Consider the following 72089-nt stretch of genomic DNA (forward strand, 5'->3'; position numbering starts at 1 on the left):
TGCTTCCAGCTAAATATGAGTCCATAATCCATAATAATGCTTCCTCCAGTGAAAAAAATACAACCATCCCCTATGTCCGCTCACATCAAAAATGATCGGCATATTGGTATTTGCCTGTTAACAGTGCTTGATCTGTGCAGATTTCTCTCCTGATTCAGACAATATGGCTTTCACTGTAGAAAGTAATATTAAGGATAGAGGACTTTAAAATTATTAAAAAAAAAAAAAAACGTCTTGATGGATTTATTACAAACATGTTAATTGCTAGACTGGCGATGAGTGGATTTCTTGTGGATTATTGTGATCAGTTGTTTGAACTCTCATTCTGACAGCAAATGATGTGCTAGCCTTGCTCAGCAAACGATGAAGTAGTAATTCAAGATATTTTAGTTTTCTGAATATCTTAGGAGTCTTTGAAACATTCAAGTGACTTAATGCTATCAAACATTTTTTTGTCACCACTACAGAGAAGATGAAAAAAGACACCTGCTTGCATCATGAATTTTATTCATTGTGTTTTCACGACAGCAGTAAAATCTTGGGGGCCAGCCCCTCACAATAGCATCTGCGCAAGTGAATTGCAGTCAACGGGTCTGACCAATGTCAAGAGAGTTCATGAAAATCCCCAAAAAATTGTTTTGAGCTCATTATGCGTCTTGTTCCTTTGCCCAAGGACGGCAGGAAAAGAACCTATTTGCTGCTGTTGACAGTTCAGCAAACGTAATTCATGAATGAATCTGATTTTTTTGTCCATGGATTCGGAATGAGGCATCAGAACATGAACACGACTGTGCGTGCAAACACACACACACACACACAAGATATTGGCACCTGCACACTACTTTACACATGTGTGCAATGTATACTGCAGCGATCTAGATATGCACGGAAATAAAATTCTGCTTCATTTAGACATTAATCTGTCACAGTTCTCCAGGCAAGACACAACGACCTCAGCACCAAGCCTGCAGGAAATCACAGTGGGGGCGCGAAGGATTTCATTTATAATTCATACGGGGTGCACAGCATTTTATTCTCCAAAGCAGAGGCTTATATAACCAACCTAAAGCGAAATCTGATATATTTCATTAAACCTTATATGGTTCATTATTTATACCCCTGTTAAGTGCTCTGATGTATATCTCTTTTCAGGAATCCTTAGGACCAAATGTCATGGGTGCCAAAGAAATGTAACAATTTATAGTTAATTAAGGCTTAAAGGGATAGTTCACCTAGAAATGAAAATTCAAGTAAAATCATTTACCTACCCTCATGTCATTGTATAACCTTTTTTAGTTTATCGAACACACACACACATACACACACTTTTTTTTTTAAAGATGGTATTTTAAAGAACTGTGTGTGTATGTGTGTGTGTGCATGTGTGTGTATAATGAAAACCAATCAGGTCCAGTGTTATTTTTGGACCCCACTGGCTGTTAACCTAAACTAAATCTAGTAAAAATATTTTTGCTAATTTAGGCTAATTAAAGCTGAAATAAAATATAAATATTAGATGAAAAATATTTAACCAAAAATTATACATATTTTGTGAAATAAGTACTAAAACTAGAAGAGAGGAAAAAATAAAGCTATACTGTGTGTATATATATATATATATATATATATAATAAATACTAATAAAAGCATATACCAATATTACTTCAACTAAAATGAATTCTGAAAAATGTTGGGGGGAGAAATCGCAAATTCTAAATATTAAATTAGCATATAAATTATACTAAAATAACACTGGATAGAACAGCATGAGGTTAAGCAAATGATGACAGATGTTTCAATCTCTGGTGAATTTTTTTTTTTTCCTGTGTTAAAAACACATCCCAGCTCGGCTGATTCATCCAAAAAGTGTAAACAGTATTAAACATTATCCTTTGTCTTTGAACAATCAGTCCAGCATAGCAACACTGACTCAACCAATGATGAAATTTTGGGTGTGTTATTATCATTTTTTTCAAACCACTTTCTGATGTGGGGTGCATTTGTTTATAGTCACACACTTCGGCTTTTGCGTCAACCTACTCACTAAATTATGGACCAAACTCAAACAGTGCAATTTTTTTATTGAGTCCGAATAATGCTATTCCTTGAATGATAGATTTTCCGCGTCTCGTTGAATGACTCTGCAGAAACAGCCGCCCGTAGGGATTCCTGCCACTAGCACTACAGTGACATTGTCTGAATCTGAAGCTGATCCCAGTTTGGCAATGTGCAAAAGAGTATTACACCAGCGCTTATCCAGACATATCTGGAGCATGTTGGCGGCGTGCTAATCAGCTCTGGGAGGATTAGCATCATGCTAGCGTCATTCTGCAAGGCAAGTCTTGTCTAGTCTAGTTGAAAGCTTTGGTTCTGTTCTGAGAGAATCTAGCGGGATGGGGACAGTCACCTTTTGTTTGACTGATATATTCTACGTCTGTTTGCCATATCATTTTTCTTGATCTTGAAGGTTTGGAAGGGAAGCGTGTTTGTTATTCTGTTTTCCAACAATATAATATTACACTTCATATTCAGTTTTGTGGTCAATGAGACTTTTTCAATACTTGATAATATTGTCCTCAACCTTGTCCTCAACACACTACAAAAATTATTTTCTTGTTCAGTATTTTTGGACTTGTTTTACAGTAAAAATATGTAAATATTCTTAAAATCACTATACATTTATCTGAGAAGCAAAATTCTTGTTTTTGTATTGTCTTATTTTCTAGAGAAAAAGTTGATGCTTAAAACAAGAAAAAATATCTGCCAATTGGGTAAGAAAAATTAACTTAATTAGAAGGTTTTATTTTTCTTCCCCATGTGTTCTTGATTTAATTTTAAACTTTCATAAAACTTTTTTTTTTTCAGATAACAAAACGTAATTTTGCTTCTCAAAGTATCTTGTTTTAAGAATGTTGACATATTTTACTGGAAAAAAGACAAAAATACTTTCTATAATACTTTCAAAAATCTTTGTAAACAGTCCAAATTTTTCTCTAAGAAGTAAAAAAAAACAAAAATGTCACAATACAGTAATAAAATGATGTTGTTTTTGTGGTCATGTGGACATTTCATTATCATCTACAGTACATGTCAGATTAGTTCATAAGCAGTTACATCTGTTGCTTATTTAGGCTTTTTGTGACTTGTAGTTGACTAATGTTATTAAGCACTCAGGTTTCTTCCCAAAAGAGCAAGGAGAACTTATTAGCCTCTGACTAGAGCCTCAAGTTCAAGTCTGCAGTCATCAAACCTAATCTTTATAATTATCCACCATGGTATGGCAACAAAGTTGAACTTTGTTTCCTTTCGCAGACTGGTCCACGGACCGCCGTTAAAACATGACGATCTCAAAGCACAACAGCATCATAATGGCACTATTTTCTGCCTCAAAATGTGAGGAAATAACATATCAAAATAGCTCCAAGACATCATAGTTTGTAGCACTGGAGTTTGAGCGAGACAACCAGCCGTGTACTCTAGTTCTGGACTTATCATCTAGGGAGATACTCCTTTGGCAAGCTAGAATGGTTGCTGGCTCTGAGGGCCTGGTCCACAGTGCTGATGTAGCCATCAATCAGCCGTTTCATATCTAGGGTGAAGGGGTCAAAGCTGGGCCGTCGTGCACCTGAGCGCTTGAAGTGGCCATCCTTGTTGCACTCAGCACAGAGGAGCCGATCTTCGCTGACACTGGTATTGAGGAAGGAAGTGATGGATCGTAACGTGGGCACCAGTGACTCCTGCAGCTCCTCATAATGCACCACCAGAAGGTTCTTTCCATAACGCAGCCAGTCCAATACGTGCGAAGCCCACCACGAGGCATAACTACCCACAAATTCTGGCCACTCTAGAGGGAGGAGAAAGTAGGACGGTAAGAAACATTACGTAAAGGATTTGCACTATATGTTACGTAAATAATCCCATTACCATAGATAAACAGATTGATAGACAGACTAACTGAAAAGAAATGAAAACTAAATATGAGCTAAAACTACAACTGAAACAAAAATATAAGCTAAATAGTTTTAAAAAAACACTTAAATAACATAGAATAAATTATTAAATTAAAATGTATAATTTTAATAAAAATGATCAGTGTATGAATAATAAAAAAGACACTGACACATGCATAGTATGTGTCTCTTGGACTAAACGAAATAGAGCTAAACTTATACTGTACTCGTAATACCTTTGCTCTTCCAGTGTTGATCAGAAGCGTAACCAAGATGCCCGGCGCACTTGCGGTTGAACTCAGCCATGAGCGAGCGGTAGGGGTTTCTTATCAACAGTATTGCTGAGTCATACACCTCGATATCCCGCTGGCCGCTCTCATGGGTCTTCACACAGATGGTTCTTCCACTCTTCCAATAATCTTTCTCACCCTTGAAGCCTGCACAGTTGGGAGGAGAAAAGGATTTGATTATACAGACAACTGCATGTGGCGACCGCTCAGTACCGCCTCTCAATCCAAACACATATGTTCCAAAAACTGCATCAAAAACGGTGTTAGTCCAGGCATGGGCTCCACGGCCCCCCTCAGGCAAATGTGTCAGGTTCTGTGATGGATTTGAAAAGGCACAGTGACTTTCAAGGCAGGTCAAGTTCTTTAATGATAGAAAAAAATATATCCTCAATAAAGTTTGGCATTTGAAAGAAAAGAGAAGGTCAGCTGTGCCCAATGCATTTTATTAAGCGGTCTCAAATAGCTGCATGGAAGGAGCTGAAGAAAAATATGAAAAATGTTGAGAAATCATTCCAAAAACTCACTAAACTTAGTTACTGTTTAGATCAGTCCAAACTTCTTAAAAAAAAAAAAAAAAGGTAGTCCTAAGCCAGTCCTAATGATAATGACACTGTTTTATGCAGTTTGTGCTTAGTAAAGCAAATAATCCCATGAAATTGTGGTAGCAGATTAAATTTTGGTTAAATGCCCACTTTCCATTAAAGACATCAACCTGTTTATGTGCAAAAAGATAGAAATTATGATGAATTCATCCCATCCAATGTCAGTGCAATAACATTTTTCAGAGGCTTGATTTGTGACGATGCTTGCAAGCTTTAAAAACGTTAAGATTTATGATCACTGGTAGAGTACTGATACTGTTACCTCTATTGTAGAGCGTGCCGTCAAAGTAGTAACTGCCTGTGTAGAAGCCTGTGGCAAGCTCGATCAGATGCCTGACCCAGGTGTTTCCTGCACCAGGAAAACTGGACAAAGCCACAAGTGAGCTTGACTTCTCAGGTAGGAACTTCTTCTCTGTGCATCTGGAATCTGGCCAGAAATAAATGTATAATATTTATTTTCACTTAAAAAGGTAAGTTGCCATGTAACAACCTGCTATTTTGAGCCAGGCAGTATTTTATGGCACATTATAAAACTAGAGTCCAATCTTTAGAAATACAATTCTTTTAAGGACTACTTTAACATTGTATTTTTTATTATGCTGTGCTTTTCAAGCTGTGTGTAGCACCTACAGCTCTGCATAGGCTTCTTGAAGGATCCTGATGTTAGGTAAGAATGGGTAAAGTTTATTTTAAAGCAGCACAACTGTTTCCAATATTTATAATAGTATGAAATGCTTCTTGAGCAGCAATCTAAAATGCTGATTCATCCATTAATTCCCCTCACAAATTATGTGACAAAAGCACTCAGTAGAAACACTCTTCAGTTAGCTACCAGATCCACCCACAAGGACAACAAGCTGTTAAAGATATATACTTTCAGTCTTGCTTATTATTTTTCAAGCAGTCTCCGTCTCAGATATATGAGTACTTTACATATGTGGGTGCCCTTGGGCTATTATGTGTTGATAGAAAATTTAGCATTGCCAGGTACACCAAGAAAGTTCACTTTTATATTCTTTCATGACTTCCAAAAGAAAAAATCTTGGAATTGAAGGAGCAGGCGCCCTGTTTAATTCAAGCATGCATCTCGGGTGCTGAGCTCTGTGTGAGAAGAATAAACTGCCCGTGTGGGGAAATGTGAGCACAGAAGTAATTATTAAGACCAGTGAGGTTTCCACAGCCTTACCTTGAACAGGTGTCTGATAAACCTGGAGAAAGTGCTGATGGGAACTCTGGATAGGCAGACTGCTGTTTTCCACAGCACAGAGCTCCTCTTTCACCGGCTCATGAAGAGTGAAGCGAGCAGTGGCATAGCCGCAGAAACAGTCAGGAGTCCTGACCAGAGCCAGAGGAAACTCCTGATAAAGAGAGTAAATATGTGTATGAATGATGCCAATGTCTCTCCAAATCCATACTCCAAATTACAACTTTTCTGAGTAATTATTATCTGAAAATGTTCTCAAGCAGTGCTATTAACTTCTCAGCTAAAGACGGGGATGAATCAATTGACCAAGAGTGCAACAAAGCATGACCGTCTGATAGAATGGGCTCAAATTATCAAGGCAATCAAGGCAATAAAGCTGCACAGAAGATTGATTACAGAGTGAATTTGTGCTCTCTGGGGACACATCAATATTTAAACAAGCAGATTGTGTTCAGAAGAGTGGGAAAAATCAAATATCAGGTTTGCACCCAGCAGAGCAAGAATTACAGCAGACCATATCCAATCCATATGCATCTAGTATTGATAAAGTCAAGACAGTCAGACCTGATCCGTGCAGGTCTCGATGCACCACTGGGAGGTGAGGTTGGGCTGGATGGCATGTGCCAGGGAAGCTGCTGTTGTGTTGTCAGGTTTTCTGAAGCAGCCCCGGTAACGCACGTTCCTGTCTGAAGGCAGAGGAGAACGGGCAGAACACTGCTGATTAACAGGAGAAAAATAGTGTAGGAATAAGATTTTGTGCCGACACTTAACTCATTGCTCGAAGGTTTGCAATGCTGCAGTGAATGTGAAATTAAGAAATATCAAACAGTTCAAGGAATCAGGTGGTATGGGTAATGAGTGAACTGCAAAGAAGCCACATTTCACAGAAATAGGAAACTACACTATCTAATATTAATAATTGTATCTTTTTTTTTTTTTTTTCGGGTTGCTTCAGCTTTTTCCAAACCCTTTTCAGACACAGCTGCATGTTTCTTTCAGCAGGTGCATCTGATTCCAAGGAAATGAAATAATTTGATGAGACTCACTTTACTTTAAATTGACATTTTAAATTTGAGTTTCTCTTGATAACAGATACAACATAAATAATAAAATGTTTAGTTGATATACAAAACCATTCAAAAGATTTTTGGAAGTAAAAAAAAAAAATATTGATTACTGAATATATTTTCCTGTGAAAACAGTATTCAGGGTCACATGATCCTTAAAAACTCATTCTAATATGCTGATTTTCTGCTTAGGAAACATTATTATCAATGTTATAAAAAGTTGTGCAGCTTAATATTTTTTGTTGAAACGGTGATAATTTTTTTCAGGATTCTCTGATGAATAAATAGAAAGTTTAAAAGGAAAGCATTTATTTGAAATAAAACTATTTTGTAACAATGTCTTTTAATGCATAATAATATTTGTATAATTTTTATAGCACTTTCCAAAGCGCACTGTAAGTTAAAACATTTTAGGAAATTAAAATGTCTTAAAACCATTTGATATTTTGTCTCACTGAGATACTGTTATAGTTTTAATTTACATTTTAAATCAGCACTTTTTTATTTTTATATTTTTGTATTTTCATTCCTGTTAAAGTGTTAGGTTTACATATAATTTTTTCATTCGTTTCAGTTTTCATTTGAGTTGTTTTAGCATCATTATTCTGTATATAAATGTTTCCACAGCTTATAACAGATTCACCTCAGTGACAAACACCAGACATGAGTGGATACTGTGCTTTAAGGCATTTGTATCTGCATTAGCAAGTGTGCTCAGGGCTTTCATGACACTTTGTCACCTCTGCAGGGTAAACAAGCCCTATGTTACCGAACCCCCAGGGCTTTTGTTTGCCTCTCCAAATAAATGAAGAGGCCCTGCACATCGCCATTTGCTTTTGAAGTGATCAAATGATTCTTTGTGAGGGTCATAAATGAGACACAGCTGCACGAAAACATCAAACAAAACACTATTAAAACATAGTGCAGAGGAGCACTGCGAGCCTCGGGTGAGTCTCTGAACTTCTTTCTAAGACAGGTGACAGACTGTACAACTATAACAAAACAAGTCAGCCCACGGTCACTGACACAGTGATTCTTGCAGAATATTGTGCAGAGAATATTTTCACACAAAAACAGGCTATGTACAGTATAGGCTTACCTAACTTTTGCCATCACAGGAATAAATTACATTTTAAAATGTATTCAAATACAAATACAAATACAAATTGTAGTAATATTGTACAGTACTACTGTAGATACTGGATACTTTAATGAAATAATGCTCATTATGCATTTTAAAGATTCAGCCATACCATTTTAATTTCAGACAGCAGCAGGGAAAAAAGGATAAGACTCTTTTTTTTCTCAGGCTGGGAGGGAACTTTACTGTGTCTAACTCATTAAAGAGTGTCACTGAGCAATTTTAAAGAATTACAATTGCCCCAGGTGTCCCCTTTACATTTACAATTTTTTGTAAAGTTAGAATAACCATTAAAATAGTCATTTGGAGACCTCTTTATGGCTTTTCTGTTGCATTTCAAAAACATCTTAAAAGCAACAGCTTTAACAATGCATAAATCCCTCTTAACAAGACATTATTATCTGGTACAATGGATTGCATTTTCAATTTAGGGTATAAAACATATGGTCAGTGCTTAATAGCTGTGTCCGTGAGTGTTGTGCTGGGCCAAATCCAGTTGGCCTGGAACTGCAGAGGCACAGTGGGTCAGAACACAGAGGTCCAACAGCCGGTTGATGAACAGTGGACAGACTGATGAAGGAACCCATCTCAATCAAATGGCCACATCACATCTCCACTGCAGAAGCAGCGCTGCTTTTATCCAAAGCATTACAAACAAAAGTAATTTGGTTTTTATTTATTTATTACAAAATAACAGAGCTGCAAAAAGTGCAAATAATAAATATCTATTTACATTTATTCATCTGGTAGACACTTATCAAAAACATGAAGAATAGTTTTAACTAGGGATGTCAACGATTAATCGATGATCGATTAATTGTCGATAAGAGATGCAATCGATTAAGGCTATCGTTGGTCGGTTAACCGATTCAATGTTGGGCTGCGTGCGGCTCATGCGCACTCAACACGTGCGAGCGGCTGTGAGTGACGGTGACGATATATAAAAGCATCATCATTCATTCACAATGTACAAATTAAGCTTTTAATGTGATTTAAACTTTAAAGTACATTAAAATAGAAACAACATAAAAGTTCTTCAACATTAAATGCAATAGAAATGTAGTTACTAATAATTTCATCAGATAACTGTTTTATATCGTGCGCTTTGCAGGGCTGCGGGACACAGTGACAGGACAGATAGTCTATTCATTCCTACAACTTGTTAATGCATTCCTACGAATTATTAATGTGGCAATTGTCCATGTTTCATTAATTTTGTTCCCTAAATAACCCATGATTTAAGTGAAATAAGGGAACAAATTAATAAATCGAACGATTTCATAATTCATGAAATCTTTAATTTCCCTTCCCATGTTTACCACAGTAAGAGATGCGAAAACAGTTATTAAAAGCGAAAGATAATAAAATAAACCTGGGAAATTAGAGGGTTAGACTATGAAGATTTAGGAAAAGAAACGATGCCTAAATATACTGAATTTGTGGAAATTCGTGACCAACCGGCATACCAGCACAAAGCCGCGTAAATGAAGACTATGGGGTCCAAAAGCATGGTCGCGAGCTAACATTTTCCAGTTAACCTATCATTCCTCTAATAAACAAAGCTTTTATACCACACTTGTCATAATCAGATCTTATCATTTCTAAATAAATAATTGCTGGATTCAAAACAGCGATTAATAGGCGCTGTGACCGACACATTCCTGGAGTATTCAGTTTAAATAGACCGTAGTATACCGGTCCACTCTGCTGTTATGCCAAGGACGTTTTTGCTCATATGAAGAGGATCATCTTTTCCGTCTATATGCGAATGCGTGTTAAGTACAAGCCTAGTTTACATTATAAATAATAGTTTAACATTCAAATACATTGCGAATATGGAAACATTTCGATTTGTGCCGAATGAGACATGAGCAATAACCTCCAAATAAATCTAGCCAAAGCCGCGCTCGCTCATCCTCGTCTGCACGCATGCACTGTCACGATCTAATGCGCTGTATGCCGGATTTTTAAAAATCTGACATTTTCTAGGACAGAATCCAGCAGGATCAAATTAATGTGAGCAACTGTGTTTTGGTGCAGCATCGCCGATGTAGTTCACTTAATGTGCAGCGCAGTCACACGCGCTCCACATTTCGGATAATTTTATACAATAATGTCAGTTGAAAACATTGCAATTGTGCTTTAAAATACAACAACGAGCACCACAAAACCATTTAAAGATGCGCGTTCAGCGTTCTCTGTGCGGGATTGGAAACTGTCAACAAAGTAAAATGACCTCAAAAGTATGGCGCGCTCTCTTCATTTTATCAAATGATCATAATCGCATCTATTCATTTTATAATCCTGCTACTAGCATTTTATTCAGACTAAAACCTCTTTAATTCAAGTGAGAAAGCGTTTTGTGTGTGTGTGTGGCTTTTGCACATCCTGTCATACCGCTGACTGCGTGCCTGCAATAGACGCATTTTGCAGTATTATGGTTAACGATTAATCGATTAATTGATCGTTAATTTAAACGACGATCGATCATGGAAATAATCGAAATTTGACATCCCTAGTTTTAACATTTTATTATTTTATTTTATGGCTAGAAAATGACAGAAACCAGTATTTTAAGCAGCATTTAGATATATAGATACATATCCCAAATAATTTGCCTTATTAAGAGGCAAAACATTTCCTGATGTGTATGTTCATATCTACGTTTATTCATATGTCACTGATGCTTTCATCCAAGCAATTAGGTTGTACAATTTTTTAAATCATTTCTTTTTTTTCAGGAATTGAACCCATAACCTTTATTGTCAGCACTGTGCTTTACCAGTTAAGCTGCATTTTTGTGCATACTAACTACAGTGATTTACTACTTATCTGTGCCAGAGGGCAGTATATTGGTTTTTAAAACTTACATACAGTATGCATTTTTGCATGTTTGTCTGATTAATATTTGTTCTCTTTCAGAAGGCTGATGTGTACTTCCCAATGCACTGCTATAACACGAATTAAGTTCTGCCCTGTAAAAAGGTAAACTCACTCACATCTCCGTTGGCCAGGAAGAACCTCCTCCACCTTGTAAATGGACAGTCGGGACACACCTCCACAGATGGCGCCCTTCTCGCCTTTGCAGTCCAAGTTACACTCCTCCTCTTTCATCCGAGTGCTTGTGATGCGGTTGCCACAGTAACACTCGGACCCATATTCAAGGCCAGCGAACTGGTACCCGCTGTGTAAAACAAAACATTCAAAATCGAATTATACACAGAAAATACTGTCCAGCATGGAAGAATAACATGAATATTTATAGCCCAAATCTCTAATTTATTAATACAAAACAATATTAAATTAGACATAACAGAAGTGAGGTTTATTTTTTACTTATGGACTGTATTTAAAGGAGTGTTATTTTTCCTGAAAAGAGACACAGTTTTCCTTGTTTCAGCATCCTAACCACCTTGGCACAGCAACACTGACTTGACCAATAGCATCAGCTGGGGGCGAGGCAATCTGTTTGGGTAGCCAATAGTAGGTGTTTAGGAGACCTTTTAGAAATCAACCAATGTTTTAGCAACATTAAAGCTCCACTGCCAGACTGTAAAAACCTTTGTTTAGAACTGTTGGACTGTTTTTGCTTGTAATCTGTGCTGGATCTGTGTATATTTTTTTCCTTATTCAGACAAGATGACTTTTTTTCTGTTAAAACCAATATTATGTATAGAGGACTTTTATTTTTGCTACAAGTTACAATTGTTTTGATGAATTTATTATAAACATGCAGCTTTTTATTTTATGAAATGTAAATTGATGGACTGGAGTCGTGTGGATTATTGTGATGTTTTTATCAGCTGTTTGGACTCTCGTTCAGACGGCACCCATTCACTGCAGAGGATCCATCAGTAAACAAGTCATGTACTGTTAAATTTTTCCAAATATGTTCCAATAAAAAATAAGCTCATTTATATCTTGGATGGCCTTAGGATGAGCACATTCTCTTTCTTGGAAATCAGTGCATACTTTGATTTTCCCAGGAAATGTCTTACACTTTGTAACTCACAGTAAAACCCTTTAAAAAAAGATCAGACCCAGCAGGGATTCTACTGAAGTCCACCAGCATCTCTCCATCCACCCCTGGGTGTGGGCTCAAGGGGTTAACGGCTGGTAATTGGTTTAGCTTGCTGAGTCAAACATCTTGTCTCACTTTTTCCATAACCTGCTGTGCTAACCCAGTCCACTTTGTAGTGGCAGCCCTTCTCAGGGTGCCATTGCAGACCACCTGGCCAGCTATCTCAAGGAAACAAGCCTGTCCAGGAAGCTCCTGCATACATCTCCATCTCATCTTTATCAATATATGGAGATCTGAATAAATGGAGTCTATTACACTGACAGCAAGTTGGCTAACAGTTAACCTTGACGATCTTTGTCCATCTCAAACTTTTGTCCTCTGGCCTTCTTGACTTTTTTGGGGGGAGATTTCAAAAAGGCGCAGCACGATTCCATTCAAGCATGTTGGTGTAGGGCTCAGTAGGCATTAGCTTGAGCCCCTCTGCAAATTGTTTCCCTGATCCTCTGCTTGAAACGTGGCATTGGCACTGCCATGGCAACCAAGCCAGGGACATTCTCACTGTTAATCTGTGCTCTGAATTAATCGCTCAGTCCGAGCAGACATGTACCTGCAGACATAGAACAGGAGAAGGTTTCCTTCTGTCATCTCTCTGTAGATTATAATAAAAGGAGCGGGGATGTCAGATCCTTTTAAGTCTGAGCAAAAAAAATTAAAAAAAAAATTAAAAAATTAATATTAATATTAAAAAAATGTATTCTTATATATAAATATGTTCATGTTACTTATTTTTAAAGCATTAGGGACTGATCCCATGTTTTTGATGTGATAACTTTAAGATATTTAAACTTGTTTATAATACGTATGTTTTTATATATATATATATATATATATATATATATATATATATATATATATATATATATATATATATATATATATATATATATATATATATTAAGTAGCATAACAATTTCAACAATGATAAATGTTTCTAGAGCAAATCAGCATATTATAATGATTTCTAAAGGATCATGTGAAACTGAAGAATGGAGTAATGATGCTGAAAAATCTGCTTTGCCATCACAGGAATAAATTACATTATAAAATATATTCTACGGTGGCCGAGAGAGCTCAGTGACATGCAAATAGAAAAAGCACCAGCAAATCAAGAAAACATCTTCATCAGTTCGACAGCAGGTGCTGCAAATGCTCACAACTCAAACAAATAAAGAATTTTATTTGCAGAGCATTTCTTTGTTTGGTTGTGTTGTGAGTATTTGCAGTGCATGTGTTGTCAAATTGATGAAGTTGTTTTCTTAATTTGCAGGTGTCTTTTTTCTATTTGCAGCGCGTTGAGCTCTCTCGGCAACAACAGAAAACAAATGTTTAAAATTGTAATACAATTTCACAATATTACTGGTTTTATTGTATTTTTAATCAAATAATTGCAGCCGTGGTAATCATAAGAGATTTCATTAAAAATAATTTAAAAAACATCACTGAACCCAAAGTTTTAAACAGTAGTGTACTGTACTGTAAATTAGTCTAGCATAAAAAGTAGCTTGTTAAATGCCTATATGCAAAAAAAAAAAAAATGCAACTTTGCAACTCTGTTGTTCATTCTGAATTATTTTCATTTTCCTTTCCTTGAAAATTATTTTCAATGTTTACTAAATTATAAAATCACATCTAGTTTTAATAAGTATGTAATTTATTGAATGGTAACAGAATTGCAAAAGCCTCACAGAAAATTAATATAAAATAAAAACAAAATATTAAATAATACTAATTCTGAGGCAGATTGTTAACATAAAGGTGTGTTTGTTTGATCATTGTACAATTTTTACAGACCATCTATCTAGCTGTAATGCAAGAACATAATATTGCCTTAAAGTTGTCAACAATGTTTATTATAGGACTTTCTTTATCATAGGAAGTGACTATGTCATCTCTAGTGCATGTTAGGTTTCGTGTTTTCTAATGGACTATTTAGATTCCCTCTGAACATTGGAAATGGCACCCAAGTAATTAAATAAACTCTTAAACATTGGGGGTAATTAAAGGAGGTCAGTCTGCCTCACACTTGTTCTCTGGTGGTCAATTATCTGTCAGCCTAAGAACTTGAGAAAGTGCATCACAGCAGATAGATGTTCCTCCTCCAGCATTAGTGGAGTCCAGGTCCAGAGCTGCGCTTCATTAACTGAGCCTGATCCAATTCCCAGCATGAGCTCCGCCAGCTGGAACAGGGATGCACACTGCATGTTCTTTACCCTAAACACTGTTTCATTATTTCTTGATTTAAGATTAGCACAGAGGAGCCTCCAGGCAACAGATGTCCATCTGCTTTTCAGTGGATCCACAATTAAAACAAAATCTGTGTGTATTTGAGTATACTGTGTATTGACCACATACCTTTCCGTGCAGGTGTCCTGACACAAGGTGCTGGTCATTTTCCGGAAGTCATAAAACACCATCCCTTTGAGCGTCCGGTCTTTGGCGTCATCCAGAAAGCAGCCGATGTATGTGCCTGAGCGGAGAATAACAATCGCATGAGAAATTCAGAACGTGACCTTTTTCTGCGCAAACAGATGGGTGGATTCTGCAGCACAGCTTGGAATCGAGATAATTTAGAGGAGAAACCAATTATCATAAACCACCAGTTTGCCATTCTGAAAAGCACACAGTTCATTTAGCACCGAGTTTCACCTTTGTGTCGGACTTTTCTTTTTGGAAGAACTTTCTCCACTCTGGATGCTTCCTGTTCGGACATGAGGCTGTGGAACCAGCGACGTCTCAGATATCGGATCTCTTGGTTTCGTGAGATCAGCCACTGTGGTCCAGCGTTGTCTTCGGATAAAACGCTTTGGTATCCCATCCCGTTTCTGGTGACCCGAGCGCCCATTATTCCATAACTTGTCCGAAGGGCAGGTGCCTCCAGGGCCCTGGGAGGAGATGGCAAAGACGGCAATGGAAAGTAACTGCTCGTCCCACGCTGTGACGCCACAAATCCATGTCTCTGCAGAAGAAGGACACTTCCAGCCATAATATATGCGACACCAAGGAACAAAAACAGCAGCTGAGTCCGTCGCAAGAAGCGCTGAAGCCTGTAGAAGGGCTTTGCCATGTCGCCCTCCTTCCAGATTAGTGGAAAAAAACCTTGAGTCTACGATTTAATGCTGCCATTGTTCCAACAAATAAGGCAGAGACCAATTCCAGGTGCTTCATTCTCTAGCACATTCGACCAGTGATACCCAATTCACATTCTGTTTAAAACTCTTTTACATCCCCTTGATTACAGAAGTACTTGTAGCTCTTACGGCTCAAAGACTTCGGGGGAACCTGGTGGGAAAATAAAAAGCAGTTAGATTCAAGTCAAAGCACATCTTTCACTTTTTTATTCTCAGGGATAGACCGAAGTGCTAGAGACAAGAGAGAAAGAAAGAGAGAGTGTGTGGCAGTTATTCCGGTAGTATGTCTCCATTAAGAGGAGAGAGCTGGAGAAGCATTACCTGTTTGTGCTCCTGTCTGTCTTTATGAGTACACAGCAGTTGTGAAAAGTCTAAGGGGGTACACTACAGTCTGCTAATCGAGGTGCAAGCTATGGGTGGGCTTGGGGTAGGGGTCTGACGGCCCCAAAGGAAACTAAACCCAAAGAGAAGTCTCTCTGTGTGTGTGTGTGCGTGTGTGTGTGTGTGTGCGTGTGTGTGTGTGTGTGTGTGTGTGTAAATAACAAAGTGAAGTCTGTTGTTTCAGAGAAGCAGCATTTTGGCTACAAAAGCAATTTTCTTTTTTTTTTTCTTTTTTATTGGAATACAATATTGTGCACCACTGTTCAAAAGTTTGGGGTCAGTATATATTTTTAATTGATCAAAAGTGATATGATTCTTATAATGCATATATTATAATGTCACAAAAAGTATATTACAAATAAATGCTGTTACTTTTTTATTTTCTTCCCTTTCATTCTTTCTTTATTAAATCATGTAACATGCTCATTAGCTGGCTGACTGACTGACTAACTGAAATCTGGTTTAGTACTTCTAATCTGAGCCAAGTTGTTTCTAGAATTAGCAGTACTTTTTCCTTAAATTCATTTTAGTCATTCTTGAAACTTTCAGCCCATTATATCAGCTCCACGGAGAATCCTTTTGTGTGGTAAAAACTTGAAAAACAAACCCTGTAATAAGCCTAACTGAACTACATGGTGAGCTGCCCCTCGCTTCCATTCATTCTTGCCAATCGAACAAGTCTAGCTCTACAGAACTCACTGTATGCCCCACATATTCACCCACCCATTCTATTTCATCTAGAATATGTCTGGGTCCACAGTCCACATTAAATGCATAATCACCACAGCACACCTGAATATGAATGTGTATTTGTTTTAAAGGGGTCATGAACTGAGAAATCAACTTTTAAGGGATGCGCGATAAATATGTTTGTTAAATATGCGCATGTTTTGGAAAGTTTTTCAGTTAACAACGGCTCTGTGTAGTAAATGGTGCTTCACGTGAAATCATGCACGTGTAGAGATTTACTGCTGGTTACAGAACCCGCATTACTGACAAGATGCACATATAAGAGATCATCTTCCTAAAAGAAAATCCTGTAAGTTTCAGAACTGAAAACATCCTTGTTACTGAAATAAATACTGAATGTGCTTACCTATGACGTAATGGATAGGTTAAACACCTAATTCTGTAGTCCCGCCCACAGATTTGAGCATGACGGGAAATAACATAAGTATGGTGCTAAACCACATCGAGCAACCAAGCAATAAGCATGCCGTTAAAAATCCCCAAAAGATCGCAGCACACTTATGTGAGCAAAAAATATTTGTACTATGTGTCACTATTGCTTTGTTTGAGATCGCTTGATATGACTGATTATGTGTACGTGTCTAACCTAAAAAGTTAATTCGTTTACTAAAGTTAGTTTTTAGATTACAATGCAAAACTGTTATCCAATCATGGCAGTGGGCGTTTACTTCCAGGTCTTCAATGCCCATAAAAATGCCGGCCTTAAAACAGGGTAGAAAACAGCCTATTACTTACATTTACATTTAATAATTTAGCAGACACTTTTATCCAAAGTGACTCACAAATGAGAACAATAGAAGCAGTCAGGTCAACAAGAGAACAACAACAACATACAAGTGCCATGAAAAGTCTCAGTTAGTCTAGTACAGAATGCATAGCCAGGTATTTTTTTTTATTTATTTTTTTATTTTTTTATGAAACTTATTATTCTCTTTTCTACTTATTGATTTTTATGTTTTTGAATGTAAAAACCATACAAACGTCATAAGTGGACCTCAAACAACAGTATTAAAAAGTCAGTTCATGACCTAACCAGTCATTGACCCCATTTAATTTCTTAATGCAAGTTTTTGTTCTAAAATGATAATGATAATTTTTTTTATTTTTTTTATTTTTATAAAATGCATTTCGTTTATCCTCTGAAATGGATTTCCTTTTCCACTGGCCCCTTAGGCCACACAGGTCATTAGATGTGACCCAACAGCCAAATAGCTATAGCATTGTTCGATCAAACTCATATTACAGAATGCCCAGTTTATGATATAAGTGATTCCTGATGGATAACAGTCCCACTATACTTTTTTTTCTCTTTAACCCTCTGGAGTCTAAGGGTATTTTTGGGGCCTGGAGAAGTTTTGTCATGCCCTGACATTTGTGCTTTTTTCAGTTTCTTATAAATATCTAAATGGGTAAAGTAAATATACCTTTTCTCTCAAAAAAGTCACACTGAAGTAAAATGGGTTGTGATTCACGAAGAAACATTCTTATTTCATTTATTCTCATTTTACACCTATAGACTCTGGGGTAAAAATGTCATTATTCTCATTCTGAGTCTTGGATTTTTTTTTTTTTTAGATAACTGGGCCAGTTGCAGCTCTCCATACAAGCACAGCTTTGCTCACTGAACCCCCTTTGAGCCCCCCAACCCCTTCTTTTTAATCCTAGTGCTGGCAAAAGGCCCAGATTAGCATAAACGTTTGAGACGCAGGGGTGTCCTCGCCAGCACCAGAGGAAACCATAACCACGAGGCGGCTGAGGATGTCAATCAGCCTGAGGGCTCATTATTCTTCTAGCTATGAACAGTGAGTGACTGGCGTCTGGTAGTTTTCCCCCACTCTGCCAGTACATGGAGCAGCTTCTAACAAATCTATCCCTTACAAGACCGAAGGTGCTCGCATAGTTGACAGAAATCAAAATAACACCCACTGCATCTGCCTTTCTTCACCTTTATTTATCTTATTTTCAAAATCAGTTTTAGAAAGTTCTAGTACTACAAGGTCTAAAAAGATTTTAACATGTCATACTGTATTTAGGGATGCACTGAATTTTGGGCCGATAGTTTTCAGAAGCCAAAATTCAGATGGTTCCCTTGTCATATTCATCTATACTGTATGAATCTATGTTTATCATTTGAATCATTTGCTAAATTATGTTCTCATAAACCATTTTTACCCATGAATACATAACTCTAATCTTTTGAATAATATACAATTATGAAGGGCTGCTTACATGTATATAAACCAGCTTTAAACAGAGCTGTGAGCATACAGTAGATTAAAGAACCATTCACACAATACCATTTCTTGTGTTCAAAATCAAGATAAAATTGAGCTAAATAAAGACATTTTGGAATATGATCTGTTTTTGCCTAGACACGCCATCCTAGAAATGTGACGCACATGGTGTGAGATGCTAATAAACATCTTGGTAATTATATACAACCTAGATGAGTTATTGAATATATAAATACATATTGAAAGAGATAAAGCAACATGTATGCAGGGATTTGTGTTTGGCCTTGGGGCAGATTTTCTATATTTATATTATATGGGCTCTTAGTGGGCACTTTATGTCAAATCCTACTGACGTGAATGATTAACTCTGTATCAAGCAATCAAATCCATATATTTCATTTCGTAACATACATTAAATCAAGGTACTACAACTAACTAGCTATTTTTCCTGACAGAGCAGAGTATTTTTATTCATTTATTTATTTTTTAGTTTTGAGTTTATGTTAGGGTTAATTCATTATATTATATGGTAAATTACTGATACCTGATTTTTATTCATTCATTCATTCATTCATTCATTCATTCATTCTAAAATTAAAAAACCTGTTCAATAAAATTCAGTATAGGTGCTATGCCTTCACTACTTTGAATACTCATTAAGAATTTTCCACTATTAAAACTTTTCAAAATCAGTTTAGGAAAATGAACCAGAAATGAGGCAAGGTGTGTTTATGAGATTACTTTCTAGTCACACTGGTAAACCGGAGGACTTTGGCAGTGGTCCCAAGCATTACTTATTTATTTATTTTATAATATTCACTTTAAATAACTGAAATTAATGGAGACAAAGGGAGGCGGCTCGATTAATTATAAGGATGGTCCTTTAATGAATGTTATAGCAGAGAGATGCATGGGACACATAATTCATATTCTTTCTTATTTTATCTTTCCTTTTGCTCTGTTATGTGCTTGCCGGTAAATGCTATTGCATTTCACACAGAAACAAATGCATTTATGAATAATAATGCAGAGCCAAGGTCATTTCCATTTTCCATTCAGGGAAGTCTGACGACTCCATGGTGCATTTCAAAGGGCATTAAGTTCAAAAGCAAATGTTATTCGGCTTTATTTGATGTATAATTTATTAGTCTATTTTGTTGTTGCTCTTGTGGCATATGCCACAAAACTCTTGAGTTGTAATAGCATGGGGCTGAGTCTTCATGGCTGTCTGTGGACAGCAGCGCGTGGGTGCTGTAGGTCCAGACTGGTGCACTCATTTGTCTTCATCTGCTTTCCCAGTGTGTTATCATCTCACTTACAGCAGGGCAGCCACACTTCCATCTCAGAGGCTGATGGGACTGACCCTGGAGCTCAGATGCTGCCTGATAAGCTCTCTTTTCTCTCATCCAAGCATCTTGCCACCATCTCTGGCCATCTGGCTGTTTTGTGCTCCTCTTTAGTATCTCTGAATGAAGCATTTCAGTAAGAAATGTTCAAGCGAAGAAGGTTTCCACAGTCATAATCTTGCTTCTAAAGAGTGTCACAGTGGGGCGGCAGACACATGACAGGTGGCCTGCTGTTCTATTGGCTTGCAGTGACCCCAATCTGTCCTCCTTTAATATATATTTTCAAGGCCAAATCAAAGAAATGAGGGAGGGAAAATATTTTATATTAAGCTCATTTCTTCTCATTCCTAATGCACTGTAAAAAGGGGTCACATGCAATTGTTACCGTAAGGGGCTGTTTCTAACAATTACACTTCGTTTTGCTAGTGTAACCTAAAGTATTTAGGTTGACTAAATGATTCATTTAATTTAGATGCTACCACATGATTTTTAGATTCATTAATTCCACTATGCACTGCAGTGCAAATGAAATCTACAAATTATTTTGTAGCAGTATGCGTTTTATATATTCTGTCATATGTTCTTGGTAATAATCCTGCACAGCATCACACAGGGTTGAAGAATCTAATCAAAGATTTAAAGAGACATTCCCTGCAGTTCACTGATTGGCAGACTGTCACCGAATTCAAAATAGTGTATGCAATGATTCCGAGAGCAGTCAGACAACTAATTAAGAGTTCACTTATCAAAACTGCATCTTATTTTGCATAATATTAGTTTCAAGGAAAGGAAAATAAACCAAAAATATGCAACATGTTATTTAGTAGAGTAGATTTCAAATCAAATTAATAATTCTGCCTACGTTTTGGAGAAGATGAGTCCATCTGATTTGAAACGCTCAGCTTAAATTATTGAAAAATCATGCATAATGCTTAATCCAAATCCTCTGAAAAAAAAATAGAAATCTCCAGCTTTGAGCTGAACTGCAGGTGCCTGTCAATCACTTTATTCACAGCTTACTACTATTGATCATCCACCGCAGGGATTGATCTCACTGCAGCGTCCAAAAGCTCCACATAAACTGAACTGTTTATTTGTTCTTAATTTGGCCTAATTTTGCATTTGAGCCAACATAGCTTTTGGTTAAAACACATAAAGCTTTTTGCAAATACACACAGGCGTAAGTATACTGCTGAGTCCTTATTCTAGTTATTTCTGCGGATACATTTCAGACATATTCCATTTTGCTGGTTCATGTCCAGTATTTACTAGATACTTACATCGGCAAGAGAGGAAAGGAGATCAATTCTACGATGCATTAAAATTTTGTTAGGAATAGTCAGTCTTTGATTATTTATGCTTTGTGTTGCTTGAGGCACATTTACATTTGGAGATTTACAGCCAGGCCATAAACAAGGCACTATAACTAAAATTCGCTCAATAAATGCTGGTTGAAAAGATGGCGACTGCTGGCCCCTGGACACCAGTTTATTGACCACTAAACTACAACGGATGCATGCACGAAGAAGTGTTGCCGAAGTACTGACACCAGAGCACTTTAACACACACAGACAAGTAAGTGTGATCATTCTGTGGCCTCTTCTTGGAGATTCAAGCAAGTCCTGGCAAACTGCAACACACATGCAGTTCCATATACAATATTCCTCGCTGAGACAAACTGACAAGGCTGCAGCGTTATTTCCACTTATTTTGCCGGAACTCATCACCATCAGCTGCAGAGGATGACACTGCATTCCTAGGGGTCTAGCCCTTTCTTTCTCCAGTGTAATTAATGTCTTCATTTTTTTTCTGCTGCTGCAGTAAGTAAATGTAGTGGTTTCTCATCACGAATCGACTGTGAAGTCTTCCATCTGTGCAGACTCAGCTGTCTGGTTCACTACAATGAAATTTAACAAGCTGCATTATTACTATGCTTTTCCCCACTTTCCTTAGTTCCTAAACCAACAGTATAGGTATAAGCCCTAAAAGGGAGAGCAGGAACACAGAATAAGATATTTTGAGGAAATGTCAGTGTATTTTTGTCCACTCTTTTTTTTTTTTTTTATTACTGTCAATCTCTTCTGTGTAAATTAGGCTTATTATCAATGGTTTATTATTTACAAATATCAGCGTTTTAAATCAAGTTCAATTATTGTTTACATACATTTTAACTGATCATTGCAATCATATTAAATTTAGTAATTTATCAAATCAGACGATGAAGAAGAGCCTTATAATATCAGCCTATAACCATATTATAGGCTAGTCATCTGGAAGGTTACATTTGCCAGGAAATGTCCCAGCATTGCAAAGAACCATCAGGAAAAGAAATGTGTGCCTGTAGCAGCATACTTGTAGTACATTAATACAGACTACAGCATGTTCTGAATCACTAACAAAAAATAATAGACACAATTTGCATATAGTGTGGTGAGTGTGCAGGTCTTTTTCTCTTCAACTTCATAGAAGAATGCAGACTTGACAACCCTGCATTCAACAAAACTGCAGGAGGCAGATTTCATTGATCGCGGGTCGAAAGGAGACATAACTGACGAGATCATGCTGGAGGATTTGCTGCTCAACATATCCTGAGTTCATTGACGAATATCAGATCTTGTAAGATCATGTGCTGCCTTTACAGAGTGTGCGTGTGATTAGCAAGGTCATAGTGAACGGCAAGCGAGCATTCACAAGCAATTTCAGCGGCTCCCTCCACAAAAATTATATACAATATCAGAATTTTTGCGAGAGTGGGAGCTAAAATTGTGGGAGCTATGCCATACGCTAGCTTTTGATGCAGAGGGTGCCTGATTTCTCATGTGCACGCCACAGACTGTCCAGACTTCCACGCTTTAGGGTTCTGCCTTTTGCATTCCGTCAATATTACGTAATCAATTAACATTTATAAAAATGATTTTTGACAGTTGTGAGTCGATTCAGAATCATCCACATCTGCATCATGATGCATCCAGGAATCAATTATTTCCCCAACTTCTTGCTTTTTTGTGATAGGAAAACAGCTTATTGGACAGCCCGAAATCAAAATTACAACAAGGCTCTTTCAAAAATATGCAAATCAAAATGAATAAGGCTTGTGGGACCACAGGAGATGGAAGAGAAATAAGACTCTCCCAAGAAGACTGTGTTAAGGCCAGAAAAAAGAAAAAAGAAATCCAGAAGCACAATCAACCACCCTCCATGCATTCATTATTTAGAATAGGTTTTAGCGAGGCTGAAGAAACACTGCAGTCACCAGTGGTCGTTCAAACCATGGGAAATCTGAAAGGAAAAGGGCAGCCTGTGCCAATCAAAAATAATATTACATTGAAGATATTTACATAAATTGAGGCTTGGTTCTAGGCTGAATAATCAACTGCTTCAGTTCGCTGAAACTAAGTAGCCCAGTAATTATTATTCAGAGACTTGACCTTGTATAGGCAGAAATGTAATCACATGGTGAAAAGAATCTTTGAGTGCTTTTTTTTTGGTCAGACATTTAAAGGTGTCCCTTTACTTTGATAGCATAATCTTTTCAAGCACAAGTTGCCATATTTTTTTGCAGTAGGGATAAACACTAATAGAGGGGATACTATGACATACAGAACATCCAAGTACAAACTGGTGTAATGCAATCATGAAAGGTTATGCATGCATACACAACTCTATGGCACAGATACCTCTCTGGAAATAAGAGAGTTGGCCCCATAGGCTGTAAATGTATGCTGCTGAAAGGTCAACCATGACAAAATGATCCTGATTAACCCTGTGAGACATGAAGGCTTAAGACTGACTCATTTACAGTCAGTCTGGATACATTCCATTTTCATATAGAGAACCCATATAATGAAGCATGAGGGAGGAAAACCTTAATGAAATCTAAGGCATCTTCTGGGCGCACTCAAAAGACACATTAGTGCAGTTCATCAGATAACCCCAGCTCTTATGGAAAAATCCTATCACTTGGAGCATCATATTTATATACACAACTTCAAAAAAAGACAAGGTATATAACAGTTATGTTTTGTCATAACACAAAGACAAACACAAGGTAATCAATGTTGTATAATAAATTGATTGTGTATTGTTTAAAAAAAGAAGAAAAAAAGGGTTTATTCCTTTATCTACAGACCCAAGGATCTCCCATTTAGATTCTCAAATAAACTATATATATATATATATATATAAAGCCAGATTTTCCAACAAGAATTTTTTTTATTAATAACTGTAACAAAAATTATTACTTTCATTAATGCATATTTGATATAAAAATTATAATGAATATATTATTAATATATTATTATTATAAATATACAGTATTAATCCATGGAACCGCTTAGAAGACCTTCTGTGGCTGTATAATTGTGTGTAATTATATATGATCACTTCTGAGGGCTTGGTTTTAATCAATTAGGCCTACACTTACTATACAGCCATTTATTTGATTCTAAAACATTACTTGTACTTTTTAGACTATAATGGAGTACAGACTAGCCTACATTTACTTTGACATTTGAAAATACAGCAGGTTCAGTCACTTGGACATCAGTCATCAACACTTGTTTCCATTCATTCTGACAAAACTCCCCATGACTTGAAGATATATTGATGTATAAAAGTGACGTATCGCATAATTCACGTAAACTTTCCTATGTATTTAGACTGACGCTATAAAAAATACTAATAAAAACATTAAACCGATACTTTTGTTACGGAAAATAAAAGCTTTTTATGCATTTATAATTTGTTGAATTATAAGAAATTATCTTACCTTTAGCAACTACCCCTCGTCAGTGAAGAATAACAATCTTGCAGCATAATAAATGTGTTTCAGAGCTTGAGATTTCCTTGGGTTGAACGTCTCTTCGTCAACATGATCATCTCTTTCATCTCTGAGGCAAGCCGTATATCGCTTTCTCACTGTTTTGCTATTTTGCTCCACTTGATGTGTGTCACTAATCCTCTTGCGTTTTTGTTATTTTGCATAACTGTGAAACCACTATAACCGCGACAATCCTTATCTAAACCCGTTGCCGTGTCCCCTTTGCTTTGCAGTCCCACGTTTCTCTGTGTGGCCACGTAAGAGCCCAGCTGTTTTTTTAAGTCGGACAACTCTACCCGTGTGCGCATGTGCCGAGAGAGAGAAAGAGAGAGAGAGAGAGAGAGAGAGAGAGAGAGAACGGAGCATCAGCACGTTCAATGAATCCTTCACAAGAAACGAACATGGTTTCTTTTTTAGATTCAGTCAGATAAAGATGAATTTATTTTAGATTCAGTCAGATAAAGATGAATTTATCTAATTCTCTGTCTCTAAAACTAGCGATCTATAACATATGTTGCCTTTTTGTGTCTTGTTTGAGAGATTCAAGTCCCTGGGTAGCATTTTGTTATAGTGTTATTGTTTTACGTTTACATTTACATTTAGTCATTTTGCAGACACTTTTTTCCAAAACTTACAACGGGGGAACACATGGCAAACAGACACAGGAAGTTCTTTAGGCATTATTCGCGTGAGTAAGCTAAATAGGCAAGGAATAAATAAAGAGAAAGATCATTTATTTATTTTTTATTTTTTAATTTTTAGGATGAAGTCAAGTTGGGTCGAAAGAGATTATTTGCAGCTGTCGCTTGAAAATTGTCAGGGATTCAGCATTCCGGATAGGTGTGGGAAGATCAATCTACCAGCCAGGAATGGTAAATGGAAATGTTCTGGAAAGTGATTTTGAGCCTCTCTGTGATGGTACCATGAGGCGTCGCTCACTAGCAGATGTCAGACTTCTGGAGGGGATGTAGATTTGTAAGAGTGAATGGAAGTAGGCAGGTGCTGAGACTGAGGCTGTTCAATCTGTAAGCATCAATGTCTTGAACATGATGCGAGCCGCAATCGGTAGCCAGTGCAAGGAAATAAAGAAAGGTGCATTCTGAACATAAACTTATATCTAAATATCAGACATCAGTCTGAAATAACAAAAAAGGGCCATTACCACCATAGACATTAAAAAGGAAAGTTTGTCCTCGGTCTGGAACATTTCATTATACCCATGTCTAAAAGAGTACTTTTTTTCCTTCACAGTTAATAAGGCTTGAAATGTGATGCACTGATATAGATATAGCATATAATGAGAAGAAATCACTCTTTCAGATTCCATTATTTCCATTTCAAGTTGATTATCATATCATATCACTTCATATCAGATGAAGTTTAGGCTGAGTGCTCAATTCATAATCGTTAACATAAGTGTTGATAGCGCAATAAGCCCTCTCATCAGATTTATGGTGTGTTGTTCGGGAGTGTAAGTCACTGCATGCTTCTGAAGAAAGTACCAACATATTTATCAGCTCTAAAAAACACTGCCGCCTGTGTAGTGCCTCTGTAATTCGCACAAGTTTACACAAATCCCCCACACACACATAAACCCACACAGACGCAATATAAATAAATAATGAATGAATAAATAAACAGTGGCTGAGAGAGGCGAGAAAAGAAATAAATCTAATGGTATAAATTAATGATTATGGAAATCATAGATGTGTCTGTGCAACTCACACAAATGCAAATACAGGCATTGAGCAGCAGTACATACATTGACAATTTTATATTTAAATAATATGAACTAATTATATAAATGGTGGCCAGAAAAAGCAGAAAGAAGAAAAGGAAAACAACTGTTGGTCTAACTTAATGACTGTATTTTAATTCATAACACAAAATAGACAAGGGCCTGTTTAATCCAGATTTAAAGACAGCAGCATTTAAGGAATAGTTCACCCAAAATAATAAAAAAAATTGCTGAAAATGCACTCATGTTGAACTTATGTAGAGTTTGTTTTTCATTGGAACATGTTTGGAGAAAGCATTACATCACTTGCTCACCAGTGGATCCTCTGCAGTGAAAGGGTGCCATCAGAATGCATCCAAACAGCTGATAAAAACATCACAATAGTCCACAGTAAATGTAACCCACAAGCTGTGTAATAAACAAATCCATCAAGATGTTTTTAACCTCAAACCATTGCTTCAGGGCTAAAATATGATTCCCCTATCCATAATACTGCTTTCTTCAGTGAAAAAATAATCGCGTCTGAATAAGGAGAGAAATATGCACAGATCAAGCAATGTGTCCAATTGATTACAAGAAGATTTGGTAACACTTTATATCTATAGTCCACTTTTGACATTCTACTAACAGTAGGTCACTTTACAACTACATGTCAACTAGCAGTTAGAGTATCAGTAGACTGACTGCTTAATATTTTCTAACACTTTCTAACATTGTCAACTTATACTAACCTTAAACCTAACACTAACCCTAAACCTACCATAACAGTCTACTCTGAGAGTTAGTAGACATGTAGTTGCAGATTAATGAGAATAAGTTGACATGTAGTTACATAGTTAGTAGAATGTCTGAAGTGGACTATCGAAATAAAGTGTAACCGATTTTTAATGTGAGAGGACAACAAAGGATAGACTTTTTCACTAGAGGAAACATTTTAATGGTTGGATGGATTTGTTTCTAACAAACAATTAGATTTTCACAAGACATTAATTGATGGACTGGACTCGTCTGGATTGCTTGTGGATTACTGTTGTTGTTTTTATCATTCTGATGACACGTTTACTGCAGAAGATCCATTAGTGAGCAAGAGATGTAATGATCTAATGAAGAAACAAACTCATTTACATATTGGATGGCCTGAGGGTGAGTACATAGAAAACCATATCCGATGACTTTCCAGATGACTATATGTACATATACATTGGCAGCCTCTTTTGTCCACCATCACACATGCAAAGCAATTTAGTGGTCTTGAATTAAAGCCCCCTGAAATGAGAATGAAAGCATGTATTGGTTTAGGTTTAAGTATAGGTCTGGGCATCCTTTGTGTTGCGACAGTGCTTGACTGGGTGTTGGAAGATAAATTGTATGCAAATTGATTGCGATGCTGATGAATGCGGTCTAATGCATGGAAGGTGGAATAGGTTGCCAAACGAGTTTGATTAGACTTTTTCTAGCACCAGATATGCAAAGTGCATTGTGGCCACTTGATTGCTAAATAGGTTTGTAAAGCTAGCATTATGGCTTAACAAGGTCTCTGAAGTCATTACCGCCTCCATTTGCATACATTCATTTAATGAAAAAATTGCACATGTACAGATATATGACAGATAACAAGACTTACAATTATCTTATTATGTTTGCAAGGAAAATTGGAAAGAGCCTAGATAAACTTATTCTCCTAAAGTTAGAGCACCTCTACATTCATTGGTGATAATTTAATTTTTCGTAATAATTTTTAAGACAAATGGTCCCTGCTTCAAATATAAAAGTCAGTTTCACACCAAACAATAAGCGTATTAGCATATTAGACCTGTTTGTGCTATGATTTACATTTTTATTAAGTTAAGATAAGCATTGCCATAAATCTCTTTATACCCACGATGCCTCTCTCAGCCCTTTTGTTTAGCACATCGTTGCAGTTTCACTGTGTGAGGAAATAATTGTTCATCGTTATTGTATGGTATACAATACTCGAGTGATAGGCTTTTGTGTTTTGTATGTTCCCCATGAAATAGAGCATGAGATTAAACTTGTGATGGAATAATATTAAGTAGAATGCTAACCCCCACTGAAAGAAAATATGATTTTTGATATTTAATCAGGCAATTTAGATAACAGCAATTGACAGAGGAGACTAAGATACTGATAACTGAACTTAATGGACTTTATAACCCTTATTGTTAATCACTTTTGTAATAAAGTTTCTGCCTTGATGTAGTTTATAAAGGGAGTTTTAGGTATTTAATCATCAAATGCATGTTTCTGTGACAGCCAAACGTCACATGTATTGTGCTTTTTTCAGCCTCTTCTATTGGTTCACATCTGAAGAAAAGGGATGTGCAAATCCAAACCAAACATTAACATGGCCTTCAGATTATCAAGGTCTTTGCAAATCCATTTAGTTCTGCCTTTTCTCTCAGTTCCAGTGCTGAACTGAACGGAGAGTGAAACATGATTATTGGCAGTGCCACAGTCTCCCTAGTACAGCTTCATTTTCATAACACTCTCATCAAACTACAACTCGATCCAACAAGGTTTTGGAAATACATTTTCTGATGGCCTGTGCACATTCCATATCAGTCTGGGTCAGACACAATCATAGCCAATATAGATTTTCTTCTCTTCTCTCAGTGCTGTTTTTTGCTAGTTGGTGCCTTAATTTCCCCGTATTTCCACATTCAACATGAAATTACCAATGTTTTTAAGTCTAGATGGCTAGTATACATATCTGTAATTTCCATTTGTTTTACTTGATTGGATGCTACACAAGGATGCAGCATAATCTACATGTTTTATATTTATTTATTTATTCTCTTTGGTTTACCAATTTACCAAAACTTACCAATACCAAATACCAAAACTTAGACCACAAAGAGTTGTTTTTCGATGAATTAATGTTTCTGAGAAGAAGAAAAAAATAATAATGGGTCTGTGAATAATTCAACGATTAGTTCATAAATCATTATCGGAAGAATTGGTTGACTTCATGATTCACTAATAAAAACAGTCTTCTGGTGTATCAATGTACTGTAATTTGCCGAAATAATGAGTAAATCCCCAATAAATTATAGGCAATTGCGCACTAGACAGTTTAATTTTTGTCCAGTGTCTGCACTATTTCTCTACATAATTTCACAAAAATCTCTTTGTCCTCTTTTCAAATAGACTAGCAAGTACAGTATCTACCCCCTATCATTTTAATGTTGTTATTGTTCTTTCTCTTCTTTCCCTTTATGCCTGGACCAGTGTTGGCACCAACTTATGGATAAACAAATTATTGCAAAAACAAGCAAGGCGCATTTTGTGAGCTGACTGTACAGGGATCAGCAAAAACCCATTCAAGGAGAGTGATGCAAACAGTGAAAGGTCCCATCCTGTTTTATCATTCGTCACTCTAAAATGACATTCAGCTAATCCACTCTGAGGATCCAAACTAGGGATTTGAGTGAAATGAGGGAGGGAAATTGTGAGAATTTTCAACAGCAAACGGTAGAAAACAGCAATCTGTGTTTGAATGCAATTTGAATATACAAAACAAGAATGACTTTAGTTCACTTGACGTTTCTTCAAACTGTAAAAAATAATATATATTATTTTCAAAAACTGTAAATAAAATGTAAAAAAATAAAAATAAGAGAATAAGAAAATACTATTTCAGTCTTTCTACATTCTTACTAACATTTAAAGGATACAGTTGTAACTGCGAGATCATTGACAGACTTTTTTCTTTTTTTTTTACAGACCAGTGACATGTTTGTTCTGAGCTGAGAGGAATAAACTTTTGATGAAGCTGTATGATGTATGAATGAAAGGGAGCGGTCTTCAGGACCCTGCTTCTGTCAGTCAATGAATCCCTATCTCCCTTCAACACCTTCCAATCACAATGGCCCTGGGAGGCAAAGAAAGAGCTCAGTCCTCACAACAGACCCATACCTTTTCAGAAATCCTTCAGTCCCATCGGGCATGATTTCAGCAAAGCTGTTTCATTGAGCAGCTATGATGTATTTCGTAAGAAAAAAAATGCACACACGAGGGAGACGAAACATGCAGCCATAGATATGATACATGTATTCATCAAACCCTCTCACAGCCGTAGAGTGGAGTTAATCTGGGATTAGGTGGGACAAAGCCTAGAGTCAAATCCTTTTTAAGTGTCAGGACCCCATCACAACTAAAATTCCCAGCCTGTGGCTTTGAGACGGAGGGCATTGTGTTTTAATAGCTTTTGGTTGGTGGGTTATTCACACAGGTGCTTTGGCTTTGGTGTGACTGGAGTGATGAGAAGAGGGACTCTGTCATATATAGATCTGTCAGCTTGTAAAACAGATCATGGAAGAGTGATGGCATACATATGACTAGAATTCTTTTTTTCTTTTCTTTTCTTTTTTTACATCTTATTATATTCCTCACAAACATGGTCAAGTTTTTCTTTTAACATCAAAGTGAAACTTATTTTATTTTTGTAATCTGATATTTTTTTAAGTGAAAGGTAATTTCAGTAAGGGGAAAATATAATTAATTAAAATATAATATATTTAATTTATATGCATGAAAAAATGTCAGTTTCACATACAGTAATATTATTAATTTAACTGACGTCGGATGAGAAATATGAGGTAGATAATGGCACCGACTTTGCAACATTAACTCCTATTGCACTGAACTGAATTAAACCTAAAAATGACACTATTGAAAAATCTAAAATTGAAATCGTTTCATAATTGATTAATTTAAAAAACAAAACATGTGTAGATGCTGAAACTTTTGAAACAATCTTTACCCACTGAGTAAAGCACTATATAAACAAATGTGATTTGGCCAGGTTTGATAACTACTAATGTGTAATTAGGGCTGGCAACGTTTGGGAAATGCATATGAATAAACAGTAGACATATTTTTGCTATATATATATATATATATATATATATATATATATATATATATATATTTAAATAAAAATATATAATGTTTAAAAAATAATAAGGTTCGCAGTCTGTTTTGTTTTCTGACTTTTTTACTCTAAATTGGTGATAGGATTCTGTGACATTTATACTTTATTACCATCATGCAGGTTTGTGCTCAGTAATTAAGTATATTTTTATACATATTTTTATACATGTGCATAGCTGGTTTACTCATACAATTATATGATGTTTTCTAAATCTGATTTACTTGCGTTGTACTGAAAATTTCACTCATCCAAATTCTATTTATATATATCATTTTATTTATATATTTACTTCGTATGTAAATTATCTTCCAGTGTAGTGCATACAGCAGTGAAGTGTATATCTGGCTTTAGCATGTCTCTTATTTAAGTGTCCCTTTTGAAATCAGACGCTGACTGTAAATTGTTCTAATGATGTGCTCACCATGCACCCTCTCTCAGGTGCTTCTCCAATCTCGTTCCTCACATCCGTTTTGATGGCCCTGTTTTTTCCCCTCTCCTCCTTCTCTTCCTCTCATCTCCTCATGTGTGCTTTTCGGTGTCAGCGGAGTGTGGGTTAACAGTGGAACAGGGCTTTTGATGTACAAAGAGCTATGTTTTCTGCTACAATAAAAATGGAGGAAGACGCCCACTCGTTTACACACAAACATCAAACACACATCAGGAGATATAGGATAAGAGATCGGTGGGCTCGAGACTGAAGCCGCGGATGTGGGAGGTGTCCGAAAAAAGAATGTGTTTCTGTTGCCTATACCATCTGCATGGACACCTTTTCTCACTTTATTCTTCAACTGATGTCAGAATAGCTTTTAACCTCAGAGGGGCAGTTGCAGAATGACAAATGTTTGGCCCCTAGTGTTAAGAAATAATGTGATATAAGACATAATTTATAATGTAATGTGCATTGTCTTGCTGCTGAATGTTAGCACTTAACGCAAGGAGTCTTATTCAATTCATAAGTGGGGCAATAAATACTGAATTCATACGACAAAGCAGTGCTCATAAAAGTTCATTTGGATTCATTCTGATCTGTGAAACTGCAGGCTTATCAATTACTGTTTTTGTGAGCTTCACTCACATAGTTATGAAATATTCAGATCTGTTAAAGTAGCCTATTCTCATTAGTTTATTTCTTTCTTTTTTCCTTTTTTTCTTAAATAGGTATTCATATGTAATGTTTTCTCATACATTTTTGTAATTTGGAATATATATATACGTTGAAATGAACAACACAGACATATAAACTCTACTTATTTGTGGCCTTCATAGTTCATTGTTTACTGACTCTGATTATTATTTCCTGCCCAAGAAAACACACAAAAAGAAATATATCTTTAGAAAATGGAAAATGGAATACTTGTATAATACAATTTTACTATTATTTAGATATTTTTGTGATCGTAACACCATCCCTATCCTAAACCTAACTACTTGAAAGTATAGAAAACGTTATATGTAGATGATTATTATGGTAGTAATCAGCCAGAACAAAATGAAACCATTAATGTTAAATTAGATAAATGTGCCAAAGGTCATGAAATTTAACATAGTTAAACATAGTTACAATTAAAACAACTTATCAATTCCATTTATTTAATGTCATATTAACCAAAAGGATTCATGAAGAGAGAGAGAGAGAGAGAGAGAGAGAGAGAGAGAGAGATCCTTCTCACTGTGAACTCCAGAGCTGAAAATAGCCTGTATGATGGGCCGATGACACCAGGTCTGGACGATGAGCCTAAATGACAGAATTCTAGTGTAATTACTGCTGAAGCTGTGGCTAATGAATGCTAAACGCTACTCGTTCCCACCCTCCTCTGAGCACCCAGCGAGGCTTCCATGTCCTCCGGTCAGTCAGATTGACATGTTATGCAGGGAAGCAGCTCTTCTTCTTCTTTATTGTTCTCAACATTGTGATTGGGCTGTGCTTTATTCTTAAAAATGTCATGCACTTTTCAAAACACCAAGGTCACAAAGGAGAATAAAAAATATTTTATTCTCAAATTTGGCAAATCCAGACAAAAGATTTCAAAAGATTTTCACCTGGCAAAAAAAAAAAAAAAAAAAAAAAAAATACAATTTACATAATTTTCTTTTGTTATTTTCCTTACTTAATTTCTGAATTGGATAAAATTGCCCAAGTGTCATTCTGATGAATCATCACCCCAAACCCAATAGCTCCATAATCATAACCCTGTATCACATGAAATACGTTCTGAGGAAACTATTTTGCAAATCGCAATTACATTGCAATAGCTCCATAATCACAAAAAATAATGACTTTTCCAAACAGTCTTGTTATTTACTAAAACTAATGAAAAATTTTTTTGTTATTTGAAATAAAGCTGAAAAAAAGTATAAATAGAAGAAACACTAGTTTTTAAAATGTAAAAAAAAAGTAGAACTAAAAAGTAAAGTAAAATTGTTTTAGCTAACTGAAATAAAGCTGAAATAAAATTTCTATATAAACTAAAGAAATAACTTAAATAATGTAAACAAAAGTTTGAATTTTTTTTTATTTGTTGTTAATTTTGTCAATTATTTGTACAATTATTTGTTTTAGCTAATTCAGTTTAAAATATAAGATATAGGTAAAAAATCAATTAATAAAACTGAAATAAAATCTAAATGTAAATATTACAAATAAAAATGACAAATGCACAAACAAAATTACTCAGACTTAAAGGAGGAACAGATCCCATGCCATTTGTTGAGCCAGAAATCGCTGTATCTGACTCGTTCTGGTTCTTTTTAGGAAATATATAATATTTCCAAATGAATTATTTATAAATCAATCTTAAGATTAAACTCATTGCAATGTTTGTGCAACAATATTGACAACAGAGCAATCCACTGTACATTTTTCAGGGCAGTTTCATGTTGTTGTTGCTTTTGGACAGGCCATTCTTTCCAAACAGCTGGTTCTGTTGAGACATGCTTTGACAGGTACCTGGATCTGGACCTCACCATTGTCATCCTGGAGGCAATCATAACAAGGGGTTACTCGAAACCTTACACAAACAATCACTCCACCTGCTGATGTCCATGTCCATGGTTGGAAAACAATTCCAGTATTAATGCTGTGCTGGATAAACTGGATTACACCAAGGGTTTGTCTGCAAGAGATAATGCTGCCATGGTATTGGAAAAAAGACAAATGATTATGCTCTTTCCTTCATATCTCCTTCTATATTACATAACAATGCTCTCCGTATGACAAAAAAGGTCAAAGGTACACTACATTTACTGTACATGAACTAAAGTGGTATGAATGCAGAAGCACTACAAAACTTAACATGTAGTTTTATTCTTTGTGACATAGGAAAGTTACCAAAGATGTGCAAGATGTGCAGTCCAACTCCAAATAAAATTTTTTTTTTTTTTAATGGGGTTTTCAGTACAAAGCAAATTCAATAATCCTTTAATAATCCTCCAACAAATCCCTGAGATTACATCCATGCTGAATATTGATTTTCATGAGATAACTGAAAAGTAGTATGTGTATATATAAGCAAAGAAATTATTTAAAAATGATTGGATGGATGGATGGATGGATTTTCTGGTCCTTTTGGTGTTAGAACCATTGCTTAATTTATGAAATAATAAAATAAAGGATAAAAACCAACTTAATAAATGTGAGCAAACTGATCTAAAGTCAAGCATTTTGTGAGTCAAAAAGTCAACGTTCTTTGAGAATGATCCCAAAGGTCTTTATTCATGGAGTTTTTGTTTTGAGGGGAAATAACTAAGAAGGAAAATTCATTCTTGTCCAGATTTTCCCTCCAAACTCAGCATCTAAATGTTTCTTGCAAACCGAGCATTAGTTCTTCTGCTTGAAACATTCATTACTGAGCCCAAGCACCCTTTTTGCTCACCTCCTTATTTGTATCGTTTTCTGTCTGACAGCACACACCCGAATGCATCCTGGAGAGGATTTTTTCCCTGCAATTAAAATAATGTCACTCAAGTAGACCCCTTGCCTGCATTAGAAGCCATCCCTTGAACCATGAAATACCCATTTATTACAGAAACACAAATTAAATTCATCTTTCCTCACTGCTCATACTCTCTCTCTCTTCTTGTTTCCATGAGTACACCTAAAAAGTGCTCAGCGCTGAACACTCGGTGCGCTTTAGTGGTGTAAGGCTTGAGAGTCCAGCCAGGCATTTGATGGCAGTTTAATCATTATTAACGCTCCGATGTTGGGGGTTCTCTTGGGAGCAGGGATGAAGAACTCCTTGGGAAGATTTCGATGTAATGAGGCTGGCAGTCATGGCAGGGGACTTGTAACTGATTGCTTAATGCATGCAGGTGAAATGTTAATAGGAAAGCTGCATGTTGAGACACAGTGGTGGAGATCTTTGCTTAAAACTGCTAACACCTTCCCAACACATTCCCCAACACCCAGTGACAGTGACAGCAAGCAATTAGGGACATTACAGAATGTGTCAACACTTCCACTAGTCTAGATCAGACAATCCACTTTATGTGCTTTAACTGTTCTTTGAGAACATTTTAAAACCATGACCCGAAGCATGCAAAGCCCAAACAGACACAAATCTATTTGTTTAGTTGTTAATTGCCTCTATATTTTTCTTAAAAAATTTGCAATGAGAGAAAGTCAGAATTGTGAGATGAAAATTCACCACTACAAGCTTGTAACTTGCAGGTGCAAGATATAAACTCACAACTGAGAGAGAAAAAAAAGGCTGAAATCTATACTGTAGACATGAACTTGCAACTGTGAAAAAAGAATTGTGAGATTTAAAAAAATGTAAATAATTATATAACTTAATCCTACTTTGCATCTCCTGCTCCTAAACCTTACACGCAGATTTTAGCATTTTATAGATTTCTATTACAAAATTATTTAGTATGTTTATCCAAATAAGGAGGCTTTTAAAAGGAGCTTTTATCAGATTAAGCTTACTTCTGGGGGCAAGATTTTCTCAAAGAATAGCTAGTGCAAGTAAGCCCACACACACCCACACATCCACACAACCCTTCCAGTTTGAGTGCCAGAAGCAAAAAGCAGCTTTGAATAATAGATAGAATTATAGATAAAAGGTGTGACATTTCCCGTGCCATTCTTCTCCAGTGTTAATAAAAGGCTCTAATAAGAAAGTGACCTTTTTGGAATAGATTTGTAAATGTCACAAACCAAGACCCTCCGTATGAAATTGGCATCTTAAACAGAGGCACTGAGAGGAAGGGAATGGGCTTCTTTGACTCACAACAAAAGATAACACATGTGCTTCATTTATTGCTATTCTAATGTTCACTTGACTCTGAAACCAAACACGGTTAAAACATATCTTGTATTTTTGCTTTTACAGAAGTTCAAGTGTGAAAGTTCAGATTAAGAGACATGTGGAAATTTCAGGAAGAACATACTGTCTTTTTTCTATATCTATAACTCCTACAGTGATGAATATTTCAGTTGTGTTTTATGGCCTTCATTGGTTCAATGACTCATATTTCAGTTGGATATTTATGACTGGCAAAGACTTTTCCTGTCTGTGAGGGGTTAACATGAAGGCCAAAAAGGCATCTATTGGGAAGGCTGTGATCTTGGGTGAAGTTTCAGATTCCTCCCTCAATGTTTTTATCATAGAATAATAATGCAGTATTTTACTGCCCATTCCAAATTAAAAGGATTTTTGAGCCAAAAAAATAAATAAATACAAAATGCACAATTATTTTACAGGTAAAAGAAATATGTGAAACTGCTTAAAATACTGTGCCAAAAATAATCCAATCCCATGGCAAAATGTAGATATTAATATATATTACACTTATACATTGTAACAACAGTTTATATAAAATAAAGTTTTAATAAAAGTGTGTGTGTGTGTGTGTGTGTGTGTGTGTGTGTGTGTGTGTGTGCGTGCGTGCGTGTGTGTGTGTATAAACTCAGTTACATGACTTCCTTGGCAAAATCACTGTGACCATGTTGAATGTTTCCTGCCTTTTCGTCATCTTTCTTATAGAAAAAAAAAAAAACACTCTTCATCTTTAACGGAAAGTGAGGAAAAACAAGTCAAAATGTATGGGTGTTCAGATATCATAAAACTCCACGGTGGCTGCATATGGTTTAAGACCCTCCCGCCTTTTCATCTGCGGTCATAAAAACACAGTTCATGCTTCATGGACCCATTTGGCTTTCAGACTTCAGTATTAATTCAGTCAGTCTTCATTCAGGGTTCAAAGCTCTTCAGGCTGACTCGGCAGTGCAGGACAGGAGCGGGTATTATGGTGCACTCACTATGCATTTTACATCACTGGACACAGCATACAGCATCATATTTGATAATGGCTCTTGTTTGTGAGAGATGAAATGCAGCCAGCGGGCTTTGAGCTTGAGTATTAATGATGAGGAGGATATTTAGAACCTGTTGTCCTGGGCCGCTATGGGCATGCTCTTCTTTGATTTTAAACCACAAGAGCCTGAGAGACTGTTTGTGTGAAAATCGTTGGAATGGGACAGTTATTTTGAGCTTATTTTGTCCAACTAAATTATATGTTTTTAAATTGCTTGATTTGTTCACTTACATGCTTCTCAATAATCTAGTATGTCGAGGAAAAGTTAATTTATTTCAGTAATTCAGCTCAAATTGTGAAACTTGTGTATTAAATAAATTCAGTGCACACAGACTGAAGTAGTCTAAGTCTTTGGTTCTTTTAATTGTGATGATTTTGGCTCACATTTAACAAAAACCCACCACTCAACATCTCAACAAATTAGAATACTTCATAAAACCAAATAAAAATAAAAAACATTTAGTGAATTGTTGGCCTTCTGTAAAGTATATTTATTTACTGTACTTGTACTCAATACTTGGTAGGGGCTAATTTCGCTTTAATTACTGCCTCAGTTCGGCGTGGCATGGAAGTGATCAGTTTGTGGCACTGCTGAGGTGGTATGGAAGCCCAGGTTTCTTTGACAGTGGCCTTCAGCTCATCTTCATTTTTTTGTTCTCTTGTTTCTCATTTTCCTCTTGACAATAGCTTGACAATCCTCATAAGGCTCCGGCTCTCTTGGTTGGTTGTGCATCTTTTTCTTCCACACTTTTTCGTTCCACTAAACTTTCTGTTAACATGCTTGGATACAGCACTCTGTGAACAGCCAGCAAATACTTTTTGTGACTTACACTCCTTGTGAAGGGTGCCAATGATTGTCAGAGACCATTTTGAAGGCTCAAGAAACCTTTGCAGCTGTTTTGAGTTGATTAGCTGATTTGTTGAGATTATGAATTGGTGCGTTTTTGTTAAATGTGAGGCAAAAAAAAAAAAAAGACATTGACTACTTCAGTCTGTGTGCATTGAATTTATTTAATACATGAGTTTCACTATTTGAGTTGAATTACTGAAATAAATGAACTTTTCCCCAACAATCTAATTTATTATTGTGCCTATACACAATGTTTTTGAGAAGAGTTGCATTTATTTGATGAAATACACATTACACATACACATGTAATATTTTGAATTATTATTGCAAATTAAAAAAAAATATATTTATATATTTTCAAATGTATTTTGAATACCAGCAGCTATAACTTCAGTATTCAGTTTAACATGATCCTTCAAAAATCATTTTAATACTGTATGTTGATTTTCTTATAAAGAAACATTTCTTATTAGTAGTGCTGTCTAATTTTTTATTTTATTTTTTTTAAATATTGATCTTTTTCATGATTCTTTGATGAATAGAAAGTTCAAAACAACAGCATTTATTTGAATTATTTATTATAACTTTTATAACGTTAAACATTACTGACATTATGATCAATATAATGGAACCTTGCTGAATAAAAGTTTTTTTTTTTTACATGTTCACAGAACAAAGACATTGATGTTTTGGAGACTTGGGGGATGAGACAGAAATTGGAGGAAGAGAGCAGAAACTATTCATCCATGAATCAGACTAATCTCGAGTCTAACTCACTGACTCACAGAACTGCAGCGGGTCTTGAGCTTACAGCTCACTGAAGTGGAGGATATTCAGTGAATAACATCTTATGTAATCATGGAACCATCTAAAATGTAAAAATAAATCTGAAGCTCTTTATGGTCCTGTTGAATTTATTATAATGTGTTGTAGTGTTTTGCTGTTCTCAAGTGTGTGAGGTCTGTTTAATACGAGATGTACTTTACTCTCAAGCAAGGTTGTTTGCTGAATCCTGCTCTTCAGTGAAGAGGACCCTGGGGCTCAAAATGATGAGAACAGAGTGCCAAAAAAACATACTGATGTGTCCACAGACACACATATGCAGAATTTTCCTGCGTGCATGTAAATACAATCATTCTCCAATAGACACATACAGTAAACACACAAGTGCTGTATGTCTGATAAGCCTCATTGTCACTAACTGTCAATAATGTGCTATTTTAGTAGAAACGCTCTCGATATATCCCTGAGCTGAGAGAATTACAAGATCCAAAAGAGAAGAAAAGAAAGCCATGAGCATGTATTATTTCAGACATTTTATCTTAATATTCTTACTTGTTATTATTCTTTTCTTCATTGAGAGTACTCTTCATTCAGTGAATCAATAATATGCTACCATGAACAGAGGTCACAGTTGACTTGCACAATCGTCTACTTTCTTATGCTTAATTATCAGTCTTTATTTACATTTAATCATTGAGCAGACACTTTTATCCAAAGCGACTTACAAATGAGAACAATAGAAGCAGTCAGGTCAACAAGACAACAACAACAGTATACAAGTGCCATGACAAGTCTCAGTTAGTCTAGTATAGAACGCATAGCCAGGTTTTTTTGTTTTTGTTTGTAAACGAAAAGACAAGAAAGGAAAAGTGCTAGTGTTCGTTGGTTGAGTGCAGTATGAATCACTGAATCATTCTCTCCACCAATTCGATCAAAAACACTAAATCTCTCAAAAACAAAACGTCATCACAACATGCTGCAATGGTTTGCTGTGGTTTTGTATCGAATAGTTTTCTCAATATTTTACTTTATGTATTTGACATATAAATTAACTTATAAAAAAAATAAAAATAATAATCAGTCAGTAATGACCTGATTCCTTTAACCTTACTGAAGGAAATAATTACTTCTTTGTTATACTGTAAGTGATAAGATGGATTCGATTTAAAAAAGGATTCGTCAAACTGATTTAACCTGTTTATTTAAATGTGTCATATGTTTGTGATTCACTAAAACAACCAGTTCTCAAGATTAATTTGTTTGTGAATCGGTCTATTGCGTTGGGTTTTGTTGTTGTTGCTAGCTCAATAAAAAAATAAAAAAAATAAAAAGAATACTTATATTATTTTGCAGTACACTGTATTTTTAATATGAACACACATTTACACCTCAGGTCAAATCTGATTTTTTTTGCCATTGCGGAGCCACAGAATATTCGTCACTGCAGAAAAGCATTTTATTAAACACTGCATTGTATATCCTTACAGCCTATTCTCACCCCTCAGTTTAACCAGTTCCAAGACCCTAGACATTTAGTGAATATTAACTTATAATAATAATAATTGTGGGTTGTAAAATTTGTGAAATTCTTTGTAAAATCAAATGTGCTTTTCCGGAAATAGGATTGCATTGTTGGATTTATTTATTTTTTTCCTTTCTTTTGTTTTTCATCTTTAATGTACTCTATATATTGTAGGCTTATCATCTGCATGCATAAATAAGAATTCTCACATAAATGCCCTAGAGACTACTCATAAGTAAATATGACAATCTTCAAAAGCATTTCTCTGTATTATGAAACATTTCGAAAGGTCTCGGGTTGATGTTTATTTCCTCTCTTCATTTTAGCAAAGGAGCCTGAGGTCTGCTGATGAGCATATGTGATTACAAGTTGATGTAGATGGAAGATGAAGTGTGAAAAGTGCAAAAAAAATCAATATTACTCTCCTTGAGACCCTCTTTCTCTCAGCGTCTGCAAGTCATAGATTCCCAACTCCGCCATGCTAGTAAGTGTGGACTCTGCTATGTGTGCCTGGGCTAGTACTGATAAAATATCTGTGATATTCACCATTGTTTGATCATATATGTGAGGAGGACTGGACTACAATGCTAAACGAACAACTAAAACTAGCAACGGCTGATGTCCAGTCAGTAATGAGTAGATTCAGTGAGTTCAGTCTGAACTTTATGACTGCCAGCCATGGCAGAATCTTACACAAATACAAACTCACAGCATAGACCAGTCAGGGAGAACAAAAATGACACAGTGAGCATTGCTCAGTCATGGGGTGTTGAGTGTGACTTATTATGCCAATGCTCATGCCTCCACAGACTCTGCCGATAAGGACTGTCTGCACTGCGTGTCATGCCTGGATGGAGAAATTGGACCGGTGAGGTAATATGGCCACACAGACTCCAGGAACAGAGAATTAACTGCATAATGACAACAGCCTCCCAGGGCTGAATGTTGATTTTTTTTTTTCACTGCTTTTTTGCCAGAATGAGAAACTAACAGTAAGACAAACCTTTATTCATTACGCAGCAGTAAACTCAGACAATAATAAGTAATTTTTGTAATCTGGCAACGTTAGAGAGTTCTTTCATTGCAAAATCTATCACGCTTCATTATTTTCTTGGGGTTTATATGAAGATGTTGGTCAGTGAGTGATGGAGCTGTGTAAAAAGGTGATACAACTTAAAATTAAAAGAAGACCTTATATATAAAGAATGCTTTATGCATTTCTTTTAAACTGCTGCCAGGTAAAGCAAGAATGGAAGGAACTCAGAGACTGCCAGCATTATCCTTGTTAGTGTCTGAATGTTTCACAAGACAAAGGATCCATACTCTGCTGGAGAAATTAAAGCCTTACTTTGAAAAGAGAGATTCGGTGTTGTTATGGAAACCTCCTCTCAAGAGATGCTAATAAGCTCAAGCCAAAGCAAAAGAACCAGTTTTGAATGTGGAAATAAAACTTGAGCCTGTCTTTAATGCATTATGTTTGTAACAGGATGCTGCAGGACATAGTTACTGCTGAGCTAAGACATAACTCACGAGTACTATTAGTTTTCATTTTGGCCCACATCTCGTTCTGAACATGAACATAAATTATACCATTAATCTTGTGGCCTGTTGATAAGAGCTACTGTATTACTTTTCTAATTGAGCAGACGTACATTTCCACATGGTGATAGAAACAGATGACAAAAACTCTCATAAACTTGCTTGCTTCTCAGTATATGGCAGATAATTTTTTTATGTAGCAATCAGATAAAAACCACCAGAACACCATAGCAACAAGACAGTAACACTAAAAACTACTCAGCACAACTTAGCAACTGCATAGCAACACCTTGGCAAACACCCAAAACATCAAGCAGCAGCAATGCATGGGGTATGTAAAAATAAAATTGCAGTGATAAAACTCGTGCGTTCGGTCGATGTTTTATTCACAGGGAAAGAGCAAGTTTAGTGATCCAAGAACCAGGAAATGCACCTCTCACATGGTCAGTCACATATAAAAAATATTTTATCAGTAATAGGAAAATAATATTATTTATTTATTTAAAATTGCTAATAGGAATAATAAATTGCTTTGGCTTGCATTTTACATCTTAAAATGATGAAGAAGTTTTTTTTTTTTGTGAAAATGACCAGAAATAAGTTAACAGATAGCTTCCTATTCACACAAGGTAAACATTTGACCTGTTACTTGTTGAAATAGTCAAATGCTTGGGCAAAAAAGCCCTAATTCATGTAAATGTATATAAAAAAATATTTTAATATAATAGCCCATTTCTAAAGTTTACATGACTTTATTCTAATTCTTACTTGCTGTACTAGTGGAATGGTGACATAATATTATTTTTGTAAACAATTTCCACTATTTCAGTAAATTTCCATATTTAAAATGTATGCCACTGAAGTGCCACTGTTAGTGTATGGTGCTTGGTGGTGGTCAAAATGGACTTACAAAACTACATTTGAATTGATCCCTTTTTGTAAAACAGAGAAATGTGGATTCAGACATACATTACCACAAAGCCTTGGTGTTTTTCACAGACTAGCTCTGGATTTGGGCAGAAATAAAATCACAGACTAGGCCCTGTAAATGTTGAAGTTACCTTATGCAACGGGTATATTTTTAAAGGGGGGGGGGGTGAAATGCTATTTCATGCATACTGAGTTTTTTAAACTGTTAAAAGAGTTGGATTCCCATGCTAAACATGGACAAAGTTAAAAAAAAAAAAAAAGTTTGAGTTTATTTTTGGGATACTTTTATTTTGGCGAGTGGTCCGTTTTTTGCACAGGAGACGAAGAAGAGCGCGGCGTATGACGCATGGTCGCACACAGAAGTGAGTGTGGCGTTGTGATCGAGAAGTTCGTACGATAAAGTTGCTTTCAACGCACCCTACGTCCAGACAACGCACTCTAATTCATCGTTCTACGAACGGGTATTTTTTTTCTTCTTCTTCTTTTTATTCAGTGACTGTACTGATAAACAGGGAACTGTGATAATTCAAGTGGACTACAGAACATAAGTTACTGTGAGTAAACCTTTGAAAGGACATTTCTTATAAGTGCTCATTCTAAAGTGAGATTTAATTGTGTATTGTTTTTTTGTTTTAAGGTGATCATTTGAGAAGGGTGAGAATTTGTGTGTCTACCAAAAAATGTATGTGATTTCATTTTGAAGTTTCATTAGGTATTTGTTAAATCACAGGTGAAAGTTTTTTTTTTTCAACTGATATGTTGAAGGTGATTGTGTACATTTGTAACTACAGAACAAATACTGTAAATTCTTTTTTTCGTTTAGTTGATTTCTTAATGAGATAAAAAAAAATAATCATAAGAAAGAAATCTAAAAGAATAAATAGTTTAATTACTTTCTAAACTTATCTACAGTTTACTTTTCTCTTGGGAGCTGTCAGGGAGTGGGGAAGTCTCACTTCGCACTGTCATATATGCAATTTCACTTCACTTGTCCAAACTTCCAGGGCAGCCATAATCCATTTCTCCTACACAACGGCCTTAATACACCCGTTACACTAACATCCCCATAAGAAAAAAAAAATACTGTTCAAATAAATCTTTTGGATATTACAGTATTTTTGTAACCAAGAAACTGTCAGATAAAATGCGACTGAATTGGAATCTATTGACCCTATAAGATGATGAATAGTGGCGCAGTAAACTAGTGATCATGGCAGAGTCCCAGCCCCACCATGACTATGGGCAAATTGATCTTATGCTTATGCATGAGATTGGACCCCAGGTGAGGAGAGCTGTGACCCAATTGCAGATATCATCAATAATGATCAAGCTCACATATGCAGAACTCACCTGATAACCTCTGTGCTCAGAATGTGCATTTATAGTTTTTAATTGCAGTTATTGTGAAAAGATCTCTGTTAGACCCATCCATAGTGCTGTTAGTTCCCCCCATTATCCATGTACTTGAACTTTTGCACAAGGACATACTGTTAAGAGAATAATTTCCTGTAAACGGTGTGGGAAAAGACATTCTAGCCAACGGCTGTAGTTGTTTATTTTCTGTGGCTTATATTTTGGTTTTTGAAATAGACACTATTTTCTCATAATGTTGAAGCACGTCACCTGTGGGTCTCCTGGCCCTGGGCTTTCAGGTATTAGAGGAAAATCATCCAGCACACTGGCTCAAAGCAGGATTTCATGTCTCTCCTGTTTTCCTTGTATTGCAGAATACCTTTAACAGCTCCTGAGACTTATTGTCAAGTCAATATAACAACCCAGATTCCACTACTGATAACAGACTAGACAAAGAAAAATGGTGATGTTTTACAAATTCAGATTGCATCTTCTGCAAAAAGACATGCATGACTTAGTGATACAAATTAGTTCAATTGCACCTCTTAAAATGGTACTTTTTGAAGATTATGCTGAAAAACCCTTTTGCCATGAGACCTATGGTTATTCATGCGGTTTTAGGATTCAAGTTAATTACACATTAATCAGATTAAACTAATTGCACTGACTATGCAATCTGAGCAAATGAATTGTAATTCTTTTGCTCTTTTCTTTTGTCAAAAAATAACTGGGTACATATAGACTTGAATTTACTTACATTTTCAAGTAAAAACACCTTACAAGGGCATTTAAGATAAGCATAAAAACCACACCAAGATGCAAATAGTGCTTATACTGTATATATAATACTTATATATTTAAACTGCATATTTGCAAATTGCAGCATATGCTGTTCTAGAACTTGGATATACCTTTCAGCATTGATGGTGCCTTTCCAGATGTGTAAGCTGCCCATGCCACACAAGCTCATGCAACCCCATACCATCAGAGATGCAGGCTTCTGAACGGAGCACTGATAACAACTTGGGTTGTTCTTGTCCTCTTTAGTCCGGATGACATGGCATCCCAGTTTTCTAGTAAAAACTTCAAATTTTGATTCGTCTGACCACAGAACAGTTTTCCACTTTGCCACAGTCCATTTTAAATGAGCCTTGGTCTAGAGAAAACACCTGCGCTTCTGGATCATGTTTAGATATGGCTTCTTTTTTGACCTATAGAGTTTTAGCCGTCAACGGCGAATGGCAAAGTTGATTGTGTTCACGGACAATGTATTCTGGAAGTGTTCCTGAGCCCATGTTGTGATTTCCGTTACAGTAACATTCCTGTATGTGATGCAGTGCCGTCTAAGCGCCCAAAGATCACGGGCATCTATTATGGTTTTCCGGCCTTGACCCTTACACACTGAGATTGTTCCAGATTCTCTGAAACTTTGGATGATATTATGCACTGTAGATGATGATAACTTCAAACTCTTTCCAATTTTTCTCTGAGAAACTCCTTTCTGATATTGCTCCACTATTTTTCGCGCAGCATTGGGGGAATTGGTGATCCTCTGCCCATCTTGACTTCTGAGAGACACTGCCACTCTGAGAGGCTTTTTTTATACCCAATCTTGTTGCCAATTGACCTAATAAGTTGCAAATTGGTCCTCCAGCCGTTCCTTATATGTACATTTAACTTTTCCGGCCTCTTATTGCTACCTGTACCAACTTTTTTGGAATGTGTAGCTCTCATGAAATCCAAAATGAGCCAATGCTTGGCATGACATTTCAAAATGTCTCACTTTCAACATTTGATGTTATCTATATTATATTGTGAATAAAATATAAGTTTATGAGATTTGTAAATTATCCAATTCCTTTTATACTCACAATTTGTACAGTGTCCCAACTTTTTTGGAATCGGGTTTGTAGACAAATGCTATGCAAATTGGAAACATTCAATCAATGCTTCCAATGAGCAATATTACTGAGCAAAACTAAACCTTAGCATTAGGATTGTCATCAGTTACCAGCTTTAATCACAATGAAAGCACAAATGAAGAAATAGCTGCAAAGTTATTTGCTTTATTGTGCTTATCTGTAGTTGTGGACATACACAGATGTGTACATTTTTGTGAGTACAACTGTGTGTTGAGCATTTGTCAGTTCCCCATCACCACGTGTGGAAGAGGGTGAATCACAGATGTAGCAGACCAATGGTCAGAATCACAGCCACTTTTGTGCTCACAGTATCGACAAGTATTTTCTGAGCTATCCATCAATTGAAAAGAAAGAAACCCCAGCTCCCACAACTGCTCACTTACATCAAGAAGTGATATTATCTCAGTGTAAAGCATAGTCTTTTCCAACTGTCATTCAAATTACAAGGTTTATTCAGTTGAATTGCCTTTTGAGGTTAAAAGGGAAGTTAAAGGAATAGTTCAACAAAAATAAATTTGTGTCATCCCATATGGCCAAATATATATATTTTTTTCTGGCCAAAATATATTTTAAATATATGCAAAATATATGTTTCAGTGAAGCTCCATTAAATACATTTTCAAATAGTTAAATATATTGTCACGGGCTGAAGAATCACACGACAGGGTTTAGTGCAAAGTGAAGCCCCGGAGGGTGTATTTATTGAATGGTGCTCGGTGTAGTGCTGAATCCTGTAGTGTCCAGTGCTCGTCCTCGGTGCCACGTGATCCTGTTTGCCGGCCGGCTGAGTGCAAGGGAACTTGGTGTCCGGTGCTCGGGTGGCGGGCTGGTCGATCCACAGCTGTCTAGAGGGACAAGAGACACAACGTTAATTTCAGTCATCTGAAGATCCTCTCTCTCCCTTGTGTCACCTTCAGCCACAGCGTTTATAGTCCTCTCCTCATCCGCTTCAGCTGGGACCGATCAGCCCGCTGTGATTGCGTGCAGGTGAATCTCCCTCGTTGCCAGTGCGACGCTGATAGGTGCCCAGGACACGGCTCACAATATTTAGATGCAACCTTCATATACCAAAGTTTCTTTTCCAGAATATACTTCAGGGGCAACAAAACACATTTCCAGTTTTAGAGTAGCCTACACTTATGTTTTATGAGAGAGAGAGAGAGAGGTAGAAACATATATGCATAAATATATTTTAAACACAGTTTAAATATTTTAGTCTTAAATTGGATATTTAATATAATAATAATTCACATTAATACATTAAAATATAGAGAAAAATTGACAAAAAATGTGTTAGCAGTTAAATACAGTAATATAGTAAGTAGATAAGTATAGTATTATGTAGATAAGTAGAGAGAACATTTTTTATTATTTTTCAGAAAAAAAAATACTTTTTGTAATTTTATGTTTACAATAAATAATATTAGTATATTTAATTATTATTCATATATTTAAATTATATTTGAAAGTATGTATTTTTCTTTTTGTATTCAAAACTTTATGAATGACTTTCTTCTGTGGAACACAAAAGGACAAAAAAAAAGCGCTTGCACTTTTCCATGTAATTACAATGAATGAAAACAAAAAGGACACAAAAAAAGCACCAGAAAACAATCCTAAAAACTATTCCAATACGACACATGCTATATTACAACCAAAGTGGAAAAGTTCACTACAACTATTCCTTTAAAAGTATTTTTATGTCATATTTTTAACTTATGAATTTAACTCCTTTCATACTGTTCGCATGGTGAAATGTCTCTTTAATTGTCTTTAACTACATTTAGGATTGGTTACCATCCGCTGAGCTTTGATGTTTGTGAATCTTGAGCGCTTCAGATGTCAGTGTTCAGAATTCAGTGAAGGACCCAAGAGACAATGATGCAATGCAGAGGACAACTAAGAGGCAAGGATGTCTGCTTGATGTTTTCTCACTCTTTTGATTGCGAGTGTGTGTGTAGTCATTTTGGCGCAGATGCAGTACTCATTTCTAAGCCAATGCAAGTGTGTGTTTGACTTGGTAATCATCAAGCAGTGCACCAGGGGAGTGTGTGCACACAGATGACATGGCCTAGATTTCCTCCTAAACATCCCGGGGCTACCAGATGAGCAAATGAATCGCATGGCATCACCTCACAAAACTGACCCACAACTCCAGCACATCCTTCACAACTGGCAAAAGCATCTCGATCCCTCTCGTCTGACCAAGATCTGACAGCTGTTGTTTTCTTGGCATTATGGGATTGCTGACTGTTTGGACCTTCCTTTGTTCACACATCAGTCACTGCATTTTTCATATGTCTGGGTCACATTGCGCTGGTGTGCAAGTAGTCAGACTGACTTTCACTCAATGAATGTGCAATATGCATAAGAATATAAATGCACAATGAGCAATGGTCTTCAGCTTCCCAACTTTCAAACATCTCCCAGACTTTTAAGAAAAGACACACCAAAGACAATCTTTCCATCCACAACTCTGTAAATTGATTTATGCCTGCAAGCTAAAAGTGAAATACGACTCATGTAAATGCATTTTCTTATGACTTATGCATTTTCTATGGTCATCTATTTCATCTTTTAAAACAACAGCAGAAAATGGTCATAGATTTTATTCCCAGGGAACACATACACTGGCAAAAAGTATTATTTGAATACCTAATAGGAAATAGGTAGGTTTTAATTAAATTACACATTTGACATATTCATATCCCAATAAAGCAATTTCTTTCATAATTATAAATATGCAATTCAATCATGTTCTTATATTGTCTATATATTATATTTTATTGTCCATATCATCTTTAACTGATCAATTTAAACGGTTCAGCTAACACTTTTACTTTAACACTCAGGCATGAATCCATTAATGGAGTTACAGTATGAACCGACACTTGTCTTTGGTTTGTCTTTTATTCAAAGTTTGGGTTTTAGTTTTATTTGCCTTTAAATGCCTTTTCTAATTTCTAGAGACAATTTCTTGAAGGCTATCAATAACACTAAAGCTGTGAAAATATTGGAACTTAGGACCCCTTCACACCAAGAACGAAAACAATAAAGAGAATTACAATGATGCAAGTGTCCACACTAAAGCACAATATCATTCTGTTTTTTTTAAGAAGTGCTATTCTAAATGCTTGAACTCTTTATAGTAAGATGGATTCTGATTGGCTGTCAATATTTTTATTGTTAATCCTATGGAAAATGTGTCCAGAAAGTGATTCCATGGATATTGTTACGCCAAATCACAATTCTTACCCATAGCCCTTCCCCTTTCCCCTACCCCTCCGTTTCGCGCGTTCAGGTGAAAGAGTAGGGGTGTCTCGATTCTCTTTTCGATGTAGGGGAAGGGAGGGGCCAGATAGCCCTTCAAACGAAGATTTTTCGGGACCACACTTCAAATGGAGGGGTATGAATTATCTCGGCAACATGGCTGCTACAGCGAACAAAAAGACCCACAAATGTAAGCTTTTTTTTTTTTTTTTTTTTTTTTACATTCAATTTGTTTTAAGTTACATTCAATTGTGAGTTCATATTAGTGGTCATGTTACTCAAAGAAATGTTTGCAAAAAATCGCTGTTTGCTAACGTCATATCATTACAGAGTGCATGATAGTGCCACAGTAGTAGAGAGAAATGAAGTTGCATGTATTGGCGTCTGTGCGTTTCTCATTTTAGAGTGCGTTTACTTAAAAACAGCGATTGTATCCTCTCGTCGCTGGAAAATATAATGTAGCAATTCAGTATTTAAACTATATTAAATAAAATTCATGGGGCAGCGTTGACAAGTTTATTTTCTCCTGGATGTGTGAGCTGCGCGATTTCCGAAATGTGTGTGTGTGTGTCAGTAAGCAGCGCATTAATACAGAATGATAATTAAAGGCTCTAATGCACACCAGCACACCAGTATATGAGTGTATTGTAAGAGCTAGACGACGAATGATGGCGTGTGACGTCATTGTAGTCGTGTCCCAATCCTTAGGGGAATATTTTCTCCCCTACCCCTTGACACTGTTTCAAGGGACAAGGGAAAGGGGTAGGTGGAGGGGATGGGGTATAAAATAGAATTTGGATTGGGCCTTACTCTGTTCTGCTATCATTATAGTTAGGGTGTGGACTCTGTGATACTTTTTTTAAATTTAGAATGACTTTTAAAACTATATCTTTATTGTTATAGTTATCATTGGTATGAATGGGCCTTAAAAGACCAATTATAAAGTTGCAATTTTAAACAAATAGATTTTCACACCATCTGGATGACATGATAGCATTTTAATTCCGCATTGTGTTTTTCATATGCTAAGAGATCATTTACATTTTGCTTAAAAATACTAATTCAGCTCTTTCCCTCATACACCAACAGTACATGCACATTTTATCAAAACAATTGCACTTTTCTTTATTTATTTGTTTGTTTATTTCCATTGGGTTGCTTTCATTCTTTCAACCTTTCATGCAAGCAGTTGGAAGTCCTGAAGTGTTCTCAGCTACAGCTGGGCCTTAATCAATACAAAATGCAGTTTCAAACTATCATTTATATTAAGTTAGGAATACCAAAAGTTATGAATAATTCAGGTGTTTTGACTTAAATGGCAAATTGGCTATAATAAGCACAGACACCATTTTAACAGACTTTCCGCTTGATAAATAAAAGATGCAGGGCGGGACTGAGGCTCTTCTGGCTTATAGCTCCTATGGACCTCGGCCTGTGTTTTTGTGGTGGAGATGTGTTACAAGCCCTGAGGATATTAGAGCTGGTGAAACACATCAGAGAGAGACATAAAGATGTAGAGACAGTGACCTCAGCATGGCTATATGAACGTGAGTTCAGAGATTGGTATGAGTTTACTATTCATACCAATACATACTCAAGATACACGCATGCAACTAATCATGACTCCTGTGACCGAACATACTGAAGACACACCAACAGCAGAATAATTCAAACTGGCAGGAATGTATAGCAATTTTGTATGGTTTCTGAATGTATTTATTTGCTCACTGTGCTTCACATTACTCAGAGATTGTCCTTTCATAGATTCAATGAGTTCTTATTAAGTATTAACTTTTTCTCAGATGTTTCTCCTGAAATAGTAAATAAATTAGGGCAAGGTCAAGGTCAAATATATTTATATGTATTTATATAAAATTTAAAACAACAAGAATGTTGACCAAAGTGCCTCACATGCAGAACATGTACACACAGATAAAACGGGGCTGGAAAGTATTCAGTCCTATGAAAACAAAATAATTTAATCCCAAATAAATAAATAAAACAACAAACAAAGGAGAACTCATATCAAGTCAAAGTAAAGGGCAAGAATCTACCTGTACTTTAAAATATTTTTTCAATACTTTTTATTTTAAAATATATTAAAATAGAAAGCAGTTCTTTTAACTGTAATAACATTTCCTAAAACAAATCCTAAAATGATAAATATAACATTATAATTGTGTTAAAATGCACATATATGTGTGTGTATATATATATATATATATATATATATATATATATGTGTGTGTGTGTGTGTGTGTGTGTGTGTGTGTGTGTGTGTGTGTGTGTGTGTGTGTGTGTGTGTATATATATATATATATATATATATATATATATATACATACATACATACATACATACATACATACATACATACATACATACATACATACATACATACATACATACATACATACATACATACAGTACAGACCAAAAGTTTGGACACACTTTCTCATTCAAAGAGTTCTCTATATTTTCATGACTGTGAAAATTGTAGAGTCACACTGAAGGCATCAAGGGCTATTTGACCAAGAAGGAGAGTGATGGGGTGCTGCGCCAGATGACCTGAACCCAATCGAGATGGTTTAGGGGTAAGCTGGACCGCAGACAGAAGGCAAAAGGGCCAACAAGTGCTATGCATCTCTCGGGGAACTCCTTTAAGACTGTTGGAAGACCATTTCAGATGACTACCTCTTGAAGCTCATCAAGAGAATGCCAAGAGTGTGCAAAGCAGTAATCAAAGCAAAAGGTGGCTACTTTGAAGAACCTAGAATATGACATATTTTCATTTGTTTCACACTTTTTTGTTATGTATATAATTCCATATATAATTCCACATGTGTTAATTCATAGTTTTGATGCTTTCAGTATGAATACAAATTTCATAGTCATGAAAATAAAGAAAACTCTTTGCATGAGAAGGTGTGTCCAAACTTTTGGTCTGTACTGTATATATATAATTTGTTTCATATTGAGGCTTTGACTTTGAGTCTTATTTGTGATTTCTTCAAAATAATTTTAGAGAAGTTGCATTTGACATTTTTCTCAGGTGAAAATCTGGAAAAGCAAGAGGCAGCAAAAGACTTACTTTCCAGGAGAAACTTCTTTATCTTTACAGGTACAGCTATCTTTTTTAATTCTGTCTGTAGGTTTCTTTAGGACTAGCAGGTTGTATCTCATTTTCACTTGATATTTTCCTCCAGCATTCACCCATGAACGTATCCTGAAGCTATGTTAGTTTTCACATAGCGACTCCCACCAGTTTGTTTATGTACCCTAAAATCTCCCTTGCACATTAGTAATGTCACATCGGCTATTTGCCTGATTTTGGTGGCGACGGGTTACATGAGTACATATGAACTTGTGCGCATGCAGTCAGCCACTCGCCACCAGTGTAAATCTGGTCATGTTTCTCTGTCCTTATTTCAGCAGCTGTAAGCCCTGGAGATGATGCAGATTTTTGCTTCAATGTCACTCACTCTAATGCTGCTGTTTTGATTGGTATACTGAACCTCATGCAGCACTGATCAAGAGCAGGGACCCCAGTGCCCCCATCTCATTTTTTTCTCTTCTGAAAAGCGAGACTCACTTCACAGAGCCTCTAATTAATGAGGATGAAAAGCCTCATTAGCAATGTTAATGAAGTTTGTGTTTGAAAGTGTATCTGGTGAAGGACTGCAGTCCTGTCTGAAGGGTTTTGCCTCACAGACCAGCCAGGAGCTTTGATTTTATTCAAACCAAACCGCATTTTCATGTTTACCAAAGAGGTCCAGAAGTCTGATTTTTATTCAGATTTGGACGAAAAATAAGTCCCTCTTTCTAAAATGATAGACCTACAGGTGTTTTTATTTTATTTTTTTTTTTTTTTTGCAGAACAAAACCCTGAAAAGTCATGTGTCATATGTGTCATAACAAATCCCTGAGTCTTGTGTCTTTTAAACCAAGTATATACTGTATATATACACAAATGGAAAGCTATAGATTTGAGAGCTATATTTCTGATACAGTCGCAATGCATTACACATCTGAGAAGCACTGCAAAAGTAGTCAAGGTTGAGTAGAGGTTAAAGCAACTGCAAAGATGATTGTAGAGTACCAATAAACAAACAAACCCATAAATATACACCTGATGATAATTGCAGATATCAAGAACAAACTGATGATAGAAAGCATTAGATAAATTCCAGTTTCTCTTTATTAGGATGTTTTTAAGTTTCACGATCAGGTATAAGATCATCTCTTTTCAATGCCCAGAATCTTTTCAAATACTCTACTACTTTACAGGATGAGGAGTAGCAAAAAATATTTTCTAAAAATGACCGATTTTGGTCAAGGACATTTCTTGCTATTCTGTTCTGCTTTTGTTCACGCAGAGAAAGGAAATGTGCTTCCCAAGAGTGAGAAGATATTAAGAGGCCGTCTATAAAGCTGGCGGCTTTGTTTTCCATCTGTGATCAATGTACCAAGATTGTAGTCACACCGTCCCAGTCCTTGTGCCGCAGATGTCATGGTCCGACTGTAATCCCATTTCTTAAAGAGGATTTCTCACCCATCAAATTACTGTTCCCCAGCACGCTTTCATCTCTGAATGCATCCAGTCGGAAAGATCTCTCTGACCTGCTGATAAAATATTGTGGCCTCTTCACTGTAGGAAGTTATGCATTTAGATAGAGAATATATCTTCTGGAAATACGGCTGCAATCACGGTGAAGTAAATATTTTGTTCCACTTTGCATGAAACAGGATTCAGGTGAAGAGGACATTTCAGATGACATTTTCAAATGACTGTTCCTCATCTACATCTTTTATTCTTGAGCTTGGGAAAGGCGCTTTATAAATAAAACATTATTATTATGATAATTGAGCACCAAATGAACATATAATGTTTTCTGAAAGACACATGACACTAAGCCTGGAGTAATGGCTGCTGAAAAACAGCTGTGCCATCAGAGAAATATTTTATATTTTAAAATATACTGAAATAGAAAACACTTATTTTAAATTTATTTCACAATATTAATGTTTTGCTGAATTTTTGAACCAAATGAATTCAGCCTTGGTGAGTATAAGACTTTCAAAAACATAAAAAAAAAACTCAAAAATACTCTGTTGTCCTGGGCCAGTTAGACCACCCAGAACCACCATAGCAACTGCACAGCAACACCCTGGCAACCACACAGAAACCCTAAGTATTTCAGCAAGGTTTGTCCAGACAACCACCACACACACTGTCTTCAAGAATGCACAAGAACCATTCCATTTCTTTTTTTTTCTGTTTTTCTCTTTTTGTGTGGGGTATTGTACCCTCAGGAGCCATCTCTGTCAACAGAACAACTGCATCCAACCAGAGAAAAGCCAAAGCCTAACAGCAGAACAACATATCAAAGGCTGACTAATTTAATCCCTGAACCTATTGTGTTTAGACTGGCAGCAGTCACACAAGGATTATTCATGTCATTGTTCCACGATCTGTTACATTATCTGCTTCTGTTGTTCTCATGCATAATCCAAAATAAGCCGGGCTTTATATTAATTACCTTACAGTGATCTGTAGCCTCCTTAAATAAATCTTTGCCATGTAAAAATACAAACAGAATTGTGAATTTAAAGCATTTCTTTTTCTCAGTTATGAGTGTTTTTCTTCATTTCTTGGATTACCAATGATTATCCAGAGGTTCAGAATGAAGCAAATGATATCAATAGCCCATACTGCTTTGAATACTGATCTGATATGTCCAATCAATGCAAATTAGCGACTAATGGTACTGTATCTAAATACTGTAACTCCTTCATCTATAAATAATAAAGGAGCAATATGATTTTTAGCCATTTCTCCTAAACTATGCACATTTTTACAGTCTAGACTTTGTGGGAGTTGTAGTAAGTCTTTTATGTTCTATACATTCCCATGACAGCTCAGTTTAGTGAAGAAGCATCTTGGTTATTTTCAGACATAGACTTTCATGTGTCTATTAGTTTCTCAAATACAAAATGCAGACGTTTTAAACATTTATACTGTTATCCAAGCTGACAAAACAGTATCTATTAAAACAGAATATCAAGAGCTATTTTGACATAATTTGGACCACATATTATCATACCTCATTCACAGCACACAATACTTAAAGCTTTTATTGTTAGCCAGTGATGCCCACAGCGTCTCAGGAAGACCTTGTACTCAGTGATATGCTCCGCTGAGCTTGGTTCTGTACCCGCCTTAGGGTATCATTTGTAAGGCTTATTAGAGAAGCTTTGTGTAACTAAATAAAACTCTCCTCCCTGCACTGCTTTAGCACAGAAAATGCAGTATCTGCATGTCTATTACTCCATTTTTATGTATGTGTGTGTGTGTGTGTGCGCGCATTTGTGTGTGTATTAATCCCCATGATGGCTTCAGGAGATGCATACTGTAGATCTACAGTATGTTCTACACTCTTAAATATAAAGGTTTCAAGGGGGGTGCCATAGAAGAATCCTTTTTGGTTCCTCAAAGATCCTTTCAGTGAATAGATCTAAAAATAATGATTTTTTTTCTTAGTGTAAAGAACATTTTATTAAACTGAATGAGGACCAGTGCTGTTAACGGTTTTCACACATGCATTCCTGTGCCAATGTAGATGGAATTCCACAGGCTTACTAAAATTCTGACAGAACACTACATCGGTCCTGATTACTAAAGAGGCAGCATGACCAAAGCCTGATTCCTTAATGAATTGCTCTCATAAGCCAGTTCTTTCTTATGAATCAAAAATTATAGTGTGATCATTATAGTCTGATTCCCCAACAAAAGCCTCTATTAGCCATTTTTCTGTTCTTTTGCTTTTTTTTCATGAATCAACATACAGCGCACCCAGTGTAGTCTCATTCTCTAAAAATGACTGTTAAGAATCAGTTATTTCTACTCAATAAGAAACATAAAGCGCAACCAGTGTAGCCTGATATCCTAACAAAGGATTCCTATGAACTGGTTCTTTAGTGAATAAAAAAACAACTAATTTTTTACCAACTAATGACTCTTATGAAGCATTCCTTTAAATAAATCAGAAACATTTAGCACAACCAAAGTGTTCCATTCCCAAATAATGGATTGTGGTAAGTTGGTTCTTTTTAGTGTACAAAATACATTTGAAATACATTTAAAATACATTGTAGTTACTGACTGGCTGTTCATTCTGTATAATGACTTTGAGTTATAGGGAAGTCATGGCCTAGTGGTTGGAGAGTTTGACTCCTAACCCTAAAGTTGTGGGTTTGAATCTCGGGCCGGCAATACCACGACTGAGGTGCCTTTGAGCAAGGCACCAAACCCCCAACTGCTCCCCGGGTGCTGCAGCATGAATTGCTGCCCACTGTTCCGGGTGTGTGTGTGTGTGTGTGTGTGTGTGTGTGTGTGTGTGTGTGTGTGTGTGTGTGTGTGTGTGTGTGTGTGTGTGTGTGTGTGTGTGTGTGTGTGTGTGTGTGTGTGTGTGTGTGTGTGTGTGTGTGTGTGCACTTTGGATGGGTTAAATGCAGCGCACAAATTCTGAGTATGGGTCACCATACTTGGCTGGATGTCACATCACTTTCATCTTATGCAATGACATTCCAACCTTTGCTAGTGTGACTTAAGTGTATATTATTTTTTGGTCCACCATACAGATTTGATTTCCATTTTGGTTGAGCTGTATGATAAAAGTGATTCTGACTATGTTGGTCCAATCTTCCAGCTGCATTTGGAACCCTTCTTTCTTTCACTGCAGCTAGAAATGTCACAAGATATTAAAGCAGATTCATTTATGCCAAAGACCACTCAGTGTGCCACATGGCCCTCTGTTTCCCCCTGTTCCTTATATGTGGAGATTCACATTGTTCCTTTACAGATGACATTGCTCTCTACTCTGTGTAATTCACTGCTGCTCTGCACTCTCTCTTTGAGTGGGCCATGAGAACAGTGTCTGAATAATACATACATGTACCACTTTCTCCTGTGTGGCGAATATGCACTTCCCAGCTCGTCAGGGAGAAAATGAAACCTCTCCTTCTCCGCTGTCACCTCCTCCTCACATACATTGGAGCGCCATATTGTGGTGAAGGGCTTGAATGCTAATGAGGAATCGGCACACGTGAACGTTGTTCTTGAGTCCTACAAGAGGTTCGCCTAAAGACTTGTTCAGCATGACACTGACAATGTAAAGTTGAAAATGTATGACTTTTGACTCTAGTTTTGCTTTAACTTGGCTCAGTGTCACAAAGAAGTGTTTGATTGCCATGGAAGTCATTTTGCATGAGATTTATTACATGGAAACGGCTCTATTTTTAATGGTCTGGAGATTCTGTAAAACTTCCGAAACCATCCATGCCTAGACCCAACTTCCCATTAGTTTTGCATATAGTCACAAGGGCGCCGGCTAATTAGCATGCCGTATCCATGAGTCACGTAGGATGCTCCCAAGTAATTAAAGTGAAATATTGCAGTGTGGAGGCGGAATATGTGACGTACCCTCCTCTCTGCTTGAGAACAAATGCCTCACATTATAGACACCGTAAGCTCCATTAATAACCCAGGCAACAGTTTTCAAGAATTTGGGTAGTCTTGTGGGAAAAGCTGAAAAAACAGGAGGAAGAGAGAAAGAAAAAAAAGCGACCAGCAGTGATGTGGAGCCATATGGCACTGCATATTTCAGAATGATAAAGTCCTCCACAGAGGACAGAATATTACAGAGATGTCTCCACGTAGCAGACAGAGGCACAAGAGTTAATGAAAATGGCAAAGCCTTGAATTTTGTATTTCAAAATGCGTGGAGTTTCCAGAAATACAAATGCACTGATTATGTACAATATGTACTGATTAATGTCCTTTATATATATATTTTTCTGGAGTATATGATACCAGATCACTCTGAGCAGCGTTCCAGTTACTCCAACAGTACACTGAACTAGAACAGTATCATTGTATATGTCAGACATGCTGAGACTGTCTACAAACTGTTTCTGATGTGTTTTGCCGGACAGCATAAAGTAAAACAAATAAATCATTGGAAATATAATAATCAGTGATGCGATGGCAGTAGTTTCGAATCTTAAGTAAAGAGTCATTAAATGGTTACAAACAGTATTCTTAAATGTGTATAAATTATGTAGAATTTCAGTGACAAAGCAAAAAAAAAAATATATTTTTTACTTACAATATTTCAGCAATCAAGTTGTGTGTCTTGTGTTTTCTGTCATTTGAACAAGTGATGCTGATTCATTGTGTCTCATTTAGAAAGCTGGAGGTTGCATTTTTGGCCACATACGTCAAGCAGCCATTGTAAATTTGACTTATTCCTTATGATGCATAATTACTATAATTTATTTCTTACTTTAGAATTTAATGGTTGCTTGTCTGAAATGAGAGCCTGACGTCTGCAGCTGACAAATGCAATCTGAAGGACACAGCCTTTGAAAAGAGACGCAGAAAGTTAAATTGGTTAGTGAAAGAGACTGAATTGTTTGGAAAAGTTTCACTTTCTGAGGTTTCTCACAGCGAGAACAGAGCAAAAAACACAGATTTTGTTGCAGCTGTTGCAGCTATTTTTTCTATTTCATATTTATTTCTAAATAAGTTACATTTTCCATATATATGTAGTGTAGGCACTAGTCTAAAGGCTAATTGTTTATCTTAGTTTAGCTGATTTAGTGATAATCAAGAAATTTGATGCAAATCTTCTGAAGCAAGATCCGAAACCGGGTCATCCGTGTGACGATGCAGTCCTAACCACCAGACCATGTTTTAGTCTTAATGATGATTGCACTCAGACTTTACTTGACTCTCAGACCGAAAGCCTCAAAAGAAGAAAAAATATATATATATTGTTTGGGCGCCAGACAAGTCTATACCTGCCACATTTGTATATTAATTTCATTCAAGCCGGATAGCACAACAGACAAACCAAACCATCCTACATACAAAAAACATAAAGACAGAACAAAGGCAATACTACGGGAAAAGTTTTTCAAAAAGCATTTTTCTCAGTTTTTAATTAGGTAACGTTAATATAATATAGAAAAGTTTTTAGATCTCCAAACCCTTCCACTTCAAGAAAAAAAAATAATAATAATAAAAATAACTATAATAGTAAACTAACAAAAAAACATATCCAAACAAAAACAAAATGGGACTTTTTGTAAATTACAGAAATGAGTGCAATGTGTATGTGTGACTGATTAGATATATAATAGGTGTTATCTTTATAAATATAAGATTATGCAGGTTTTCTCCTTTGTCATAAAGGCTCACTGGTTGGTGCGAAATGCATTCTGGGATACCTGCCGCCTCAAGTTCGCGCAAGTCACCTCTTGATGCATCCTTGATAAAAGCAGCGGAGCAAGAACACATCCGGGGGTATGAACTGTACTTGGCTAGATGTGACTTTGAATTGGAGCAGTACTTGAGCGACGACTGATGTTGATTCACAAGTCCACAAGAACGCAAATACAGATAAGAACTCATATTGAAAAAACGTAATGTTCTCAGAAAACAAAGAAATGTTATTTTTAAATACTTCATGGAAGGTTCTCTGAAATGTTTTAATTTTAATCCAACTGCTTACTGTACTAGTTAACATTCAGATAAAATGTTTTGCCTTTTAAAAGTGGTATGGCTGTCGAGAAAGAAAAATGTGTGTTCAGCTATATTGTGCTTCTCTGTTATTCATCCTCTTGAGGAAAAAAAGTCATTACTGAACAATAATTCACACTTTTAAAGCTTTTGGTGTTGTCATGGAGATTTGTCTAGAATCTACAAAGCAATATATATATGCGGAAGCCCTCTGACAGTACAGTACCGGAAATGCCCATTGGCAGCCTTATTTATAATGTCTCCCATATGACTGAAAGAACATTTTCTGCAAGTTGTTTTTTTTTTTTTTCTTTTTTTTTTTTTTCTGAATGAGTACGGGGGCAAATTCCTGGGGGATATTATTGTTTTGAAAAATACTGCGGAAAAAAGAGTGTTATACATAATAAACTGCATTGCATTGCTTTTAGATTGTTTATTTATTCTCTAGATGGACTTGCTGGATCATTAACAAATCAAAGTCTCTCTACATGCTGTATTCGGATTCAATTAAATCAGATAATCACAACAGGATCCAAATATTTTTGGGACATTTTACAGTGAGAGAATCTGCCCACAATGTGCACATCAAACTAAAAAGTGTCTCTTCTACACACCCACACACAAGTACACACACACACATGCTGTGGGTGGATCCCAAAGTTAATAACAGAACGGTTGACTATCTAACAACACCAGCTCATGGCCATGTTTTTTTATTATTATTATTGAAGTTACAACAATACTTCATTGCTCAGTGTTTTTACCATTAATATTTTGGTTCTTTTTCGGGATTCGGGTTCTCCTTTAATCAGAACAATGACAAATTTAGGTAAACTATGGAAAATGCACATGGCAAATGAGAGCTATAGGTATGCACATAAACATTTCAAATCTTCAAACTCCATCAAACTTCCAGCCTCTTTTCTTAGCACTTTGTGCTTTGTGAGCATGCCAATTTGCATATTATGACTTGCACTAATTACAGGCCTCATTAAGGCAGTGTTCTTCTGAGGTTAGCTGCAACTTGTGCTTGTCTGCCATTGTGAGCTACCACTGAGAGCCACTCCTGCTCACTTAATGACAAAAATTACCCTGCTTCATAATTAGACATAAAAATGATCAAGCAATGGCAAAAACTCCACAGACGTGTTTGAAAGCGGGGATGAAAAATCACGTTTTGAATTATTTGCCATTTACATTTTTTATGAGGCATGAATGCAAATGAGGATTCTAATTAACTAATACAGCTAGATTGAGAAAGCACAACAGAACAGCTGTAATTATAACACCATCTTTCTAAATCATGTCCTCAAAGTTATCATTAGCATACAGGATTGCTTATGGTTTCCTTAAGGGAGACCGTTCGCTCACAAATGTGAATGTCAGCAGAGAGGAATCTATAATTAATCTATTTGGGGTTGACATTTTTTCATATTTCTAAGATAAATGTGTTATTAAGAAGTTTTGTGGGTCCAGAGAAAGAAGTAATTCGGTTTAGTGGAGTGCCAATCTGTAATATCACTAGCTCAAACTGCTCATGTTGTATTTGAGTAAACATTTGTCTTATAGCTACAACTGGTTCCAGACACAGGTGAAGTCTAATCATTATTCTGACTGTTCAACAGGGATATTTCATCAACAAAACAAATGCAGTTAAAGCAGAGACTTAATGTATTCAAAAATGCCTCAATCTCACCAGTAACATTCCGATTATAAGCCTTTACTGAGCTGTATAGCCAACAGTGCTCAATTCAGCATTATTTTTTTACCTTTACACCTGGCAGAAACTTATTATTTAGGCTTGTCCAATTTAGAATTAAGTATAAAGTGAAAGTGAAGTGACATTCAGCCAAGTATGGTGACCCATACTCAGAATGTGTGCTCTGCATTTAACCCATCCGAAATGCACACACACAGAGCAGTGAACACACACACACACACACACTGTGAGCACACACCCGGAGCAGTGGGCAGCCAATTATGCTGCAGCGCCCAGGGAGCAGTTGGGGGTTCGATGCCTTGCTCAAGGGCACCTAAGTCGTGGTATTGAAGGTGGAGAGAGAGCTGTTCATGCACTCCCCCCACCCACAATTCCGTCCGGCCCGAGACTAGAACTCACAACCCTTCGATTGGGAGTCCAACCCTCTAACCATTAAGCCACGACTTCCTGGCCTAATGTAAAAAAGTATTTATATTAAGTGCTTAATCAAACAGTGCCAATTATCCCTTGAAACATTTTATAACAAAATCCTATTCTGTTGCAGTTCATGCCGTAAAGGGGGAGGGGGGGGATACATGAATTACTTAAGATTTTGCATTTTTATAGACTGTAAAACCTGAACTATTTTTTTTTAATACAATTCAGTTCAATTGAAGTTTATTTGTATAGCGCTTTTTACGATTCAAATCGTTGCAATACACAGTTACTGTACAATCCACCCACACACTCCTGTGACATCCTCTGTGGGACTCGCTGAGAATATATTTGCATTGGCAGAGGCTAGATGTTTTTCTCTGATAACCAAAAATAAATAAACAATATTGCACATTCTTTGAGTTCAGACCAGATTTCTGCTGTATTGCTCACCACAGTATAAGCTGCAAGTCACTAAATGGAATTGACTCATTAGAATCATTCACTCATTGCAAGTAGGCTGCATTGACTGCACTGTATGTTATTTATTTATGTCATTAGAGTCCTTTTCAGTTGTACTGAACATACATAACATTTCAGCTTATATCTTTTCAGCCCTTGTGTCATTAACATCTGAACCAGAGCCAAACTATATCAGCACCAGACTGAGGCATCAGACATCAGCTCTGACTCTGGAACATTTGACAAGACAAGGATGAGGAAATAAAAAGAGGACACTTTAGTTTTTTGCTCTTAACTACCACATTAACATTTCAAGCACATTTTTCCCAAACCCCCGTGTGCATTCTGATATGAGCTGTCCTGCACCATAAAACTGACTTGGTCTCTGTGGCCAATGTAAGCAGCAATATTCAGCTCGGCCGCTGACATATTTTTAGTTGCTTGTTGGATGTTATTCTGTTCTGTCCTAAGAGATCTAGCTCAATTGCAAGTATTAATGTTTTGCAGCCCCCATGTCCTCAGATGACACGTTTTACTGTGTATTCCCTTTCTGTGTACTCTAATTATTCACAGAAATTACAATGCTATAAAGAGAATAACACTTATTATTTCATCATTAATCTCAATGTTCAATCAACCAAGTTCTAGAATTTGAGGCTGTTTGGTTCGTACTAAAGCCCACTTCTGAGCACAAATGAGATTCTGTAGGTCATCATAATAATGATTTAGTGTCACAATAAGAAACTACTTCATAATATTGGAGTCAATATTGATCAAATAAACTCAGAATTATGACTCAGAATCTTATAATGAGAAATTCTGAATTAAGAAACATTTTCATGATTACATGTCGGAATACTGGGGGGTATTCATAATGGAAAACTGTCATATTGACTTAATATCTAATAACAGAAGAAAGTTTCAAATTATTATGTGATTTTGGGTCATTATTATGATAAAGTTTATCATTATAAGATGCCAAGACATTATTATGAGAAAGTCACTCATTATCGTAAATATTAAGTAATTAAATATGAAAAAGTATTATGTAATAATGAGAAACTTTCTCATGAGTAAAAATGTCAATATAGTGAGATCAAACTCATAATTAAGACTAAATTAATGAGAAGCATTCTTAGAATTATTAGTGTCATATTACTTATTTCTTAATGACAAATTCTGTCATCATGATTAATATAATAACTGTTATTGGGAAAGTTTATTATTATTATTATTATTATTATAAGATGCAAAGTTATTATTATGAGAAAATATTCATAATAGTAATAGTAATTTTTTTAAGTCATTAAAAATCGAAACTGTCTCATAATAATAAGCAAATATGTTTATATTGGGAGAAAAAAAAATCATAATTATTATCATAATGAGAAAGTTCCTGATAATTAGTAATATTAATATTGGGAAATTAATGTCATAATTAAGACTGTCATGATAAATGTTCTCATAATTATGAGTATATCAATGTCGAGGACAAAAATCAAATAATCTTGACATTGAACTACATAAGAGAAAACTTCTAAAAAGATTACTAATATCTTACAATATTCAGAAACATTCAGTCATTATGATAAAGTTTATCATTATTATAAGACACTATATAAGTCTATATAAGAGAAAGAGAAAGTATCTCATAATAATAAGAAACAAAAAAAATATATATTTTAAGAACGTTTGTCATTAATATGACTTAAAGAATCACGTTAACTGTGGTGGAAGTGGGCTTCCATAGGGTCATGTTTGCCTATTGTTAGAAGCGCAATACGGAAAGAATAGCCAGTCTACTGGAGTTTATCATTTGTAGCCCGTAGCACTTGTGAGGTCTGGAAATCAGTCTTCTTTAAAGACTCAAATCTATATCTGTAATTATCACTTCCCTTGTGAGCGCTAATGTTTCTAATTAGTCAGTTTTACATTTTACGGCTCATTGGGACTATCGAACACAAGGCGCAGGTGTACGGCCTCCATGATAGAGCAGATGCAGTGTTTCCCCCGGCAGTCTCACATCTGTCATGTGCCAGGTACGCACACACACACACACAATCAATAGTGGCACTCGGAGTGAGATGTTTGAAAACTGCACCATATTGAGGAAATTTGCAGATAGCGAGATAAAAGCTGCCCAGTGGTGAGCATTGACCTGCCTGTTTGCTGACGGAGACAAGCAAGATAATGTTGGCCGGGGTGCTGTGCCCTCATCTCAGAGCCTTATCTCCTCAGCCGTCTGATGCCTGGGATTTTATTGATTAGCTGTGTTGGGATGCATCATGCCTTGAGACCACCTTAGGGCCTTGCAGAAAGGTAATGATTGAGAGGAAAAAATACAGATATAAAGAAAGAGAGAGAAAGACGGAAAAGGAAAAAGTGAGGAAGTGTGGACGAGACATTACATAAACCGCTATAGTTATCTTTGTGCTTTGGAGGCTGGTGTCCAGCAGGTTGGTGCCCCAACAAGATATATTTTAAAATATATTTTGAAAATTGAATCTTATATAAAAATACCAAAATGTTTAAATATATAATACATTTTGCAATGTAATACATTTCAGTATCACATGATCCTGAAAATCTAAAAGAGCGTAGAAAGCCACAAAAGAAGGGTATTAGATTGGCAGGGGTTCAGGAGAGAAAGAAAGACAGCTCCTTCTGTCCAAACCACACAAACCCAGGAAACCGAGTAATGCAGAACAAAGATTATGACTATGATGATTGCTCAGACAATGTCATGAATCAAATCCGTACGTCCTCAAATATTTAAAATGGAATATCCACCATACTGCAACTCTCGTATTGTATTAAGGCGTCAAATTTAAAATACTGAAAGGCACTTATCATGAGCCACACAAGAGATCTTTACTTAAGGAAAACTATCATATGGTTTCAGAATAGTCTAAATATAGTGCATGACACTTTTTACAGTGCTTTTGTTTTTTTCTTTTTTCATTTTAGGAGTTTGACTATCTCAGTAACTATTCACATTCATTTAATTCAAATAGCTCTACTTTTTTTCCGCAAAAGAAGGAAATAAGATCTATTTATTTTTGGGTTGAACTACTTTTCTAACCGTATCCATCCTTTGATTGTGGAAAGAAATAAGAGAAAATAAGAAATGGATGCTATTGGAAGGGATTTGTGCACTCGTTATGAAGTCATTTTGTACTACAAGCTCCATATGCTTCCATAGCTCTAGGATGTGATGTTTCTAGCACAGCAATATTGAAGATGGTATTACAGCAGACAAAAGAAAGAAAAGAGAGTCTAAAGAAAATTCAACGGTGACTACATTACAGAAAGTAATAACTGGTTCTCTGAGCCTAACACCCCAGCAAACAGCCCTCAGACTGTAAATTGGATCAAAGAATGCAATGCTTCACAGAACCAGGGTGGCCTTAGTTTGAAAGAAATCATTTGCTACTGTTTTCTTCTTTCTCATTTGTATGTCACAAAAGATATGCATCATTTTAAGGATTTGACACACTGTTTTTTGTTTTGGTTTTTTAATTGCCAGGCAACAACTTATATCACTGCAAAAATAAAAAGCTTTTTTAAGTAATTTGGGGATTTTAAGGACCATCATTCTCAGTTTAATGAGCCAAGAGAAAGGAGTGCAAGCTCTCCACATTAACATAGAAAAGCTAAAAAATAAATGGACTATAACAAATGTCCATTGATTATGACAATTTAACTTCATGGAATTAAGCGAGAGCAAATTAATTCAGTGACAGAAGCTTCTGGATTTCATCTGTTGCTGTGAAAAGAGCAAGGTTTTCTCATGCTGGAAGAAACATTTCATACTGAATATGTGATTTTGGGAACTAACTCAAAACCACACAATGCCAGATTTCAGGAAAACAAATACCACCTGACACATTGGAAAATTATGCTGCATATTAAATTCTCTTGCAGCAATGTCTGTGAGAATGAACATTAATGGATTCTGTCATTTTTTGTCATAACACTCACATATTTCCCCCAAAATGTAATTTCGATTACATTTCAAATTATGCATTCAAAGAAAAGCAGCTGTTTTTAGTTGCAATAACATTTCACAATATCACAGTTTTTACTATCAAATAAATGTTACCTTGGTGAGCACCTCAACAACATAACAAATTCTTATCAACCTAAAACTTTTGAACGGCAGTGTAAATATATAAATAATACAAATGGAAATACGAATGCAATTATTTTCATAGTGGATTTTAATCTTTATGAAAATGTAAAAAGGGTCTAAAACAAATCTAAGCACAAAGGCATAAAAAATACTTTCAATAAGTGAAAATAAAATAAATGAAGAGATTTGATTTTATGTGACCTTGGCAAAAACAAAAATAAAAAAAAGACTCTATATATCCCTGAAACATATTCTTTGCATATCTTTGCCTCGTCCTATTTTTCTGTTGTTTTATTTGATGAATTTATAAGGCTAAGCACAAAGATGGCTAACTGTGAGTCATGCAAAACAAAAAAAGACATCCAAACCAAGCATGAAGTCAGTTTGAGAGACATGCTTCCAAATCCCAGAGTGGATCTGCACTAGAGGATTGTGACAGTAAAGAAGACTCTGTGTTGTGGGAGACTCATGGTGAATATGACGACAGAGAGCAGTCCTGCCCTCACATCTCCCATTACAGCTGCTTTCATCCGGAAAGATGAGAGCTGAAGCCTGACTCAAGTGACAGCGCGTCTGAAAAAAAAAAAACACTTCTGTGTGTCCTTGAGCAGCCTGGAGAAAAAAAGTCCCTTGATGTCTGAGCAGGCACACATTGTGTAACCTACACACAATTCACTGCTGTGAGAGGTGTCTAAGTGTTGCTCTGATCGCCTTAAGTCCGGTTATGGTGTGACAGCTGACAACATTGTCGAAAATATCCTTAAAACATTTCTGGAATAAAGTATTCATCGGCCGATACCTCACACCAAGAAACTACACAAGACTCTACAACAGTAGCGGTTAATTTGCAATGAAGCATGTTTCAAGGCTGCTTCCATATTCTTGTGAACATCTCTGAAATCACTGCATTTCTTGCCAGGATCCTGAGAAAACAATGCAGAGATTTGAGAGATTATGAGAGCTATCTTCGCAGCTGTTTTAGAATGAGGGATTGGGGCCTATACAATTATCCTCCTATTATAATTAACCCTTTCATATTAAAACAAAAATAGCTCCATATAACAGTCAGTGATCAGTAGTGTAACTCAATCAGTAACTCAATCTGGACTCAAAACAACACCTGTTACAATAAATTTAATAAATCAAATATGATTTAAATCCTCAACCTTTCATTCAGACTTTCTGCATGTTGATAGTCTGGCATAAGAATAATAGCATATGAATAACGGCATATGTAATTAATATTATGTAGCCTTATAAAACATGGTTTAAACATTTACATACATTTCCAAACATTTTGCAGGTGTTTTGAGTTGATTAGCTGACTGGCATGATACCATATTCTAATTTGTACAGATATTTTGTTAAATGTGAGCCAAAATCATCACAATTAAAAGAACCAAAGACTTAAACTAATTCAGTGTGTGTGCACTGAATTTATTTAATTGAGATGCACCTGTATATAGGCCCACATTTAAAATTTTATAAATGTTTATCTAACATATATTTTAGTCCATTTGATTCATGCCTTTTTAACATAAACATGTGAAGCCTGTTTGTCAGTCATGAATAAAACATGTGTGAAACTGGTTATATTTCTGTGATATTACTAATAAACTGAATGTTTTAAATTCAAAATAATCTTGTTTATATCTTTATCACCAATGCAGTTCATTATTTTTCATCACATATTTCTTTATGTGTCTATATTTCTATATCTCATACATACAAAAATATGTTTATTTAAATAAAATCAAATAGATAGAAATAGTTACTAATAACTAGTTAAATATAAAATGGCATGGTACTTGAGTGCAGAAATCTTATAAGCGACAATTATCATAGTATTGCATCATATTAGAGTATTTCAAAATCATTCTGATTGTATACTGACTCCTAATAAAGGCTAATGGTTCCTGTTTCTTTCCCATGCTCTCCCCAAAATGTCTGATTCATGAGTATGTAAGTTTGATGAACAGGTACGAAATTGCATGAAAGTAGCAGATTGCTTCACTGTAGCAACAAATGCACATGTACAGACATCCACTGTAATTACAGTGATATTTTTACAACAGTGGCAGTGACACCAGCCCTCCAGGACCTATTTTGGTGACCCCTTGTTAAAGGTGCAATAAGCGATTTCAGAGAAATGCTGCTGATATTTGAAATAACCAAAACAAACATGCCCCGCCCCAACTTGCCTCCGCCCCAAATTTCTGAACATGTTTTTCAGCACAGGCACCTCCCTTCACTGTAGAGGATTCAGTGGTGAGCGAGTGATGTAATGCTTAATATCTCCAAATCTGTTCCGATTAAGAAACAAACTCATCTACATCTTGGACAGCCTGAGGATGAGTATATTTATTCTCATTTTTTGGTGAACTATTCCTTTAATTGGTTATTAAGTTGTAAAACTAGCCGTGTAACAGGAAAAATGTAATCGCATTATCTTCTTTTGTAGCAGGAATTTATCTCAAGCAGCGTGCACATTATGAATCAGTTCATTTCCCATAATCCCCAGGTGTCCAAGAGCAGTAGGAGCTTGATGTGGCTCCAGAAATGACCACAGTGTGGCAATGGCTCATAGTGCAGTGCAAGCGTGACATGACAAGAGCAATTTATCAAACTATTACTCACGTAATATGCTCTTAACTGGAAGCGGCATGTGCATACATATCGTCATAAATGTCTGGAGAGCGAGGACACTACGTCTGCCATAATCACTGGAGGAGCAAGAATAACTACCTTCGTCACTGATGAATACAAGACATTTATATTTATGAGTCTGACTGAAGCTCTCAGGATGTCTCTGTGGAAACGACTGGACTTATGCATGTGTGAACACATTCAAGCATTGGCTTGTCTTGCTGATGGCTGATGCCATCCTTGTTTGCATGTGAAATGAGAAAAGGCAGGCCTGAGGACAAGATGTTGCTGTTCCTGATCATCTTGACATCCTGCTGTATCTGTAATGGTGTGATAAAGTAAGTTTTATATGCCCAGACTGATCTGATTATTAGGCTTTTTACAACAACAACACAGCCCCTGCTGTGCATCTGCTTTATTGTAAAGTCTCACAGTATATGCAAGTCACAGTGGGAAGAAGTTTTGCTGATTTATTTGAGAAGCGCTGAGGTGATTTTTTTATATTTTTTCTGTGATGGCATATATCCCTAATGTTATTTCCCCCCAGCTTTACTATTGTTTCCTAACCAGGTAGCTCAAGATGGCTACATTTCATATAGTTTTTTTTTTTTTTTTTTCACAGACCACATATATGGTAAATAGTGCAGCTTGAGGAATATGTTTTTCAAATTGGAAAATATATTACCTTATACTAAAAGCTAAAACTAAAATTCCATCCAATTTGTTATGAAGAGAGAGAGAGAGCAGTTCAAGGAACTACTTAAAATAAACGCAAAACAAATAAAAATTAGATACACTAAAAATATTTTTTATATATAATCTATACATTTATCTATAGAATATAAGCAGATTTAAATTGAAAAAACAAATGGGCATAATCTTTTGGAAATCTTAGTAACTAAAGTCTATTGCAAAATGTTAAAATTAAGTAATGCAATAATATTTTTATTAAAAGTAAATTTACGAGAAAGAGAGTTCCAGTTTTCTTTATTTATTTTTTTTATTTTTTTTATTTATTTTTTTTATCACATACATTTTATTCTGGATAGCCAACTATGGCAGATCCAAAACAAGACAACTTTATTCTTTTACACCCATTTTTTTAAAGCCATGGAAAAGGCAATGATGGTCTGAAAGAATTGTAAACTGAAAGAGTCGGGTGTCAACCATTCCACTGTGTTTGTCCACTTGTCTTTGTGAGTTAAAGCTCTCTGCTGGCTATCAGGAGAGAGGACAGGCTGTTTGTCATTACTTTTTTGGCAAAATATCAGCCAATTTGCCAGTTCCACGCTGTTTTGTCTCAGACATTCGGGTCATGTTGTTACTTGGACCTCTGGGGAGGGCATTAATGAAAACCCAGGAGAGTGCCTTCCTCCATCGCCTCCACCGAAATGATTTATCGCCAACAACACTAACCCCCTAACTCCACTGAACTAATAGCCTTTGCAGAATAAACCATGTCTCAAAGTAGATAAAAATGCTTGTGGTTTCAGATAGCACTTTCCCATCTGCCAGATTCGGCGCATGACAGATATATCACTGCAAATCACCACAAATAACAGCCCCATGCTAGCAATTGCTTCTTTAAAATGTTACACTCTTGTAACATCCTCCTGTAACTAAAGAAAAGTCCGGCCAGCTCTTTGCAGTGAATGAATGGCTCAAATTTGCCTCAATTTGCCTCTACAGTTTTAATCATATTGTAATGTCACACATTCCAGCCAGTCTGAAGATAAAATTAATTCAACTTTACCACTTTATAAACAAATTTGACCGAATATCACACTGTTCACAGAAATCTCAATTCATTCTGAACATAAGGTTAGTCTAGTGACAGTAACTGAAGTGGGTGGAGCTTAGCAAAGGGTCAATTAAGAACGTTACATTTTTGCATTGAGCTCCATGCATGAAAGAATCTGTACATCATGGCAATTCTTTTTGAACGGCAATAGAATATGTAC

The 72089-nt window shown here is 36.1% G+C and overlaps 1 protein-coding gene across 1 annotated transcript; it reads right to left on the minus strand.

Moving 5' to 3' along the window:
* Window positions 1–2958: 2958 nt before the first annotated feature.
* LOC113058567 (WSC domain-containing protein 1-like) lies at window positions 2959–25294 on the minus strand. The gene is made up of 9 exons (XM_026226573.1): window positions 24943–25294; window positions 14982–15614; window positions 14688–14802; window positions 11254–11438; window positions 6611–6732; window positions 6029–6200; window positions 5105–5269; window positions 4187–4387; window positions 2959–3844 (listed from the first exon to the last, which is right to left on the minus strand). The coding sequence occupies exons 2-9, from the start codon at window positions 15397–15399 to the stop codon at window positions 3492–3494; spliced, it is 1731 nt and encodes a 576-aa protein (XP_026082358.1). The 5' UTR covers window positions 15400–15614; window positions 24943–25294; the 3' UTR covers window positions 2959–3491.
* Window positions 25295–72089: the final 46795 nt, after the last annotated feature.

Source organism: Carassius auratus, chromosome 40, assembly GCF_003368295.1.
Source record: "Carassius auratus strain Wakin chromosome 40, ASM336829v1, whole genome shotgun sequence".
Classification (NCBI taxonomy): domain Eukaryota; kingdom Metazoa; phylum Chordata; class Actinopteri; order Cypriniformes; family Cyprinidae; genus Carassius; species Carassius auratus.

What these genes read in the sequence shown, in the direction of transcription:
- LOC113058567 (XM_026226573.1), bottom strand. Translation starts at nt 15,399, where the DNA reads ATGGCAAAGCCCTTCTACAGGCTTCAGCGCTTCTTGCGACGGACTCAG. An exon ending in TCGAGACCTGCACGGATCAG is followed by an intron (nt 6,201 to 6,610) that starts GTCTGACTGTCT and finishes TCTCTTTATCAG; the next exon opens with GAGTTTCCTCTGGCTCTGGT. An exon ending in TCAACACTGGAAGAGCAAAG is followed by an intron (nt 3,845 to 4,186) that starts GTATTACGAGTA and finishes TCCTCCCTCTAG; the next exon opens with AGTGGCCAGAATTTGTGGGT.